Below are 69,094 nucleotides of genomic sequence, written 5' to 3' on the forward strand. Positions count from 1 at the left end.
TCCTCTGTGTAGCCCCGCCCTGGGAATTTCCCAGCTCTACGCATGCGTTTTCTAGTCCCTGCACTCCACCCAGGCCAGTACCACCTCAGGCAAACCCTTTACTCATGGAGCCTGTGTTTCAGTCCCAGATCTGTTATGCAGTGGTTGCCACCTGAGAAGATGCCTGGCCTCCTCTGGTTCGCCAGGGAGACAGGGGGTGTGGGTTCGGAATATCTGGGGGTGAGATCTATTGTTGCCAAAAACGACTGCTGCTCTGCGCCTTGGGGCACCACACTCCAGCATGGTTCCCTCTCAGCCGACCGTCCTCTCCTCACTCCTGTGCCACAGAATCAGAACTGACCAGCTGCAGTCTAGGCCCTGTCCACCCCTCAAGAAATCACCCAAGAATCTGGACTTCTGGGGGACAGGCCTCCAGACCTCAGAGTGAGAGTGGAGGGGAGTGCTGGGAGCTCAGAATTGCAGGTAGAGAATATACACAGTTTTATACAGTTTTATGCCTGGCAGGAGAATACCGTGGCACCCTAGTAGGGGAGGTAGGTCCAGTTTTTAGAGGGTCTCTCCCGTGGAGTATAGTGGGAGGACCTTTGAACTCTGTTTGTTTGTTTGTGAGGCACTTTGAGTCATTCTAATGGGGGAGGGGACTCCCGTCTGCTTGGTGATGGATTTTGTACCTTTTGTTTGTATCCTTGGAGTCGCAGCTTGCCTCAGCGGGGTTGATGTACATTCTTCGACCTTCTCTCTTGGTGCAGCTCTAATCCACCAGGTTACTTGCTAAATTTTTGTCCTTTAACTCTCCTTCTGGACTGGAGCCTCTGTGGAAAGCTGGCTTCAGTCAGCCTTCTTGTCTCAGCCTTATCTGAGGTCATCAAATGCGAATTTTCCAGTCTCCTGTACAGCTCAGAGTGGCCAGTGTAGGCCAGTGTTGGACAGGAAAATCTTCTGGGACTACTGGGAAATATTTAACTCACTCAGAAGAGACAGATATATTGTGGAAACTCCATCCCCTCTCACTGCTTTCAAACATTTTCTTATGAGAACTTGATGCCTGGAGCTGCTACAGCACAGATCTTCAATCCCAGACAATAGCCCCCAAATATGATACCAGAATTTCTTCCTCAGTAGGTCCTTGGTCTTGGGGATTTGAAGAATGAATCCACGGCCCACAGATCCGTGGTAAGACAGGATGTTACTAGACAGAAGGGAAGACAGAAGGAGTCAAAAGCCCCAGAGCTTCTAGCAGAGGGGAAGACCTAAGTTGGAAGTCTCAAGGGCAGTGATTTTCAACTGGTGTGCCATGAGAGGATCTTAGGTGTGCTGTAAAAATTTTTAAAGATTATTTAATTATTTTTGAAAATATATTCTTTTTTTGTACAGTAAGTATATTTTTTAACTTTTTTCGATCAACATAATTTAAGTATGCTGCAGAAGTGTAACAATAGGTTCAAGTGTGCTGTGAAATGAAAAAGTTTGAAAAACACTTTTAGGATGATGAAGATGTTTTGGAACTAGACAGAGATAATGGTTGCACACACTTGTGAATGTACTAAATGCCATCGAATTGTATACTTTAAAATGGTTAAAATGGTAAATTTTATGTTAAACAAATTTTATCTCAAAAACAACACCAGTGGCCTATAAACTTTCCCAATAGAGGTAGATTTTAAGAGATCAGGCAAAATATGCAAGTAAGTGGATTAGCTGTTTCAGGAAGCAACCACACCCTAAATCAGCAGTTCTCAACCTGTGGGTCGCGACCCCTTTGGAACAATGAAAATACATCCTGCATATCACATATTTACATTACGATTCATAAAAGTAGCAAAATTACAGTTATGAAGTAGCAATGAAAATAATTTTATGGTTGGGGTCACCACAACATGAGGAACTGTATTAAAGGGCCGTGACATTAGGAGGCATTAGGAAGGTTGAGGACCACTGCAAATAGGCAACCTGCAATGTCTGTGCCTCCCGAGTCTTTGACTCTTGGTAGGGCCGGGAGTAAGTGGTTTCTCAGAGTTTGATTGTAGTAGTACATACCATCAGATCCCTATGATTAAGGGCAAAGAAACTAGATTCCAGAGTTTGGAAAGTTTTGCTCTTTGTAAGGTCAGAGATTAACTGAGAAAGTGATTGCTAAGAGAATTTTCTTAAAGTCTGGGGTGTAGGCTCAGGATATTTAATTTGAGTATAAACAGAAGGATGATCCCAGAGGCTAGAGGTTTAAAGACTGAGCAGGCAGGTGACAGGTAACATTTTTGTAGCCTGGGATTGCCCCATGTTGCACAGCAAAGGTCCCGAGGATGCCCTGACCCTGTGCCTCACCACTTGCAAATGGGCAGGGAGGGTTGTGATGCTGTTAAGAGACATTGAAAATAGTTCTCTGTCCTGAAAATTCAGCCTGTATAACTTATCTTTTGTGTAGTTAATATTTGCCTCCCTTGCTGGACTCTAAATCCTGTAAGGGCAGGGACCATGTCTATTATAATATTTTTCCCACCATTATTCAGCAGTGCTTGGCACATAGGTGGGCTCTCAATACACCTCTGTTGATTGACAACAGGCAAATCCCCTTGGAGAGAGGTGAAGGCTGACAGCTGCACTGCCAAATGACGTGGTGGAGTGAGGTAAGGCAAGTTTGGGAGCAAACCTTGGCAACATGGAACCATGAGTGCAAGAATAGGCTCACTCAGTACTTTGGGGGAAAGGACTGTAATCAAAAGAGACTTCCTGGAAGTGATGATACCTGAACTGAGTATCTGGGATGACTAAGGGCTAGTGGTCAGAGACCAGACATGCAGGTCCTGCAGAACAAGCAGTGTGAGCAGGGCCAGAGGCAGCTAGATGCCCAGGACTGCAGGGCAACTGTTAGGGTCAGTGGTGTGAGGCTACACCTTGTTGGGATTCTATGCTGAAGGCCATGAGAGGCAACTGCGGGAAGGGGAGACATAATTAGGTCTGTGTTACTGTAGAACCCAGTGTGGCTGCTGTCTGAAGGATGGATGTGAGAATAAATAAAAGTAGGAGGCTGCAGAAATAGTCTTAGAGAAGGAAGATCAAGGAAGAGAGGATTGTCTTGTTGAACTAACAAGGATCATGTGCATGAAAAAGAGGGGAAAGATTTGAGAGCATTTTTGGTAGGTAGATTTGTTGGGATTTGGTGACTGACTTCTGGCTATTGGGAATGAGATATAAAGAGCAGTCTAGGATTTTAATGATGATGATGATGGTGATGGTAATGCTTATAGCTAACACTTGTTGAGTGCTGATATTTCGGGGACTGTGCCAAGTGCATCACACACCCTATGTCATATGTGCCTCCTCATGACCAACTGAAGTAGGGACTATTTCTTTCCTGGTTATATGGGTGAGGAAACAGAGACCCTGAGAAGTTGTGACCTGGCCAAGCTGCTGATGCTCTAGACCAGGCATCCTCAAACTTTTTAAACAGGGGGCCAGTTTACTGTCCCTCAGACTGTTGGAGGGCCAGACTATAGTTTAAAAAAAACAACTGTGAACAAATTCCTATGCACACTGCACATATCTTATTTTGAAGTAAAAAAACAAAACAGGAATAAATACAATCACACCACCTCATGTGGCCCACGGGCCGCAGTTTGAGGACCCCTGCATCTAGACCATTCTGTGATCTCCTGCAGATATTTGCTCTGGAGGGATCTGGTGCGGATGGAGACTTGGGAGGCACTGGTCTACTACACACAGTAGTTGAAGTCATGGAGTGAAAGAGACAATTTAGCAGACAACATGAGAGTGAGAAGAGAAAAAGGTCAGGAATGGGACCAGGGGACACCAAGGACCAAATATGTCCTTTGGAAATGGCCATCAAGAAGTCACAGGGAACCTTGGTCAGGATGGGGCCTAACTAGGGTAAGGGAAGAAACTAGGGTAAAAGGAGAGGCAAAATCTGCTAGGCTAAGGAATTCAGCTAGGTGGGATCAGGGGTTTAGAGGAGAGAGATTTGCAGACGTTACAGACTGGAGAGATGGAACAGAGGAAAGGGTGAGTTTGATAATGAAAGGGAGAGAAAGAAGCAATGGAGGAATGCCTCTGAGGCAGCAGTGGGCGAGGTGAGGGTATTGCCCTTCAGAAGGAACAGGAAGACTTCCTTTGAGTCCAGACTACAGTACAGGTTTGAACCCACCTTGAACAGGACGCAAGGACTTTAGAAAAGTGAGGTTTGACCAAGGGCTCCAGCTATGGAATCCAATGCCACACTTTGCACCGAGGCACCCTTTCCCCAGGCTGGTCAAACACTTACATGAGTAAGTGTTGCATGGATGTAATTCCCAGGGAACCCATTTCCAGGAGAAGTGGGGCCTCTTGTTCGACCTCAGCTCAGTGACAGAGGCCATCAGGGGATAGCCTCGCTTAACTGCAAAAGTCTTGGAAACTCTCACCTAACCTTCCCTTCCTTTCTCCTTCACTGGGAGTCAGAATTCACATGTTGGTCCTCCCAGCTTTTTCTAGCTCCCTTTCCATTTCTTTGAAAAGAATTTCTCTTTTGAGATAAAATCCTCGCATTTTTAGTTTTGTTGGCATCTGTGTTGTGGGGGACCCAGGCTAGCATAGACATCCATAGGCATAAGTGGATAAAAAAAGAAAGGTTGAGTAGGCAAATTCAGACCCCTTATAATGGTAGGCTTAGGCATGCTCTTAGTTTTTACACTAACTGTGAAGGGAAGCCATTGGAGGGTTTTGGGCCAAGGTAATACACAATTTGGTTTGCATCATGGAAGGACCATTTTGGCCATTGTAGGATGTAAGAACGGAAACATCAGTTAGGAGGCTAGTGCAGTTACCCAGAAAAGAGACGATATGGCTTGGAGTAGGGTTGGAATAGTAGGGGCGCTGGTAGATGAGTATGTTTCCCTCTGATAACTTTTCTCCTGTTGAAATATGAAGCAAAGGTATCAACTGAGACAGGGCCTGGAGGGGAGATGGTACAATACTTTTAATCTATATATTTGGAAGGGTAGGGGAAAAAGGTGAAGAAATTAAAAGTTAAAAAAATTTAAAACCCTACACTTTTATTAAGCGTTAATTTTTTTACTGTATTCTACTTTGAGCACTAGTTATCTTTGGGGCAAGTGCAGCAATCCTAGCACTTTGGGAGCCTGAGGTGAGAGGATGGCTTGAGGCCAGGGGTTCAAGACCAGCATGGGCAACATAGTGGGATACTATCTTTACAAAAAATAAAAAGTAGTTACTGGGGAAGCTGAGGCAAGAGGAGGACTGCTTGAGCCTAAGAGTTCAAGGCTGCAGTGAGCTTTGATGGCACTGTACTCTAGTCTGGGTGACAGAGAATCTGCCTCAGGGAAAAAAAAATCTTTCATAGCATTCTGTTTAAAAAAATCACCTTATTTTGTACTTTCCTTGATAAAAGATCAGTACCCAGTTCCTCCTCCCAGTGTAGTAACCGCTTCATTTCTTTTTGAATTCATTAATTTCTGCAATTTGTGTTTTTCTCTAGTTTTTCTATTTTTGCTTTGTTGCCCAGGGTGGGGTGTAGCAGCACCATCGTAGCTCACCTCAAACTCCTGGGCTCCAGCAATCCTCCCACCTCAGCATCCCAAGTAGCAGAGACTTCAGGTGTGTTGCCACCATGTCTGACCTGTGATTCCTGTTTTGGTGTGACAGTAGTTATTGACACTATTCCACGTCTACCAGACCCCTCCTCTGGGTTTTCAGCTCTGTCACATTCCGTGTGTGTGTGTGTGTGTGTGTGTGTGTGCGCGCGTACATGTGCACATAGATTCATGTCCTTGTACAAAAGGCAGTCCATATGAAACTTTTTTTTTTTTGTAGAGACAGTCTCACTTTATCGCCCTCGGTAGAGTGCCATGGCATCACACAGCTCACAGCAACCTCCAACTGCCGGGCTGAAGCGATTCTCTTGCCTCAGCCTCCCGAGTAGCTGGGACTACAGGTGCCTGCCACAACGCCCAGCTATTTTTTGGTTTGCAGTTCAGCCGGGGCCGGGTTTGAACCCACCACCCTCGGTATATGGGGCTGGCGCCTTACCGACGGAGTCACAGGCGCCGCCCGAAACTTTTTTTTTTTTTTTTTTACAAACTTTTGCTTTTTATCCTAAACAAAAGGTGCATCATATATTTTTATTAAATCATAAAAAACATTTGTATACAAATTTTTCCACTTGGGGGAAACTGGAATACTAAACAGTTGGGTAACAGTTGAAAGACGTAACTTGCTTTAAACAGAGACAAGTTTTAAGTTATCACATTTATTAAAACAAAAAAAAAGTTGAAATAATTGGTAATAGGTTATTGGCTTTTTTCACCTTGAGACCAGAGGAATAATATCTCTTGTAATCTTTAGTTATCTTTAAGGATTTTTTTATTATTTAAGTCAACAATAAGGTTAAAAGATGGTGAACTTGAACTTGGAATACAAAATCAATTTTTTTATACCTATGCAGGTTTGTAGGATACTGTAAATGCCAAATTTTAGGAAATGGTCTAGTTCTACGTGGCTGATTACACTTTGGGCCTTTCTACAATGGCAACTGTGTTTAACAGCATGGAATATATTTCAGAATAAGTTAAATATTAAGAAATATAGTATGACAATAATATCCTACTTTTCTTCCTACCACGTAAACTTGAAAGTTCATCTTAATGATACACATTTTATAAAAGGTTAAAGAGGGATCCAGTGATACTGAAAATACACAGCCACCATCAAAACCATATTCTCTAAATGCTTTGGTGGAATATATACAAGTGGTCCTGCCAGATTCATGCTTGTATTTATTTCACAGGGGATCATAACAAATAGACTTTGAAGCTCACCAAATGAAAACAAATGGTGTTTCTGAAGTTTTAAGTCATCACTTCTTCTCTTTCTAAGCAGAGATCTAGAGGGTGACACTGTGATGTGTCTACACTCACACCAAATATTCACAAAAGCACAAATTAAATATCATCAAAATCGGTTTAAATTAAATTGAAGATCACTATTTTTAAATGCATGAGATATTTTCCCCCTAGCTTCCTGAATGTGTTATCACATATGCATTAGCATGGAACATGGTAGAAGCCAACACACTTCCTCTGAGAACTCCCTGGAGTAACATAGGAGACCTCTGACCAGAGGTGGAAGGGGAGACAATTATCTCCTCCAAATGAAAGGATGGTGATCAGAAAGTCATTTCCCTAAATTCAAGCCTGAATTTCAGACTCCTTAAAGGAACAGAAAATGCAATCTTTGGGATTGGTAGTTTTCCTGTAGTGACAGTCTCCTTCCCTAGGGACACATCTTCCCCAACACCCTTAATATTGCAAGCCTCATCTGAAGCTGCTGCCAGGTCCTGCCCATGCCCCACTGATCTGCTCTCTCAGGGAACATGTAAACAAATCTTGGACAAACTGCATTTCTGCAAGTGTTCCCTATGTCAGTGAAAAACCTCTTGGGCTTAGAAAACTAATAACAGAAATGGCTGTCTAAATGTCAACTTTCCACAAGGCTTGTCTTTTTGCCCATCCTGCTGTAGAAGACCGTAGAGTTAATTCAAACATTTTTTGCCTGGTTTTCCCCAAACAGTATTAGTCAGAAACATCTCTTTGGACTACCTTATTCCTGAATCATGACAGAGGCTTAGTGGAGCATACTTGGTCTGCCCTCTTATTACTGGAGGTGACTTGGAGATGTCAGGCTTTTGTGCAGATTGGGATTCTGGCTATGTCTGTTTCGACTGCGGACAGATGAAAACATAGTGTTGCAGCCTGGTACTTTGCATTTGTGGAGCTGGCGGAGGTGCACAGTTCTGTAGTGGGCCCTAAAGGTCCCTTTATTACTATATGTCTTTTGGCAGAGGTGACAGGTTATGGGCAACCCAGAAGGCAGGCTGGCCAGGCTCTGGTCGGCCTTCTCCATCAGGACATTGATGGGGTACTCATCTTCCCCGGGGACAAGGCTCGGCCCTTCACAGTTCCCATCACTGTCCTCCATAAGCATGGTGCCTTCTTCACTCGCTCCATCAGAGTCCCAAGAGGAATGGGTGCTGCTCTCTGACTTCATGCTTGAGGTAGTACTCAAATCCAGAATGGTTCCCTTGCTCAAGGGGCCAGAGTTGTAGCTCTCCAGGCTGGCACTGTGGACTTGGGTTATTGGGTAAACCAGATTGCCCATTTGACTGGTTCCCTTGAAGATGACAGATGTCTGGGAAGCTTGCTGTGTGAAGGCCACATCCTGATAGACTTCCTTATCCACGTCTTTCAGAAGGTAAGCAGCACGGAAATGGTCTTCACTGCTCTCCAGTGTTTCTTGGTTCAACACTTTTTGGTGGAGGTTTAGGTTTGAACTGTGTCTGTAAGAGGGAAAAGATGGTTAGCAATGGGTTGGGCTATTGTTTTAGAAAGAATCATCACTCTGAGTGGAGAGACTTGGTAGATACTAGGAAAAACTTCTGGCATGGGAGAAATGATTAGGAATTAAACTCCTGTGGGATATTAACACATGTGTCGTGGACACTGGCCCACTGTTGAGCACTGCTTGTCAGAAGTTATTAATCATTCGCGAGGAAAGCCAATAGTTTGCAAACTAGGAATATGTAGTTCTCTTTAATTTCTACTATCTGATTGACATGTAACTTCCTATACCTTATCTACAGAGAATGGCTAGGTAACTTCAATTAGGCCAGTTTAACTGGGGCACTGGAAATAAGAAATCTTAGGTGAAAACTTGTCACAAACTGTATGAAACTAAGCAGAAAACTTTATTTCAATGAAACCAGGAAATAACACCTTCTAGAGCTGCACTGTCCAATATGATAGCCACTAGCCATGCATGCATATTGAGCACATGAATGCATGGCTAGAGTCACATACTGAAATTGTAATATTTTGTATATATTGCACTAAATGTTATTAAAACTTATTTCACCTGTTTCTTTTTACTTATTTTTTTTTATTGTTGGGGATTCATTGAGGGTACAATAAACCAGATTACACTGATTGCATTTGTTAGGCAAAGTCCCTCTTGCAATCATGTCTTGCCCCCAAAATTCTTTTTACTTTTTTAATGTGATTGTTAGAATATTTAAAATTTCCTACATGGAATGTATCCTATTTCTATTGGATGGCATTGGTCTAGAGAATTTGCACACACTTCACCTGACAAGTTCTACGAGTACTGTAAGTACAGGTGAAAATCTGATAAGCTAGAATTGTGTGTATGAGAGAGAAAGAGAAGTTTAGGTCATCTGTGCAGTGTTTCACTATACTACACCAGACATAAGTTTTGCAAATGCAGCAGTATAAGCATACTACCAATCTTCTACCCAATGATTAGTCCTGAAGGGCAGACAATGAGTATCTATTATGACACATGCCTTTTACTCATATGTTATCATTTGGCTGAACCTTGTAAATCGATGTTCTTGCTCAGGGATTCCATGCTGACTTCTGACAGGCAAAAATAGCCCTTACTAAGAGATACAATTTTAAAGGTGACAGGAGAATGATTCCAAACAAAAAAAAATCTCCTTCAACACAGATCAGAATGTATGCCAGGGTCAAGTTGGGAAAAGCAGGCTCACTTTTCAAATTCAAATAACTAAGAATTGAACTTTCTCTTCTAAAGCCCCAGAGATGTATATGCTTGTGTGTATGTGTGCATCTGTGCGAGGCTCTATCACATTTCACTAAAGGTATAAAATTTACTATTCAAACTCTCTCTTCTGTCCCCTTATGTATTTTTTCTGGACGAATCAGAATTATGCTCCCAGATAATCCAGTCTGCAAGTAGCTCTTCTTAACTGCAACTCTGCCCTGTGATTATGTCAGCATTCTGGGTGGAAAGCTCTCGTGTGTGTCGGCAGAAAACCAGACACTAGATTGACATATAGGTTCTAGTATATACAAGTAGGTTTTTTTTTTTTCAAAAAAAGTCAAACACATTTACTGGAACCTTGTACAGAAAGGTTCCTACTACAACAAATCAAATCTCTGGGCCTCATACCTAGCTCCTGAGTAGCCCATAAATATCACGAGAGAAAATGTAGACACCTCTCAAGTCTTGAAAGGTTAGATGCATTTTGCAAGGTGCCACATCCCCCAAGACCAGTAATTATGACAACTGTAAACCCCCTAACCCCCGATCATGCGTCAGGCTTTCTGCTTCACTTTGCTAATCCTGTGCTCACCGCCCATGTCTGCGTCTCTTCTCTTCAACCTCTCCCTCCCCCTCCAACTCTGCCTCTTTGCTTCTGACAATTTTGATTAGTTAGACCAGTAGTTCTCAAAGTGTGTTCTCAGTACCCTAGTGGTTCCTGAGACCTTTTTAGGATGTTTCTAAAGTCAACATTTCATAGTGACACTAAGATATTCTTTACATTTTTCAGTCTCATTCTTTCACAAGTGTACAGTAGAGTTTTCTAGGAGCTACATGACGTAGATTATTGTAAAAGATTGGTTGTAGAAGCAGATATGATAATCTAGCTGTTTTCCACTACGCAGACATTACAGAGATTTGCCAAAATGTAAAATAAAGCCATTTATCTCACTAAATTTTAATTTTGAAAATGTAGTTTTTTTTTTTCATGAAAATGTTATGGCAACATATGTATGTTTAGTATTAAGTGACATAATTTTTTCATTTTTAATTTCTAATATGACAAATACTGATAGATAACACCCAAACAGAGAAAAGCTCTTGAGGGTCCTTAGTGTTTGTAAAGGGGTTATGAGACCAAAATGTTCGAGAGCTGATTAGGAATATCCCTTCTTCCAGGAAGCCTCCTATGTTCTCAAGGAGTCTGGTTAGGTGCCCTCCTGTGTGCTTTAACAGCCTACATTTCCCCCTCTGTAGAAGCCATCACCATTTAGCTGTCTACTGATCTGTTTTCCCAACTACATTGAAAGCCTTGTGGACAGGGATTGTGTTCCCAGCACCTAACACAGAAAGTTCTTGATAAATACTTGGTAAATCAGCATCCAGGGAGCTGTCCCAGTCTTAGCGGGTCACAATAAGTGCAGCTGGCAGTGGCAGTGGCTCAAAGAGGGAACGTGGCTGTCTCTACAGCAATGTGATTCTTATCTCTGACTAGAGAAATGGTCAGGGTCTGGGCCCGCTTACACAGGCCTATTTAAAATGGTGTCATTTTAAGCATAGATTCTAGGTAAAATGTATTCCAAGTTCTAGACTACGGGAATTAGTCATTTTAAAAATTCAAGATACTTTTCTATTGCGCTGGTAGTGGTGGGGGATGCTAAGATCTCCAAATAGGTTAGAATTTAAGAAAATATGAAAAAATAAATATCAAATGACAAAGTATTTTGATTCTAATATGCCTTCTAATTTGATAGGTATTATAGGCAAGAATAGTATCATAAATATCAAGGATAAATCTGACCAGCAGGACCTTGTCTTCTTCACAACACCAGCTTATCTATGAATACACACTCTTCCACCTGAAGGATGAGGGAGCAGGACTAGCTCACTAATTAGGGTTCCCTGCTGGTTTGGTTCAACATCCTAGCAACAGAAACAGGAATGCTAATGAATACCTCCTATGCTCTATCCTCTTTGCTAAAGATAATGAATATGTTCTTGCGAGCCCTGTCCAGTAATGTGTGTGGGAGTCCGTACATTTTCACCCTCTCAACAAATTAGGCATTACAATTTGGATAAATGCTGGTGTTGAACTGCTTCAAGTCAAACTTGTTTTAGCAAATGGAGCATTTTAATATTCTGTGAACCATTTGGCATTTATCATACTGCATTTCATCAGACAGCTGATACTTTCCCTAAGCCTCCTGGGGTCATTTTTTGGTCTATTCATTCTTCCCTATATAGAGTGGAAAGGAGGGTGACCTGAAGAATGACTCAAGTTCATGAAGCATGAGCAAGATGCTAACACCAGTGCTGTGCCCCCAGATGATGATGTATGCTCATCAGTAAACAGTTTGACTGCGTGTGTCATGAAAACTCAGGCTCTTTCAACCACATATCACAGACTCTGAAACAATTTGCTAATTGCCTTTACTCTTTTGATAGCTTATTATTTTTAAAAATCTTCAATTAAACAGTTAATTTTTCATTTTTTTTTCTTTTTTAGAGATAGGGTCTCCCTGTTGCCTAGACTGGAGTGACATGATCATAGCTCACTGTAACCTTGAAATCCTGGGTTCAAGTGACCCTCTCACCTTAGTCTGCTGAGTAGCTAGGAAAACAGGCATTCAACACCACACCTCACTAATAAAAAAAAATAAATTCTTTCTGGTAGAGACAGAATCTCACTATGTTGCCCAGGTTGGTCTTAAACTCCTGGCCTTAAGCCTCCCCAAATGCTGGGATCGTAGGCATGAGCCACTGTGCCTGGCTAATTTGTTTTGGGTGTAACTGGCTAAACAGAAATCAAGGAAAGTGTTTCATTAAATAGACTTCATATTATGGAATAAAAATCAGAAAATTTTTGGGAAGGCTGGGCACAGTGGCTCATGCCTATAATCTTAGCACTCTGGGAGGCTAAGGAGGGTAGATTGTTTGAGCTCAGGGGTTCGAGACTACCCTGAGCAAAGCGAGCCCCTATCTCTACTAAAAATAGAAAAACAAACAAACAAAACACCTAGCCAGGCATTGTAGCAGGTACCTATAGTCCCAGCTACTTGGGAAGCTGAGGCAAGAGGATCTCTTGAGCCCTAGAGTATGAGGTTGCTGTGAGCTATAATGCCACAGCACTCTACCCAGGGCAACAGAGTGAGACTCCGTCTCAAAAAAAAAAGGAAAGAAAGAAAGAAAAAGAAAATTTTGGAGAAGTTACAGTGGTAATTTAAAAAGCTCTCCCACCAACTATTCAAATTTATTTTCATTATTTATCTTATACCCAAGATGCTAATGTGAGAACTATTTTATGATTCCTTAACCTATACCCTTGGGGCCAGATGTGTTCCTGAATTCAGAACTTCTGACTTCAGAGAAGCAGAATGATGCATATACTAAAATATCACATTAATGTTCTATAATAAATCTATTAATATTTCTGTATTGAACATACATAAATAATCTACACCTTTGTGGATTTAAAAACATAATAAATAACCTCACATCATTTTAGGTCAGACTTTGCTGGCAAACGAGTTTAGATTTTTGGAAATGAAAATTCATCAACATGGAAATATGAAAATTCATAGAACAGTGTTTCTCAAACTGGTCCCCAGAAGAGTACTATCAGCATCACCTGGGAACTTGTTAGAAATGCACTCTCATGCCTCATCCCAGACCTACTGAAGTAGAGATTCTAGGGGTGAGAAGAAGTCTGTGGTTTAATAATCCTCTAGGTGATTCTGATGCACACTTAATTTAGCAACCACTGCCTTAGAAGAAATGATTGCCAACAAATGTCTTACCTGTCTCTGCTCCTGCGGGAGGGGAAGGTGGCCCTGCAGCCCTCCACTGTGCACACGTGCATTTCTTTGGCATGTATGTTCTTGTGATGCACTTTGACACTGCAGGCATTTTTAAAGGTCTTTTTGCAGATGTCGCACTGGAAGCGATTTTCTTCCTTCTGCCTTGCTAACACATGCTGACCCATGTGCTCCAGTTCTTTAGCATCTTCCAGACAAGGAAAAGCCATTCCCCTGGTGGACAAAGCACTGATGAGTCCCCCAGCTAGCAGGCGTTGCTGCAGTTCTATGTAGTCAGAAAAAGGAACTTGGGGCTCCATCCTGGGGGCAAAGTGATGTTCATGGCCGCCATCCTCAACCTCTCTAGGCACCATAATCAGCGCAGCCATCTGTTCAGTCTCTCTCTCTGAGCTGTGTGTGGTCTGTTCAGGGATTCGGCTGATGGGTCCGCTGGACTCAGTCACTGATGGGAGATGGCAGGGCCTTTCTCCTTCAGGGACGGGCTTCCCCAGGCTTCCTGACTGAGTGTGCTGCTCCTTAGATGCTTTGTCTGACTGAGGGCTGCAGGCCTCCAGCTCATCTTCACTGACCACCTGAAGGGGCATGTCTTCATCTGAGCTGAGCCTGTGCCTCTTTTCAACTACTTCCATATCTCCCTTCTCTATTTTGATAGGCATACTAGACTTCCGGGATTTCTTCTTGGGAAGGACATCAAATGGCATTTCGTTTGAAACCAGCTGTTCTGGGATGGAAGAGCACAGCAGAGGGAGAGAAGGTAGCATCCCAGGTGTGTTTGCCAGCTCAGCAGGTGTGGCTGGATTGCGGTAGAAAGGAAGGACTGGCTGGACTGTCTTTAGGTTGGGAAAAAGCACACCATTCTGTACAATGTTTGGGAAGGCTGAATGACCTTTGGAATCTTCTCCTGAACCAGGATAGCTGGGGAGAGGCCTGCAGTCCGGTGATGTCACCACAAAACCTTGGTGCTTATAACTCTCGGAGTTTGCCAGGTGCAGGCTGTTCCTGAGATCTTTGTCCCGGTTGTTTCTGTTCATGGGCATGTGCAGCCGCGGGTTGGGGTTGGCACTGTGGCGATTCCGGCTCCTCAGGGAGCTGAACACCATGTTGCACCCCTCGATGGTGCACTTGTGCTTGATCTTCAGGTGGACGGCGTTGTAGTGGATCTTGAGGGTGCCTTTGTCATAGAAGGTCTTCTCACAAGCCGTGCAGAACACCCGGCCCTTTTTTGTGCCAAGGCTATTCCTCTCAGGCTTCACCTTGGCCTCAGGGGATAATTGTGTCCTTTCAAGCTTAGCAACAATGTTGTAAGAGCTGGAGTCACTTAAATGGGTACTGTCTTCATTTTTAGTAATAGCTTCTGGACAGTTTAAACACTGGCTTTTGTCAACCTGAAATGGTGTGGAATTAGAAGTTAAAAAGCTGCTGTTGGGGAAGGGCCCATGGATTTCCTGTTTGGAGTCCTGACTTTGGTCCTGACCCTGCTCCAGCATATATTGATCAGGCAATGACCCTATCAGTGCAGGAGGCAGAGGGTTGAAGAACTGGAAAGGCAGCATGAAAGTCATGTTGCTTATGAAGTTCTCAAAGGGGTGTATACTGCTGGGGCTTCCTTTGTCCACAGGGGTGGGTAGGCTAGACCTCCTGTGGCTGCAGCTCTCGATGAAAGCCCTGATATCTACGTTTGCTGTGGAAGGTGGTATGATGATGGACTGCTCTTCTTTCTCTTGAATTGCCATGAGTTCAACTATGGACTTGGTCTCTCCAAAACGAAGGAACTGTTGCAAGGTGGCCACTTCCTCCTCACTGGTCATGATGCTCCAGTGATCCAACACCTTTCCTGATGCATCCTAAACCCAAATCAGAATTTAGAAGCGTGATCAATTTACAACTCCTGTCCTTTTCTCTAAGAAAGAAGCTATGTGGTCAGGGCCTCCAATAGACTATAGGATACCTTTGTACATATCAGAAAAAGACACCCCCCCATGGATGAGCACAGGGTTTGGGGAGCTTAGCCCCAGCTCACCCTACTCTCCTGGGCCAGAAACTTTGTGCAGAACTTAAACTGCACAAATGTAAGCAACAGTCCTACAATTTGTCTACAAGAGTGAAATAAAACCATATGACTTAATCATCAAGAAATTTGGCGATTATTCTTTTACCTTATTTCAAGCCAACTGTTTCCTGCATTAGGTATAATTTTCCTCACTAAAATAAAAACACGTATCCTTGGGACAATATTAACTTCTTTATTTAAAGATTTTAGATGGATGGGCGGCACCTTTGGCTCAGTCTGTAAGGCGCCGGCCCCATATACTGAGGGTGGGGTGTTCAAACCCGGCCCCGGCCAAACTGCAACCAAAAAATAGCCGGGCGTTGTGGCGGGCGCCTGTAGTCCCAGCTACTCGGGAGGCTGAGGCAAGAGAATCGCTTAAGCCCAGGAGTTGGAGGTTGCTGTGAGCTGTGTGATGCCATGGCACTCTACTGAGGGCCATAAAGTGAAACTCTGTCTCTACAAAAAAAAAAAAAAAAAAGATTTTAGATGGAAGAGTCAGGCCTACATAAAGCTTAAGTGTTCATTTGCTGCAAGTTTAATAATATTCCTAAGCAACTAACACCAAAAAACAAATGAACCTGTGCCGATCTGTTGCCCATGTTCACAAAGCAGAGCTATAATTACACTGGAGTGTTGGACATCTTTCAAACTCTAGCAAGGCCTAACTTTTCCCAAAACTATAATAAATATTTTATCACAGAACATGTATTTGATGGCCTACTGAGATTTTTCACAGTGCATGTAAGAGTTTTGAAGATGATGAGGGATGTAACATTATAAATTTTTCATGCACTAGAGGTTCAAGGTAATTGATTCCGTATTTTTAATCCTAACACTAGAAAGATTATTAGGATCATTAAATATTGATCTATGTCATAATGTAAGATCATAATGCTACTCTACATAAATGGTTGTCTCTAGTCTGCAAGAGGTCTTGCACTAAAGGTAAGTAAATGTGTTTCCAGGCAAAGATTCTGGGGGTTTCAGTTAGAAAGAAGTTGATTCAAATTCTGGGTTTGCTATATACTGGTGAATGACTTCCAGAAAAATTTTGAAGCAGCTCTGAGCCTCTGGGTTTGTTTACTGGAAAACGGGGATAATACATATACCTACCTCATGATAACTGGAGGAGGGTCTGGGTCAATAAAGATTGTTAGTTGTATTAGGGTTTGTTTCAATGATATGGCCTACCTGCGTGAGACTGAACTCTATGTTGGTCTTGGAAATACATTCATTCCCCCATTTCATTGCATTTTTTACCAAAGTTAGGTGACATTTACTAGTGTAGTGGCAAGACAAAAATGCTGTAGCTGTTCTATATCTCAAAGGAACAATAACTTCACCTCAGGAAACATATTCTTTGCTTGTAAAAACACCTTGATGGCCTCTTTAGATATGAAACATGTGGCCTATGCCCAAAGCCTGGTCTGGGAAGAGAGGTAAATTACTCTGAAAAATAAAGAGGCGAGAAGGAAGGAAGGACGTAGAGCACTGGAGAACGTAAGAGAAAATGTGAGGCAACCAAAAGAGAATTAAGGGGAGAAGAGAAGAGAAAGAATAAGCAAGTGCATGAACACTGAACATCTTGAGAAACAAAGCTGCAGAGGAAAGCCAGCAGTGGGATGGCGGAGGGCTTAAAACAACAGGTGGGTATGGCATGAAACTTAAGTTGTTTGCCATGTGGTTCTGTATGGCAAGCTCCCCTTTTAATCTCCAAACCCTCAGTAAAATCTCATACAGACAACGACTTTTGTCAATAGGCAGTTTGGGGCAAAAACTAAAAGAAATGGAGGCAGCACCCAAGATGGGACAAATGGTTTGCAGTGAAAGACGGGGCTTCATGACAGCCAAATCAGACAGTATGTATCATGTCCAAGTTCTGAGTGTTACAGATATCTTGGGAAGAGCACTGGACTTCCCCCAAGACATGAGGCAGGGCCTAAAGCTGTTAGAAAAAAATACCGAAGGGAAGGATCACCACTAAAGGCTGTGGTGCTGGGGGCTCCATCAGTTACAGGGGCACAAATTTCAGAAAACTCTTTGGGAGAACAGTAGCCATATACCCGTACCTGAAGCACATATCCACGGATATAATCCTGGAGGGTCCAGTCCAAGGCATGCAGGATCTGGAGAACTTCATCTTGCTTCAAGACACTGAAGAGTCGGTCCAGTAGGATTTTTAGGCGAACAGGAATGGCCTGGGTCCCATAAAGCATGAGGCTGCTAATATCAAACACCACATTGGACTGGACAATCTCTACCTGGCTTGTTGAATACACGGGGGGGATCCTCAGCTTACTTAGAGCTGAAAAATCAAATTGAAGAAATACCATTTTGAAAAGTTCTAACTTTAAGAGAAAACCTACACAGAAAGTAGGATAGGGCTAATTCTCAGTTATCTGTTCCAACAGGAAAAAAAAAATATACAAATGATTAACAACCTTAATAACGATCAGACTTCAAGTTATTCATAGGAACTTCCAAAATGAAACTGATGAGAAAAGCCTGAGACTTTTCTTCCTTGTGGCTTCCTAAAGGGTGAAATAGTCACAAACAGGGAAAGAACAAGGACTGGGGAAAAACAAAAGTGGCAGGTGCATAATTGAGAAGATGGGTAATGAGGAGGTAAAGAACCTGAGTTTGGGCATCAAGGGATCTGTGTTTGAACCTTAGGCTGCCCCTTTCTATTTGTGGGATTTAGCAAATTTAATCACCCAAAGCTAAGAAGTCCAATGCAATAGTTGGCAGACATATATGACATTCCCATCATCACAAAATGATGGTGCTGAACCTATGTTTTCTACATCTTTAGAGTAGGTTAATAAGACATTTACCAAACAGAGTTAAGATTCACAGAAAAAACATTTAAAGCTCTTAGCCTGTTACCTGGCACATACTGTTAGTAACTTACTAGTTAGCTTACCAGATAGTTGTCATTCTTAGACATTAAATCAGTTCTGGAATAACTGTAAGTTATTATATTTAGAAGGAACATTATAGGCCAAGAGAGGGAGAAAAATAAAGTTACCGTGAGCCACCCATCCATGTCTGCACTGCTCACACTGACGGTGGTTTATTTTCCCGGGTTTGAATCCTTGGCAACTACAGTCCAGAGTACAGCCAATAGCCTGCAGAAGAGGAGAACACAGGTATACACAGCGCGTCAGTGATGTGTGGATATATATTGCATTTAACAAACACAGCCTATTTCTCCATCAAGCATCATTTATTGAGCAATTCGCCCCAATGCTGTGCCAGGCCCAGAGGTGTAGACTGTACCCTTGGAAAACAAGTAGCTGACATAGCACCTGGAGGCTGTAAACACATCACACAGATACTCTGCATTGGAGAATGGGCTAAAAACATCAGAACATGGGTGGCGCCCGTGGCTCAAAGGGTCAGGGCGCTGGCTCCATATGCCGCAGGTGGTGGGTTCAAACCCAACCCTGGCCAAAAACTGAAAAAAAAAAAAAAAAAAAAAAAGAATAAATAAAATAAATAAATCTTAAATTAAAAACAAAAACAAAAACAAACCCATCAGAACATTTTATAAGAGAAGGGTATGGGTTAGAAGGAACTATCTTCCTCTCTTATTAAGGTCCTAAAAGGGTCAATAGACACATTTTCATCTTGAGCAGCAACCCTGAAAGATGCACAGAGGCTGTCTCAAAACAAGGTGAAGGGAGAACAACCTGAATTGAGAGGAATCCATAGATGGATGTGCCCCTTCCCCATCTCACCAAGATGCAGTAGAGGCTGAACTTATAGATTTGAGAACATGTGATGGCTAAATACACTCAGGAGGATTCCCTGATTCCACTCCCAGGGCACTGTGACTACTGGAGACAGATCCAGGCTGGGCAAGCCCTGCGCTGGTGCCTCAGGGCCATTTCTGGCAGGGGTGTGTGCCGTGAATGAAAATACAGCTAAAACAGAAATAGAGAGGTACATGTCCAACAAAGTTCTAATATAAAGAACAAACATTTACATATATTTTTAAAATGAGTTTCTCAAAAACTCATTTTGAGAAGAATATAAACTATTCTTTGCCAGCCACATATACTGAGGGTGGTGGGTTCAAACCTGGCCTAGGCTAGCTAAACAACAATGACAACTGCAACCAAAATAGCTGGGCATTGTGGGCGCCTGTAGTCCCAGCTATTTGGGAGGCTGATGCCAGAGAATTGCTTAAGCCCAAGAGTTGGAGGTCGCTGTGAGCTGTGACACCACTTCACTCTACTCAGGGTGACATAGTGAGACTCTGTCTAAAAAAAAAAAAAAAAAGAATATAAACTATTATTGAAGAGGAAAAGCCCTCAAAGGAGTTCTGTCAGTGAGGTTTGTGTGACGAGCCACTAAGTGAAATCTGTGTGATTCAAGAGAGCCTTGAAACGAGGGAGTGTATGTGGCATTTGCAGGGTGGATGAAAAAGCCCAGAATTATTGGTTTGAACCGCTAATCTGCCAATTGAGAGGCTGTGTGGACTTGCATGGGAGAAAGGCAAGGGAGAATCTGGCTGAGGACTTGGGAAACTTTTTATGTATAAGCCAGATACACATTCATACATAAACAGATATATAGCATGCTATTAAAATTTCACTGCAGAAACAAATCAGGAAAAAATTTCTAAAATCTCCTTAGATATGGGGGATAATGAAAATAGAGAAACACTGTTCTAGTGCCAGAAAGTATTTCACTTGATTACAGTTTCTACTTGTATATATATGTATATACAAATGTATTAAATACACGTATACATTTATATAACTATCCCTATATACATTATTATATAGTTACAATTAAAGGATAAAAGCGAGTGATGGTTTAATTTATGCTACACACTTTCAAAACAAAAATTTTAAAAAGGCACCATTAACTTAGTTTGTGGCACACCTAAGATGCTGTGCAGCATCTCAAACTTGGCTGCGACCCTCTGAGCATTAGCTCACTGATGAGCCAGTCATCTGCATATCCCCAATAGCTACTAGCACACTCAGTTCTAAATCTTTTTCTGAAATTTTTTGCACTCTAGATTCTATAAATATGACTGTTTTCAAGAAAAGTTATTAAAAGGAAGAAAAGTTCTAATTTTGGATGATATCCCTTAAGATAGCAGTTCTCAACCTGTCATGACCCACAGGAACTGTATAATAGGGCTGCAGTATTAGGAAGGTTGAGAACCACTGCTTTAAGATGTCATTCACTCTATAAAAACAAGATGTTGGTTGGCTCTGTGCCTGTAGCTCAGTGGCTAGGGCACCAGCCACATACACTGGAGCTGGCAGGTTCAAATCCAGCCCGGGCCAACTACAACCAAAAAATAGTGGCTCGGTGCATGTGGCTCAAGCAGATAAGGCGCCAGCCACATACACCTGAGTTGGCGGGTTCGAATCCAGCCCAGGCCTGCCAAAACAACAATGGTGGCTGAAACCAAAAAATAGCTGGGCATTGTGGCGGGTGCCCGTAGTCCCAGCTACTTGGGAGGTAGAGGCAGGAGAATAGCTTGAGCCCAGGAGTTGGAGGTTGCTGTGAGCTGTGATGCCATGGCACTCTATCCAGGGCAACAGCTTGAGGCTCTGACTCAAAAAAAAAAAAAAAATCTGGGTGTTGTTGTGGGTACCTGTAATCCCAGCTATTTGGGAGGCTGAGGCAAAAGAATCACTTACGCCCAAGAGTTGGAGGTTGCTGTGAGCTGTGATACCATGGCACTATACCAAGGGCAATATAGTGAGACTCTGTTTCAAAAAAAGACAAAAACAGAAACAAAAAACAACAAGATGTTGGAACTATACAAGTAAACTCACATTTCATTTATTAGAAAAATTAAGACATGCTTTAACCAGAGATAGAGATGTCTTTGAACAAAGGCTTCCTCCACTACTGAGGAATCTGCTCTAAAGGCTCACACTCTGGCAGAGGCCCTGGCAAATGTGGGTGACTCCGGCTCAGGCTCAGTATGCAAAACCACAGAGGCATACCTCGAATTCTAAGACTGAAACTTATTTTCTGCACCTCGTCATCTGACTCAGGTTTTCTCAACTTTGACACACTATTGATATTTTGGGCTGGATGGTTCTTTATGGTGTGGGCCCACCTTGTGCATTGTATGATGTCTAATGCGATCCTGACCTCTACTGCCCAGATGCCAGTTATACCCCACTCCAGACATTACCAGATGCCCTTGGGGTCTATACTAACCCTAGTTGAAAGGACTGACCTAACCCAACCCGTTCACGTTTTAGCACCTTTTAGTTTGAGAACAGAATTCTAGCAATTTTATTGATACTTCCAATGTTTGAATGCTTCTTTATAAGAAACATGCATGTGGTTCTACATGAATCCATTTGAATACAGCTTAATAAAGCTCATTAAACATCTATGGAAATAAATCTCAGAGGAATTAATTATGAATTAAAAAAGCTAATTACAAAGTCTGAGAAAACTTCCAATACAAAGGCCTTTGGGTTTTTCCACCCATCTCAGAATTCCATGATACAGCATCATTTTCTAAAGATAAATTAAAGCTTTTAAAATGAAATCAAACCAAAAAATTCTAATTATAGGACAAAAAGTACTCAGCCAAATCAAAATGGAAAATTCTTTAAATTTGCATCCTTTCCTTTGGAGTCCTAATATTTCTTCCATTTTTAAAAAACATAATGCAGATGTTTACAACATTCAGAACTCATCAAGACACTATTATTGCTTTTTGTGCACTCATCTTAATCAGTCTATTTCTGGAATTGTTATTAGGTATTTCGATGTGTTACAAATCAACATTCAAAAGTCTGGTTTGATTTTTTTGTAGCTAACATTTCCGCACTCATTTATCTAAAAATTATTAACACCTAGTTTGTGACGGATGACTTGGTTTTGCAGTCTTGGGATAGAAACTTCTGACCTAGTTTTTAGGCAGGCTGGGGGAACTCACTTCATTTTCCAGATACCCCTGCTCTAACGTCAGCCTGGGGAGATGCTACCTACCACACGCCTCTTATCAGGAGACGCTGAGTTGAATTCCTGGCAGCAGCTAGCCCAGGCACATGATGAAATAGACGTACACACATCCAGTGCTAGATAGTCCTCTGATGGGATTTAAATTATTGAGCTCAAGAATAAAACTATTTACTACTATCAGATAGGCCTCTGATGGGATTTAAATTATTGAGCTCAAGAATAAAAACTATTTACTTCAAAGCTGTTTTCATTTCTAGTACATGAAGATACTTTCATATCACCAAAGTAAATTCACAGAGATGTTCTTGGAGGATTAGATGGAAAGGGGGGAAGGGAAAACAGAAGACCTTTGGGGTTCCCAGATTCACAGCATTAGCTCTTTGAGGAAAGTCATTTGTAACCTGGCGTTGGCACAGTGTTGAATTATGCAGCAGCCAGCCAGCTCTGTAGGCTCAGGTTAGTTTGCTCTAACTGCATATAGCTACTTATATTTAAATTAATTAAAATAAAAAACAATTTAAAACTCAGCTCCTTGGTCATACTGGCCACATTTCAAGAACAAAGCTGCCACATGTAGGTATTAGACAGTGGAGATACAGAACATTTCCATCATCATAGAAAGCTCTGTCCTAAGTTCAATGGTGAGACTAGGTATCCTTCCAGCATCTGCTGACAGGGCAATGTTATTCTCAAAAAACTTAAATTTATGGAAGATTTTTATTAATAATTTGCCTAAGATCACACAGTTGGTGAGCTTTATTGAGCATTTATTATGTGTGAGACACTGTTTTAAGCAGTGTGCATGTATTGTTTCATTTCTTTCTCACAACTACTCAGGGAGGTAGGTTATTACTATTCTCAATTTATAGATGAAGAAGCTGAGGAATTTACAGGCCTATGAGGGTGGTCTCAAGTCTGGGTGCTGGGAGTGAATTGTGTCTTTATTTTATTTTATTTTATTTTTGAGGCAGAGTCTCAAGCTGTTGCCCTGGGTAGAGCGCCGTGGTGTCACAGCAACCTCCAACTCTTGAGCTCAAGTGATCCTCTTGCCTCAGTTTTTCTATTTTTAGTAGAGATGGGGGTCTTGCTCTTTTTCTCAGGCTGGTCTTGAACTCATGAACTCAAGAAATCCACCTGCCTTGGCCTCCCAGAGTACTATGATTACAGTCAATTGTGTATTTAAATAGCAAAATTTGGTGCTAGCTATAGTAACATTTACAGTTTCATTTAATACTTACAACCACTTTCAGAATTAGGCTTTATCACACAATTCTACAGATCAAGACATTAAAGTTCCATATGGTAAAGAGACTTCATCCACTGAATAAATATTTACTGAGCATTTACTAGCCAGGCATTGTTCTAAAATCTAGAGGAGATAGAAAATGAACTAGTAAACAAACAAGATCATTTCAGAATAAGGCAAGTGTTACGAAAGAACTAAGCAGAAAGCTATGCTAGAGAATTAAGAGTGGTATGGATGGGTAGCAATAGGAGCAAGAATCCTTTAGATAGAGTCATTATCAAGGGTCTTATAGGTAGTGACATCTGAACCAAGTCCCAAGAGATGGTAAGGAGCTGGTCATGTGAAGACCTGGAGAGGGAGACGGTGTCTAAGGTGGAAGACACAGCAAATGCAAAGGTCCTGAGGCACAAAAAAGGGTGAATTCAGAGAACAGATGAAAGTCCAGTATAGTTGAAGTACAGTCAAAGGGGCAACAAAGACCACTCTGCACAGGGCCTGTGGGCAGGTGAAGGGTCTGAATTTTGTTCTAACAGTAAGCCTTTTTAAAAGGATGTGAAATGAATATAAACTGCCTCTTAAAAATATATTTCTGTTTGTAGAGGTGAAAAGCCTAAGTTTCTTCTCCTTCACTTCACTGGGCACCTTTTACTGAGATACAGTAAAACTTAGGACTAGCCTCAGCTATGTCATACTTCCAGGTGAGCGATGCCACCTTCTGCTCTATGCCTTGGCATCTCTGACTATAAAAATGGGCTGGATACTTGCTCCTGCCTATCTCAGAGGTCTGTTAGCCAAATTCATGAGGATACACAGAGAACTGAAGAGACCAATTCACACAGAGTTATTGCTACTGTGCCCACAATAAGGATGTTCTTAGGTCCTCTGGGGTCTGGTCTGTGTCTACAGAGCCTCCAAAAACACCTAAAATGAAAACTTCCATAGAAGTTTCTCCACAATGAATCATTCCTGAAAGAGGCAATGAAAGCAGTGGGCCCAATACTTGGTAATCCTTCCATTCATTATCTCAGGGGATAAATGGGAGATTGAATCAGTGAGAGACCTACACCATGCTCACTGATTATACATCCCATCCAGTATCTTTTTTCCCAATCTGTCTTGGTAAAAATCCTCTTAATTTCCAAGTTTCCACTGGTGGCCAAGTAATTAAAGTACTGGCCAATGGTATATGGAAGCCTAGTGGAACTAGCAGACAGCTCCTTAAAAATGACAGCTGATGCTGCCAAGAGACCTGTTTACTTTTCCTCCTTCCTCCCCTTTCCTTTTTTATTTTAGAGGTGGGGTCTTTCTATGTTGCTCAGTTTGGCTTTGAACTTGTGGCATCAAATGATACTCAGCCTTCCAAGTAGCTGGAACTACAGCCATGTGCCACCAAGCCCAGCTTTCCTCTTCAACGTCCTTCTTGGAACAAGAACGTGATGGCTGGAGTTCAGGGCTTTTTGTGACCCTGAGGCAGCCTTGAGGTAAGGCCTAAAGGATGGCTAAGAAGAAAGGATAGTGGCTATTATTTAGGAGCTCTTTTACTAGGAGCCAAATCTTCACCTGTACTGAAACTGTCATTCGCATTTTCTTTGTGGCTACAGAGCTAGCCTTTTTGGTTCAGAAAACTGAATCATTCAGGGTGGGAGTTTTCTATTCCACTGCTCACTTCTCACTTTTCTTATTAGAAATAAAATTTGTTTTTAAACTCCCTACCTTCCCTCCTCTTACTTTTAACTAACTTCTTTCACTTTTTAATTTTAAGCTTTCCATTGTTTTTCTCATATATGCAAACCCATAGAGGTACAACTAGTATTCTGAATAAAGTGTAATCAATTGCCAGATGGGCAATAAGGACAACTGGGAAGAAGAAAGAAGAAAACTCACGAGGTCCTTTTATGTGAGGTAGCTCATCTGCAGCTGAGGGCACTGGACTGAAACCCACCTGGAGAAACACACACGTACCAGATGTTCACCTTAACGTACCATGCTGTCATCTTCCATTAATAGTTTAACAAAATGATAAGCATTTATTTAACAAGTTGTTTTTTGTTTGTTTTAAAAGCATGTATCATGTACTGGTAACCATGGGGAGCCTCGTGGAGCTACAAAGATGAGTAACTCCCAGCGTTTGGCACTAAGGGAAGTACGTGGATTCATCAGGAAGAAAGTCAGACAACTGGGTCATTTAAGAACTGAGTACAGAATATGATTTATTAAAAATTAGGATGAATCATTCACTATATTAAAATATAGGAATTCAAAATATAGTCAGAACAAACACAAAACTTATTGGCCACCTTTAGAGAATGCTAGGAAACCAACTAATTATTCTGAACACTGGTAAACAAAGGAAAAGAATCAAGTATGTATTCTTTTCTATAAATCTGCATTTCAGGCAAACTAATCTTTGATTAGAAAAGGTTCTCTCTGAATGTGAATCAAATGAATAAAAAATTAGAATATCACCATTCCATAAGTCCTAATGAAAAAGACAACCAGGCCATTTGCCTCTGGATGGAAGGGTACACACCACACCACACATCTGGTATTTTTGCCAAAAAACCTGTATTCGATCAAGCCTCTTGATCAACTCCCATTTAAGAAAATTCAGGAGATAGAGGAATATTTAAATTACACTACAAGGAAACAATCATTAAAATCCAGATAGGGAAGCACCCTACAGGACAAATGACCCAGCTTTTTCAACAGATAAATTACAAGGAAAAAAGTAAAGCATAAATCTTGGATTCTGATTTGAACAAACCAACTATAATAATATAAAGTTAATGTGACAAAGAAATTTGAACATTGACTGGAAATTTAATGATAGGACAGATTATTATCTTTTTTTAGGTACTCTATGGCATATTGCTTTTTTTTAAAGCCTTTTATGTTTTATAGCCACGTATTAAAATATATATGAATTAAATTATGTTATGCCTAGCATTTGCTTTACTGTAATTCAGTGGTGATAATAATAGGAGGGTAGCTAGGAAATAATGAAATTGGCCCAAAGTTGACAACCACTGGACCCCCAAGCACGTATCACCAAACTTCATTAAACTATTTCAATCTGATTGTTTCAAATTTTCTATAATAAAAAGTGAAAATACAAAATAAGACTCCCGCTGTCCCCACCCGCAAATTTAATAGTTTGAGAGAAATGGCAAATATAGAAGGAGAAATCAGGATTGTACAGAGAGGCCAGACAGGGCTTCTTCCCAGAGGAAGGAGGCATGCTCTCATCAGTGCCTGTAGGGAAAACCATAGGCCTAGGCACAAAGAAGGGCTCACTAGTACATGACTGTCAGGCCCAGGAGTCCAGCCACAGATCACGGGTTTCTGCTACAGGCAGTGAGAGGTAACCTTGAAAGGCAACATAGGGCTGGGTGGGCTGTCCAGATGGGTGCCAGGAGTCTCTTTATTTGGTTCATATAATTGTTAGGGTTCTGAACAATAGAGAGACACTGTTTACCACAAGCATAGTTGAAAGAGGGGACTTGGGGAGCCTTAAAATCAGGTAGTCAGCATTTGCGATATAAAAATGACACTAAAGAAGAATTGACAGAAATCTGGTTTCTTAACCAGATAAATGGAGAGGCCAAAGAAGACCAAGGGTCGGGAGAATGGTTTGGCAGAGAAAGGGCAGGTGGGAGGCAGAGCCTCTTCAGAAGTTGGGCTGCGTCTACCTGGGAGTAGAAAGTATGGGGGACACATTTGTAGTGTTCTCTTGCTGCTTAGTTCAAAGATGATGATGAGGAAAAGTACTCATTCTTTTGATGTCTATATATCAAAGTATAAATGCTGTGCCAAAATAACTTAACATCTGTGCCTTTAAAAAAATTATTAGTTCTGAAAACTGAAAATATAAAAGATAGTAGAAAAACATGCAAATATTACCAAAAAAACCAAGCCAAACCGTTTCTCTTTAAGAAAAAAAAGTATACAGAAATATATGGATGTATTTTTCCTTTGTAATCTAAATTTGGGAAACCTCAGAGGTAATCTTTAGAAACCTTTGATAACAAAAACCTGAAGGGTATTAACTGACGTACAAGGAACTTCTGAACATAGTTGAATCAGCCTGGGGAAAAATCAAAATACAAAACAAAAGAAGACATTACACTTCAAAAGATAATTTAATTCAAGGTGGACAGTTACATAAGCAATGCAACTTTGCTTTTGCTGCTGATGAGAAATAAAAATGACTTAATAAGAACTGGATTTTTAAAACTACGTTTTTAAAAAAGAAAAGGTCAGACTTGGTTAATTAACATGGTAGAATCACAAGAATAAATCCGCAAGAGGAGACGATCAAACTAACTTAACGAAAAAGGTCAGAAGCCCAAATTAGAGTTTATACACATACCTGAGGCGACCCTTTCCTTCTGTACAGGCTGTTTGGGCCTGGCCTTCATAATATTTTATTTCTCCATCTCTCTTTTGCTTTATATTAGTTGGGTGAACTCATCTCCCCAAGGCAGAGTCCTCCTGTGATTTGTTAGACTGTTTTATAATGAAGAGTCCATGTGTGGATAGGCATAGTGACAATCTGTTTGCCTGTAACTATGTGAAGTTTGAAAAGGCCCCACAGTGGACCGCAGAGGAGCAGGTATGTTCTGTTTATACCTACCCTCTTTGGCTAAGATAGACATGTGTCTGTGCAGAGAAATGGTGCCACACTGGAATCTTGGAATTTCCAGAATTAGGAAAAGGACTTCAAAGATTGATAAGCAAGTAAGATTTCAGGTCGAAACCAATTCAAAAGGAAAAAGGAACCTTTACAAGATGCTCTTGAGCAGAATCTAGTTATTTTTAACATCTTAGGTAAGTCATCAAAAATAAAGAAACAAAAGTTCTATAGTAGAATACCTGGAATAAGACAATTAAAAACTAAGTATTGAATCCCTAAATCTTGATCTTAGATACCAAAAAGACCAGTGGCTTGGCATAAAGATTTCACCTCAGGTAGAGTACTTTGAGTTCTTTTCAAAAAGGGCAGTTTCTGAAAGTAACTCCCTCTAAATGATATCTGTGGATGAGCAAATTCACCCTGGGGTGAAGCAAACTCCTCCTGTAAGTAATTTACCTTGTGGAGCCTTCAGGGCATCTCTTTTAATGACCAAGTCAAAATAACTTTTAAAGCCATATACTAAAGCTAAAAGCCATTTCTGACCCCCCAGCCATCCGATAAGGCTTCAGTTTAATTTTACTGACAAACTGAAATTTTAAAATGTTCCCCATTTATATCTATCTCTAGGCATTTGTAAACAACAAGTGTGTGTTTAGAGAACAATTATTATTTGTTCCACAGGGAAACCTGCATGGCTTCTCTTCTATTGGGCTGCATGTCTTTCCAAGCTCAAGATCCTGAAGCATAGAAAGTGGGAATGGGCCTGGGACACAAGCATAACTACTGCAGGGGACGTGAAACAAAAATAAAATAACCCTTTATGTAAACCTGCTTCCAAGGCAATTGCTCCACATTGGTCAATATTTCTACTGTGAATAATAACTACAGCAAACAAAATCATTGTTTTACATTCTGGTGGACATCAACTGCCAAAGAACAACTTCAAAATAATCACTTTCTTTCCAGCTGATGGAGGAGAATCTTCCTAAATCCCTACTAGAGACTCTATAGGTCTACCTGATATTCCAAATTAAATTATGCAGATGTCTGAACATAATTCTGAGTTCCCAAAGTATGAGCAGCATGTGTGTGTACCATCACTTTTCAGTATTTAACTGTAATAGCATCGTGTTCGACCAGCAGTTGACCTGCAATAGTAATAGTTTCTTAGTGAAATTAAAGTTAACAGACTTATTAGGTGAGAAATCAAATGACTCATATCTTATTCTTTTTAACTATCTTAAAATATGCCAACAAGAATAAAGTTATTTATCAAAATTCATCTTTGCACACCTACTTAAAACAAAACTCAAATCCAGCACACTTCTTAACATCCGAAGTAATGTTCTTCCAGCTGATGTACAAACATTGTATTTTGACACGTACAATAATAACGAGGTTTTAATAACGTGTATCGATGAATCTGGACAGGGCTAACTGAGAAGACAGTGTAGGTATCATTGAACAAATGTTTGAACAAGTAAACATCAATTGGCAAACTCAGTCTCGCTAAGAAATCGGATGAAAAGATCCCAGAAAAATCTAATAGCAAATTAAAACAGTAAACACGGAATGAAAGGACACCGGGGGGAAAAAAGGGTCTGCCAAACGCTGTTTTTAAATTCCCTTATTGCCAAACCAAAATCTTGCCGCTGTAATGAGAAGAATACATTTTTAAAAACTGTCGCCGCATGTGCAGCGCCGCCCGGCAGCAGCACGTGTTTTCTCACACTCACACCCCCAGCCCTTGACCTGGACTCCGGGGACACCAGCGGGCCTCACGCAGGCCCCCAAGTGCTAACAGCAGAGGCCTGGCTATCGCCAGGCGTCTGGCGGCGTCTACACGCTCTAGTCTTCGAAGGGCTGCGGGGGCTCGGCCTTGACGCTGCGGGACATCCCCGACCCCACGCGGGCGTCCGGCCTCCCCCGTGCACAGGCGCTCACTCGGCGGCTGCTGGCGGGTAACTCGGCCCGGGCGGGCGGCCCTCAGCGAGAGGAGCCGCGTCTCTCTGGCTCGCAGCTACGCGCTGATTAACCTCAGACCTCCGCGGCCCGGCCGCCCGCAGCGCGTAGCGTCTGGCTGACAAATCCTTAGAGCTCATGCAAAGCCAGGCGGGCTGCAGCCGGGACCCCACGGGACGCTCCCCAGCCGGGCGAGTCGCCCCCGAGGAGCTGGGACCAGGGGGCCGCCGCGCGCGCTGTCGCCGGCCGCCTCCGTCCCGCCCGGCTCCGCACACGCGCCCCGCACCCAGGTCCGCGCTCTGAAGGGTGGGGGCCGCCTCGTCCTCTGCCCCGAGGACCGCAGGGTCCCTCGTGACACGGATCAAATCCGCCCAGACACCTTCGCGGCCGCTTTCCTGTCGGGGCAGCTTCCGACAGGCCCCGGCGTCGGGGTTCTGTTGCCGTGGCTGTTTCACAAAAGTGTGTCCCGCAGGGGAGTCGCGCCCGCTCCGCACTTCTCCGCACCATGCGGCCCGGTGCCACACGCTGTTCTCCACAGAAACAAAACCCGGGCAGACGGCCACTCTGAAATACCACCAATTCTGAGGTAAAAGGAAAAGGGAAGGGGGCCACATGCCGCAGGCTGAAACGCGGGGTGCACCGAGGGCAGTGGCCGCGTCCCGGGTCCCGTCCTGACCGCACTGCCCACGCGCCCGGGACGCCCAGGCCGTCTGCCGGCTCCAGGACGTCGGGCGGCGACGGTCGCAGCGCCCCTGCGGCCCTCCTGCCGCGCAGGTGGCCCCCAGGATCGCGGGCGGCCGGGCCGAGCGCCCGCGGAGGGCGCCGCGCTTACCTCTGCCATCCTGCGGCTACCGCGGTGCCGGGGCTCCCGGCGCGTCTCCCCGGCCCGGGCCGCCCCGCGTCCGCCCCGGCTCGGCGGGCGCCGCCTCATCCAAGCTCCGGCCGTCGGGCCCGACCCGGCGAAGTGGGCGGCTCCCGGGGCGCCAGGCCGTTCACCCGCGTGTGCCAGCACGCCCGCCCTGCGCCCCTCCCCCGCGTCCGTCCCAGTCCCTCCGCCCCGGCTGCCGAGTCGCCCGCCCGAGGCCGCGGGCGCTACTGTGCAGCCCGGGAAGGCGCCTCCGGCTCGGGCGGCCCGCGGGCGCGCTAAATCAGTGCAGCTGCTGTGAGGCCATGGCCCCCGCGGTCCGCGGAGACGCCGTGGCGCGGAGGTGTGGGCTTGAAGGCACTTGCTGGTGAAAGACACGGATGTGTCGGTGTTCGCCTCTCCCGGGAAGGGCGAGCGCTCTGCATTCCCCTAGCACTGCTCTCGGGGTGATCCTGCCTCTCCACCTACCCTGGGGCACCCGCGGGGTCCTACGGGGAGGGGGCGGGGTACGCAGCCGGCCGCCCCCCTAGGGTAGCCGACTCCGACGGTAGATATGTCGGTCGAGATATGTCCCGACTCCGACGGGAGAGAATTCGAACAGCCCCCTCCCCGTGGCCTAATGAGTTAAAGTGCCAGCTTTACTACGTTCCCAGGACAAGTATCAGCTTTCTGAGCCTCAATTGCTTCAGTTGCAAAGTGGGACTAAATCTTCGCCCATTAAATTGGATGCGAGGATGAAAAGAAATTAAGTGTACTGGAAAGCAAACGGGAACCCCCAACTCCTAGCAGACACAGAGGGACCTGAGGACGCAGGACACTGAAGCCCAGCGGACAGAAATCACCCGCAGCTGCTGGCGCCAGAAGGGCAGACCAGAACCTGCGGCGAATCAGGCCCTTCACTCCTTTCCTCTCCGGGCTTTTGGTTCCTGAAAAGGATTCTCTAAACTCTAGATTTGGGGGTCCTGCTTCCTCCTGCCGCGATTTATTCCACCTGCCTTGCTCCTGGTGGAGATCCTTGAAAGGGAAAACAAAGCTCTTAACATACCAGGGAGAGTGAAGGGAGTTGTCTGGTTCTGCTTTGGAAGGTGAATGCAGGCAGAAGGGCTCTGGGGGAAAGAAGAGGGAAACAGGGAATGAGGAAGAAAGTGTGGGTGTCTGGGCTTCTGGGGTCCAGAGGGCCCTGCCGTCCCTCTCGGGCTGGACACCAGTACCTGGCATTGTGGCCAGGTTAGTGGCCTGGATCTGCAGTGTGGGCCTTGCAGCCTGAAGCGCACAGCCTTGTGGGATGGGCAACTTCATCTTGCAGCTTTGCTTTATTAGTTCCAAATGTCAACTGCTTACCTCTCATTCCTCTGCACCTCATTTAGGCCTTTCTTCTTGCTTGGCCTCTCTTCAGTAGCTGCAGTAATGCAAGGACTTCTTGGAATGTCACTGCATCTCGGAAGGCTTCCTCCATCCTTCAAGCCTCCACTTCTAGTGTTTGCCCTTTCCAGACCCCCAGGTTCTTGCTTCTGCCTCTTTAATTATGCTTATTGTATTCTGTAGCCTAGTTGTGATGGGTCCTTGTCTTAACCTCTGTTTATCATCTTAGTGACTTCTGTGCTGAGAGTTGTAACAGAAAAGAAGTAAGGTTTTGAAGGTAGAATGACTCCTGGATAGCCCATTCCCAGCAACTGGAAACTGGCTGAGAAGGTCAGCTTTCTTGGCGTCACTTTCCTCATCTATAAAAGCAGATATGAAACCCTGTCTCGGGCCAGGTTGGTAGGGCTAAATAAAATAGTCTCTGTTCTCCCTCCTTTCCTTTCTGCTGTGCCTCAAACTGATTTTTGGATGAATTTAAATTTGTCACCCGAAGAGTCTTTGGTTGTGATATTATTAAATTCCATGTATCTTTATTATTCTTATAAATACACCAGAATGTCTAAGTCCCAGGCAATGACCCATTTAAATAACTGAAATAAATTTAATCTGTTCAATTGAAGGTTTGGGTCATTATTTTTGTGTTCTCTGCAACTGAATTGTATTTGTTATAGTAGAACTGTCTGCTAGCAACAAATATTAGGATTGACTTGCTTAACTCTATTCCTGATTCCAAACACAATGAGGATTTTGGCAATACATAGTTTGAAAACATGAAAATAGTCTGTCCCTCCCAACACAAACTGTTGGGATGGAAACATTTTTTCAAATATGACAATTTTAACCCACGTATAGGGAATCAGTAGTAGATGAAAATTACCATTTAATCTTCTGCAGGTTCATTTAGAATCATGTACCTGATAGTACCATGTAACTTTTGAAGTCAGTCCTTGAATTTATTTCCCAGAGCTGATGGGCTTCTCTGCCATTCCTTGGAAGCATACATGTAAGCAGAAACCAGCCAGAGACACCACCCGTGCATGCAGACAGGAATGTGGTACTGATGGGTAAAGACCACCAGATGACGTTCCTATTCTCTCCTTCTGGCCAGCAGTGGGATCTAACATGGCCTTCCCCTCTTCTGGGCCTCAGCTGCTTCTTCTGGCAATTTGAAAACATCTCTCACAGCCCTCACTTTTTGCTTCTATGCTTCAGCCTTGCCATTTCCTTTTGTGTCAAGTTCCTTGCAAGGGATAAGAACAGAATGTCTTCCCTAACTTTACATTACCAGTTATTAAAAGAAAATCTTTATTAAAAGGGGAAATATTGAGAAGACACAACGTAAGGAAATCACTGTGACCCAATCTTAAGGAGGCAAGAATCTCTTCTGAGATGAAGGGCTGGGTTGGGTTGCTCTGTCTTTCTTAGGGTGGGTGAGTGAGGCCTTTCCTAGGGTGGGTGTGCTGTGATTCCCCATCCCCAGAATCAGAGACCAATGCTGAGAGACCAGGTGGGGGCTGTGTGTGAACTGACAGCCAGTGCCTGTCTCAAGTGGGCAATAGTTCTCTTCTTGTCATCAGCCAGGAATGCGGGCTCAGTTTTGCCAGATTTCCTGAGTTTTCAAGAGAAGCTAGAAATGCTCTGATATTTAAAAGTTGGCAACTAATTCAAATTTTTGACAAATATTGTGTGAGTCAAACATAATGTGAGCTGGATCTGGCCAATGTGCTCATTCATTTGCACTGGATAGTGATATCTTTTGAGGCCTGGGCTTATGGTCCATAGTAGGTATGCAATAAATATTTACAGAGAGAATATCATTCCTGATGGAATAGTTCACAGCCTGCCTGAGTTCTAAATAGAATTCTCAAAAGTCACACTGAGATTCGATACAACCTTGTTGTGTTAGATTCAGAATCCACAGTGAGCTGGTAAACCTTCCCAATATTTATATGCCAGTAAACCCCTTCAGTTGTTAATAATTTTGTTAAATACAGAATAGTTTCTTCTTAGGAAAGTAATTCTCATTGGATGTTTTTCCCAATGGATACTAATGAGCTTGAAAACATTTTTAAATTAAAGAATATTTTTAATCATAGGAACCATTGTAATCAAAGGAACAAAACCCCCACCTTTTAGCTATGGAAGTTTAGACACTAATGATGGGAACATCAAATTATAGCAGGCAGGAAGGCAGGCAAGTAATCTGCCTGAGGGGGTAGCCACCTTTCACCTGAGCCCACCACTGGCCCAGAGGACCCAGCCCTGGAGCTGTTGGCAAGAGGACTGGGTGAGGCCCAAAGGGGTAGGGTGGGCAGAGAGCTTCTGCCTTGTTGGAGGCCTGCAGTGGCCTCTCCTGAGGCTTCCACATTCCACTTAGGTGCCGGGAAACACCAGGAGGCAAGAGTCACATATGTGCCGTCACCTCCGGCCGGCCTAGAGACAGACACCTGGAAGCGGCAGGTCTGGGCACATCTGGATCTTGGCTTAGTGTTAGAGCCTGACTAAGCGGCACTCAAGCCAAGCAGGGCCCCCCCACGCATCTGCCTGCTAGGGGGCAGGCTGGCCTGCCACAGGCCTGGCACAGGTGTTGCAACTTCCCCCTCAGCTCCAGGGCTGCTCCTTATTGAGGGAGAGGAGATGAGGCATCTAAAGGTGGCACAGGGCTTTGGTGGCAGGGAATTTCTCATGTTGCTCCACCTCTCACACAGGACTGTTTGAAGGGACCAAAATGTCCTGCAGGTCCTGCTACACAGAAGCAAAGGCGCTGTGCCTGGCATTTTGAGTTGTGGTAGCCAAGCTTGCCAAATCTCAAGGAGGTGGAGGGAGGAGCTTATCAGTGAGGAAGAGTGGTAAACACAATAGTAAATTCCAAAGTGAAAACAAATTCAGGCCTGATTCTAACTGCTTCTCTGAATGTCTCTGCCAGTGATGCAACTTGTGAGCATCACTGGCAACCTCTACAATCAGGGAAAAAAATACTCATTTCCAATATGGACAATTTGAAGGCTTACGATGCTTTTTTTCGAGTGTAACACTTGGAACAAACACTGAAACTTTGGCTACCATTGTTTTGGTATGTCCAAGGGGTGTGAAATTAGCTTTTCATTTAGTCTGAACTTCATAGCCTTTATAATCAGCAATAGTCACAAGAAAGCTGTGGCTTGTTTTTCAAACAGCTCATTCTCTCCTCACCAGGGTACTGGAAAGAAAATACCACAGGTAGACTTCAATCTGGGCACTTTGTTTAGTACTACAATTATATCTATGAACTCAAGGAGCTCTATTTTTAATTAAAGTGTGGAAGAAGTACTTAGTTTTCGAAAATCTTTTAGACTGGCACTTTGCAGATTGAGTTGATAAATTTGGGGTGAGTTTTACGAGAACAGGACAGGTCCTGTTTTAATAGCTTTTGGGTTTATTATGTCTTGGAACATGGAGTCTTCTGCAAATTTAAAGATTCATTATCCAAGGTGAAGGAGAAAATGTTTGTGTTATCACACCTGAGAATTTCAAATTAAGTCATACTGCTTTTGAAAATTGGGGAAAAAAGGGATAGGGAAGATGGACTATAGAACAGATTTTAAACATTCTCAATTACTTACTGATAATCAGACTTTAAATACATTTTGGGGGGATTTCAGTATGTTCTTAAGGGAAGAGGGAACTGTGAAAGAAACTTCAAGTTACCCGTTTTGGTATGTTTTTGAAAAAGTAAAACCATCTTTAAATTTTTTCCTTAGGAAATTTAGAGAAAATAGATTCTTCTATACAGACTTATCTCTGAAAAAAATTAATGAGCAATCCCCTATGCCTGAAAAAAGATTGTGGCAAATACTATGCTGTAATTGCCTTCCTACACTTAACTTCATTTCTTCCTGGCTGTGTAGCAGCCACATCCTCTGGGTAGTTACTCAACCCCAGTCTTACAGGTGATTGGCTAAGGTAATCCAGTCTTAAACCAATCATCACCAAGGTATTTTCCTGGCCACAGGAATTGGTTCCAAGTAGTCCAATCAGCTTAAAGCTCAGAATTTTTGTTTGATGGGTGTGGAATGCTAAGTTCTTTCCCCATAGGTTTGAAAAAGAAAAGGAGGGATGTCCAACAACTGGGTCCCATACAGATAATTTGAGGACCGTTTTGCTTATCTGTGGTGTTGGATATCATGAAAAGTACCTGCAGACCTTTTTTATTGCTCATCAGCTGTTGTTAGTGTTTTTGTGTTTAATGTGTGGCCCAAGACAACTCTTCTTCAAATGCTGACAGAAAAGAAGAAAGTGTGGTTGCTGGTATCCGTCTTGTGTATAATAAAGGAAAATCAGCCTGGGACTAGAGCTGACACATGGAGATGAGGAGAGTTGAGTGAATTGCAGAGAAGTTCAGCTGAAGCTCTGCTTGGTGCTTGAAGCTGTTGGCCTTTGTAGATCTGTGAAAAATTAAATCAGTTCTATCATATAAACCAGGTTGAGATGGCTTTTCTTCCTTATTTTCAAGGGAAAACTTCTCAACTAATATAGAAACTTATATTCTGTTTTACTGGAAGATTATTCTGGGTGAATGATCAATGAAATATCAAGTGTCCTCTGTCACAACTTTGTTATTCGCACTTTCAGATGACATTGGTGATAAAAGTCTCCTAACACAGGCCATCAGTCCACAAACCTTGAGTCAAGTGGGAAGATTCTTCCAGTGAAAGCATGTTGATGCTGTGGTCATGATTTTCTACTTGAAATTTAGTAAAATATTTTCCAGAAATGCGCATATTTTTAATTTTTTGAAAAGACTTTTCTCCATTGGATTTTGAGATTTAGGAGGGAAGGGACTGTTTGTTTTTATGTAGCACAATACACAGTGTGTGCTTCATAAATGTGGGCTTTACCTACACCTATACATTTCATTTATGTGAAAAGATGTAGCCTCTTAAAAGTACCTTCTTGTAAATAGTGTAGTAGAACACTTCTAAAAATGTTATTGCTAACTGCACTTGGAAATCTATTTTGTCAAACTGTGGCTTCTCCAACACCAAATCAGTTTTGATACTGGCATTTCTCAGAGGTGTGGCTTTTAATCCTCAAATTACAGCACAAGTTTTAACAGGCCAGTTTTGTCTGTCACCAGGAGTTTAGTAATTAACAAAATGCTCCAGCACTAATGGTTTATCAAAAGGCCAGTAAGCAAGTAAGAGACATGATACAGGAAACAGACCTGGTATGCTCTTTGAGGGAATTCATGTAAGAGGCACCCCCGTTACATACTGTCCTTAATTTGAGAAGCAAGCCCTACATGGACCCCATATATGAACAACATTGAGGTTCCCAAGTGTCCATTCTAGAAACCACATACCTCAGAGTCATAGTGTGAGTAACTTGCAAGAAATGCCTGTGGTGACAATTTTGCTTTGTTCTGTGGACATCTAAGAAGCCTAGTCAGGATGGGGATCACTCTCTGTGAGTGTTGGAAAGGGAGGTCCACACAAGGAAAGTGGGGAGCCTTCTCTTTATCTGAGGTGGCTGCCAAGTATTAAATGCTAAAACATGTAGGTGTACTTTAGTAAAGAACAGGCACTGATGCTGCAAAGCTAACTTGATGGAAGGCAAGAAAGAAGAGGAACTGGGTTATTTGGCAGAGATGTAAGTTTATCCCTGGAAAGGTAACCTTTTTTAGGATCTCAGTGTCCTGAGATCCTGACAGAAGGGTCGGGCACATCCTCAGGCTGGAGTCTGGGAGGAGCAGGCTTTCTGCCTGAAGCTCGCCTCTCACTTTCCCTCATCAGGACACCCCTAATGGGTTGCAGATGTCCCATTTGGTTAGAAGCATGTTTCAGATACATCTGCCCTTCTTGCTTTTATGCAAAAAACACCTGCAAATCTTTATCTTTGGTTAGATTTACCACACATTTGAAGCTTTGAAATTTTGGTCCGGTGGGAAAGAGGAGCATGTCACCACCCTCCTGCTTAAGTTGAATTCCATGACTGACAACAGCCTTTGGGGGAGATGTTTTCATTTTTCTTTTAGGATAGTAGTCAGTAAGGCTTTAAAAGCCTCAGACCTATTCAGCTGAAAACTAATTAATTTCTCTAATCCTATAGAGTCTGTGGAAAAATCTATAATGACTATGAGTAGACAGCTTCTGTGTGTGTGTTTCTTCCTGATTTTCTGAGTTTTAACAAAGATGACAAGACCACGACATCAGAAGAGAACAGTTTAATGTTGCGGTGCTGGCTGGGATATGGTTACATCCAGCTTCCTTGGATGTGCCTTGAAAATACATGTGTGATTTCCAATAAATAAATTCCTCTAGGCCTCATCAAAGATTTTAACCACTCCCTTTATTCATTCAACTTGAGGGTATTTTATCCCATCACTCAGGGAATGACAAATGCCATTTGAATAGTTGTGAGATAATAAAATAATGAAAAAATGAGCTGCCTCTGGGAACGTTGAGAAAGAAATCCAGCTCTTGTGTGGTTTTGTGAGGGGGTAGGAAGCTTGGGCTAACTGTGCACTAGCTTTGTGACTTTGAGCAACGCATTTAACCATTTGGGGCCTCAGTTTTCTCATCTGTAAAATGAAAGAGGTAACTTTACAATTTTTTGCTCCACAAAGAATTACTAATATTGAGTGTCTTCAGTGTGCACTGTACTGACATCTGAGGACACAAGGGTCTCGGGCTATGTTCTCATGAGCAGCCCCTTAGCAGAACTGTTACTTCCTAGTTATGGCCCATCCTTCATGCCAACTTTGGGAATAGGCTGAGAACATTCCACCCCACCTCCGCTTTCATTAATTCCTGGAGTTTAATGTTTATTTTTTTTTTAATTTCAAATTAATATGAGGGTACAAATTTTTAGGTTACATTGTTCTCACCTTCAGAGTAAAGTTCCAGTTGTAAAAGAGCCCCAAGTTTAATGTTCACATGGCCTACTCATCCAATCAGCTAGCCCTACAATTCTTGAAGAACCTCCTGCCCCAAACTTCTTTTCCTTTCTTAATCTTTATTCACACTTCAGTGTGTTTTGGACGTTTAGTAAATCCAGTGTCTTGATTTCCCTGTTTACTCTATCGGTCTGCTATGGAGTCAGGACCAAGTTTCTATCATTCAAATTACTCTGTCTTGTAAATCCTGATTCCTGGTACCAGGATCCTTCTACAGCACCTGCCAACCAAATCCTAAACCTGGATCAATACTATAATCAGCCTCCTCAGCTCCAACATGCACAGTGATTGTTGACGGAGAAGTGAAAAGATGGCAGAGTGGGTATTATCACAAACCCCAAGTCTCTATACCACTACTGCGTTTCCTGTATTTGCTTGTGTAATGTTTCCATTTTTTCTAGATCATCTGTTATTAGTAATATTTTTCTTTGGACCAAATGTCACATAAAGCTTTTTAAGTTATTAATGACTTTTTTGTTTTAAATTTTATGATTTCTCACTTTACTACACTATGATTGGAGATTATGAGCAATATAATTTCTACTTGTTTGAATTTGAGAGGATCTTATTTAAAAATAATTTGTGTTTCTGTTCATGAAGTAGAGTTTATTACTTGCACCTCAAAATTATATTGTTCATATTCTCTAATTGTTTGGTGCATACTCTATTTATCTGTCACAACTGAATTACAGTGAAGTAAAATCTTTCACTGCAGTCTTCTGCATGTGTGTGTCCGTGTGTTAGGGTCAGTACTTGGGAATCTTGGAAGGCTGTTGGAGGGTGGAGCTGATATGGGTATAGTCTAGAACAAAAGGTGTTAAAAATACTGAGGTTGGGAAGTTACATCCGTCAACTTTTCTTTTGTCCTGTACTTTCCTCTTGTTGCATGTACTATCCTGTGTTAAAATTGCTTGTTTGCATTTTCCTTTGGATTTATTTTGCCACGTTCACCACAGTTAACCCAGTAGGCACTCAGTAGGTATTAGTTCATTAAATAAGTAAATATCGTTGGATTCTTTTTTCAAAAAACTAACCTGAGATTCCAATTCAAAGATTTCATTACATGCTTTCTCAGTGTTGCTTTTCTATTTTCAGGCTGACATATGAAATATATTCTGTTTTACTTTAGCTATTTGAAAGCCAATCACCAATTGTTAATTCTAGTAATAATTTTCTTAAAAACAGCTCACCAATTTTTTTGTTCTGTACTTAATTAAAATTGATATCTTTTGACTCAGTTTCATGGAAAAAAGAAAATATTGTGCCCTTTGGGGCTTCGCTTTTCTTTTTTTTTCATTCTTCTAAAATTTAAAATATAACCAGATAATAAGTATATTAGTTACATGTTGCCGTCTAACTAATTATCCTAAAATCAAGTGGCTTAAAACAAGAACATTTGTTATCTTCAAGGACATGGCTTAGCTGGGTCCTCTGGCTCAGGGTCTGTTATAAGCCTGCAATCAAGGTGTTGGCCGGGGCTGCAGCTGTCTCAAGGCTCAACAAGGGCAGGATTTGCTTCCAAGCTCACTCATGTGGCTGTTGGCTGCCTCAGGAGATCCACTTCCAAGCTCATTCACGTGGCTGTTGGCAGGCCTAAGATCCTGGCTGGCTGTTTGCCAAAGATACCAGTTTCTTGATCCATGGGCCTATCCATGGCACAGCTCACAACATGGCAGTGCTTCGAGTAAGGAAGGGAGAAAGAAAGAGAGAGACAGAGCGAACAAGAAATGTGAGCAAGATGAAGACAGATACTTTTGTAACCTAACCCCAGAAGTGACATCTGACCACTTTTGGTGTATTTTAATTGTTAGAAGAGAGAGTAGGTCCAGTCCACACTTCAGGGAGATTTCACAAAGGCTGAACACCAGGAGGAAAGGATCACCTGGAACTATTTATAAATGCTGTTTATCTTAGATGCTGCTTATCCCAATAGAAAACTTCCTGTCTCTATTCTTTCAAAATCTCCTTTCCTTTTTATTCTAAATCCTGTTAATTGTAACCAATAAAGTCCTTTCCTCTTGTAAAAACTTAATGTAGAATTTTACATTTATTTCCACAACTTAATTTCAATGACAATCACTACTTCTTTTTTTTTTTTTTTTTTGGTTTTTGGCCGGGGCTAGGTTTGAACCCGCCACCTCCGGCATATGGGACCGGCGCCCTACTCCTTGAGCCACAGGTGCCACCCTCACTACTTCTTCTTAATCATAACTTCCCAATTAATAGTTCTTTCATTAATTCTGGCCACAATGATTCAAATACTCTTGAAGAATCTCCGCATATGTAGCATTGAGCTTGCCAATGTTTCAGTCTCTGAAAAATATTAGAATGTTGCCTCTTATATCTTTCCATGGCGAGGAATGGAATCCTTGGGTGTCGCATTTACGTCTTACTGAACTGAAGATGTTTCTCCTTTCTCTTTTGACATTGAGGCTTTCAGAAGAGACATATAAAACAACTCTGATTTTAATTCCTTTGAATATGATCATCTTCCTCTCTCCCTCACCTATTGTCAACTTATAGGTATATTTTTTCCTCTGGAGTTTTAAGAATACATCTGGATTTTCATTACTCTTTTCTTTTTATTGATCTCATCTGGGATTAAGTAAGTCTATTTGATTTCCAATATCAGCCCCCGCCCTCCACCAAATTCTGGGAACTTTGATAATCATACCTTATGTTTCCTTTTTGTCAGAATTTTTTATTCACAAGTTGGCTGTCAGGCCAGTATCTTGTTCTGATTCATATCTATTGTGCTCTTTTGCTTCTTTTCAAATATTTTATTGACTTATTTTGTTTGGTGTATCATTCTTGACACTGTAATTTATTTGGGTGAATAAATTTTCTGTAGTTCTCATTCTGCTTTTAATGAAGACCCAATTTCAGCTATTTTGTTACATTCTCCTTTTACGCTGACTGGTTCATTGATTGATGTGTTGAATTCCTTTATCTCATTGGAAGTATAAAACAGGTTATCTTCAAGTTAACTTATTTGAGGAGGAAGATTTTCCTTTAGGGAACTCTTACATATTCTTTACTGAATAATTTTTTCCATACATCCTATGTTCCTTCTTCCTTTGATTTTTTTCTAAAAGTGTGTATTTGTCTGGAAGACTTGAAGGACTAGATTGCTTAAAAAAATTCACATTCCATGATTCATTTAAACATGGAGCGCTGTCTGTGGGACTAGTGCCAAAGGTTCAATCAAAAGCTGCCAAAGACTCCCTTACGAAGCTCTGGGATCTGAAAATAAGGGATTGACTCGGACTAGTTGCAGGTTAGCTAACCTAAATCTTACTTGGAATAAGACTAGAGCATATCAATCAATAGATGTAGTCCACACTTTTCTCCTCTGCCAGATAGTTGAGAAAAAGAATCTAGACTATACTAACTTTTCTTATTAATGCTGATGAATTATTTCTTTATTTTGGCACATGTTTCAACATTTCCTCCTTATCTTATGCTTCTTCAGATAACTTCTGGCCCAAATTTATAGTCAATAGTTAATCTACTGATGTATTTTTCCTGTTTGGGGCTTTCTGTCTTCCTTGCATCCCATTCTCTCCCTCTGGGCTCACCTTTCTTCTTGCTGAAGTAAATCCTTTGGTAGTCTTTTCAGTGAGGATCTGTGAATGGCAAATGCCCTTAAACTTTGTAAATCTGAAAAGGCCTTTATTTTGCTTACACAAGGATGATAGTTCAGCTATGTCAAGAATTTGAAACTGAGTTTTTTCTTCAGTACATTGGTAATATTCTGTCAGAAGTCTTCTGGCTTCTGATGTTGTTGATGAGCACTCTGCTGTTGGTCTAACCATCATTCTACTGCCAGTAATCTGTCTTGCCTGTTACATAGCTTCATTTTTTTTCCTCTGTATCCTTGGTTTTCTGCTGTTTCATGATGGTGTGTTTGGGAATGATTTATTTTCAGTTATCCTGCTTAGCATTTGTTATGGTGTATTCTTTCAGTAAGAGGAAACACCCTCAGCCAACATTTCCTTAACTGTTGCTCTCCTCATTTTCTCTATCCTCTTACTCCAAACTACTTTCAGACATATGCTGAAACATCTCTGCACATCACCAGGGTTTCTGAACTACTCTGGGTTACTTTATCTTTATCTTTCTACACTTAGTTCTGGGTAAATTCCTGGGACTGTCTCCTGGCTTGCTACTTTTGTGTGTGTGTGTGTGTGTGTGTGTCCATTTTTTTACGTCAGTGAATAAATTTTTCATTTCTAAGATTTATTCTAAGTTCTTTTTCATATTCCTCTTTATTTAATTTCTTCCTGTTTTTATTTCATAATGTTTTATTCTTTTGTGAAAGTTATTTTGTCATTTATCTCTTGGAGGACTTCAAATTGGTTTTATTTATTTATTTATTTATTTGTAGAAACAGAGTCTCACTTTACCACCCTTGGTAAAGTGCCATGACGTCACAGGACTCACAGCAACCTCCAGGTCTTGGGCTTCCGCGATTCTCCTGCCTCAGCCTCCTGAGCAGCTGGGACTACAGGCCCCCGCCACAACGCCCGGCTATTTTTTTTTTTGTTGCAGTTGGGCCAGGGCTGAGTTTGAACCTGCCACCCTCGGTATATGGGGCCAGTGCCCTATTCACTAAGCCATAAGCGCCACCCCAAATTGGTCATTTTAATGTCATTTTAGGAGAGATCTATTACTGTCTCTCCTAAAGAAGACATGAATGAATTCATCTACTGATCGTTGGTTCAGAATTCATGAAACAGTGGGGCCCAGCCCTAAGATCACTGTATAAAACTCAGATTAAGGTGATATTCTGCCTACGAATGAAGCCTGAAAAAAAAAAAAATACTAAGGCTACCACCCGGACCTATGGTTCTTTTTTTTTTTTTTTTTTTTTTTTTTGGTTTTTGGCCAGGGCTAGGTTTGAACCTGCCACCTCCGGCATATGGGACCGGCACCCTACTCCTTGAGCCACAGGCGCCAACCGGACCTATGGTTCTTTAAAAGTCACATACCTAGGGATTTGGGGAAAATTCCAACTTCCATCCAAGACCTGAGAAAAGCTCTCATTGCTCAGATCTGTGCCATTTGGCAACAATCTTGACTTTGGATCCCCATCTCTTATGGGGGACTGTGTGACCCATCAACTCTGCTTATCACTTATAAGCTTGTATTTCTGACAAATCTCTAGTCTATGGAGGTACTTATTTTCTTTTAGAGATTAGCTATATGTTTTTGGTGTTCCATTTTTATATTTTATCTTATATTTTCATAAGTCCTGCTTCCAAATGTATAATTCATATTAGAAGTTCAGTATCAATTTCATGTCTTTGGTGTCTCTACATTTCAGTGAGGTATTCTGATTTCTAATAACAGTTTAAAAATTCACTTATAACAAGCATTAAATACATTTATTTAATTTTAAATTTCAGTTTTATTACTTACATTAAAATTAGCATAATAATATTACACATTATTCTCTCAACCATTGCTTTTATCTAAACTTAAATGCCTTATGAATCTTTAAGCTGGGGATATATATCAAGGGATGTGACTATTATATTAAACAACTACCAGCATAAGTTAGCAAACATAGGAACAACAAATAAATTCTCATAAGGGAAGCACACACTACCAAATGCATTCAGAGGGAATTGTATCACCACTACCCAGTAGCACACAGAAGCACAATCTTGAAGGCATTTGCATATTTTCTTCTAACTTACACAGATTTGGTTGTGTCTGTCAGGTAGAAATGTTTATTGGTGACTTTGCTCCTGGCCAGGGCAGTACTGGTGCCTGGGGTCAATCAAGTGTGCTGGACACAGGTCAGCAGAGGCCTTCTCTGCATCCAAGGAGGCTCTGGATTTCAGTGCACACTTACATTATTCTGTGTCCACTAAACATCTGGGTAATAGAGCAAAGTGGTACCATGGAGGTGGGATGGGGAGGGACAATGTCCCTGCTAATGATGAGGAGAAGGATGTGAGGTGATGGTTAATCAGAACTCTCGCATGGGCTGCTTCCTCTGATGTCTGTTAGAACCAGAGTACGGTGCTCTGTTATTCAGCTTCATGAGAGGATCTGAGTGTGTCAGGATCCTTTCCTTGGACTCTCTCCTTTCCTGACCACAGTCCCCACGATATAGTTGTGATCTCTCCTCTGAGCTTCCTTGGCCCCAAGCTCTGTGTGTGTGTGTCAATGTATGTGGCCTGAGCCTTTCAGAGAACTGTCTTAGTAGACCCTTATTGTGCACGCTAAATGAAGGACTCCTGTTTCACATGATGTGCTGGGAGCACAGATCAGAAGGGTATTGGGAAAGAAAGAGCTCTGGGGCTCATATTAGGAGCTAAATCCATGTCAGTGGACAAGGAAGCTGAGTATCAGACCTGCACTCTGGCTGTGACAGCTTCTGGAGTCAAGCAGCCAAGAGGACTGGTCCTGCTCAGCCAGCCTGTGCATTGCCTGAGACAGACAAAGCCACAGAATGAAGGGTGCGTGGGAAAACATGGCTTGGAGAAACAGAGCTTTGTCACCCCTCAATTCACATCCATGTTCTATTTTGGCAGGTTAAGGATAGAGGGATTATATGCATAAATTCCTCCATACCTCCCTTGATACTTGCACTATCCATAGGATAGAGAAGAGATTTGCTTCATTTTCCTAAATTCTGGGGACATGATATAAATGTTGTTTGCTATTTTGCTAATCTTATATTGGATTGGTGACAAGGGACTCTTCCTCTCAATATTTATCCCTGTTGTAAGAAAAAACTCTGATGTTTTTTATTCTGTTCTATTCTACTATTATTTCAGAACCCATTTTGGTTAGAAAAGTCTGCAAATGTCCATTGACTGATGAAAAGATAAACAAAATGCGATATATATACAATGAAATATTATTCATCCTTAAAAAGGAAAGAAATCCTGTTGTATGTATAACACGGATGAACCTGGAGGACATTGTACAGTGAGATAGACCACACACAAAAAGGCAAATACTGTGTGAGTCCCTAGAGCAGTTGAATTCATGGGGACAGGAAATGGAATTGTGGTTTTCAGGGGCTTGGGGAAGAGGAAAATGAAGAGGAGTTGTTTAATGGGCACAGATGGGTATAGACCAAATAGTTCTGGAGATTGGTTGCATAAGAATGTGAATACACATAACACTACTGAACTGGACTCTTAGAAATAGATAAGCTGGTAAATTTTATGTTTATGTGTATTTTTTTTTTTCCAGACAGAGTCTCCCTCTGTTGTCCAAAAATAGAGTGCCCTGTCATCAACTAGTCCACAGCAACCTCAAACTCCTGGGTTCAGGACATCCTCCTGCCCTAGCCTCCTGAGTGGGTGGGACTATAGGTGCCTGCCATGACACTTGGCTAATTTTTTCTATTTTTAGTAGAGATCAAGTGTCGCTATTGCTCAGGCTGGTCTTGAACTCCTGAGCTTATGGGATCCACTGGCCTTGGCCTCCCAGAGTGCTAAGATTACAGGCATGAACCACCTTGCCCAGATTGTTATATGTTTTTTTTTTTTTTAACCCACAATTTAAACAAAACAAAATAATACAATATATAGGAACACATAGCCTAGGACTCTGCCTACTTTAGGGACTGTTAGGGAGACCTCCCCTGAGGAAGTGGTATTTCAGCCAAGACCTGAGAGAGGAATGAATTAAGCCATAGAAAGGTATGCAGCGTAGGGGCTGAAGGGTGCTCTAGACAGAAAAGGGAGGACTGTAGGCAGGTTACACAGCATGCACCCAGCCCTTGTCAAATCCTGTGTGGGTTGCTATAGTCAGCTTTCTGCTTTCCATCTCTGTCTACCTGATGCCAAATTGATTTTTCTAGAACACCACCTGGATCATGTCACCCTCCCACCTTCCTGGCTAATCCTTCTAGAAATTTTTTTTTTTTTTTTTTTTGGCCTGCTGAATAACTCTTCTGCCTGGCACTGAAGGCCCTTTCACGTGGCCCCAGCCTGGCTCTCCAGAGTTAGTCTTCCGGTACTCCTCCATGTGAACTCTTGTACCAGCCATATCCGTCTCTTATTATTCCTTGAACATAGCTTATTAGTCCCCACCTCAGCACCTTTACTTACGTAATTTCTCCCATCAGGAACACCCTTGTCTTCTCCCCAGGCCCTGGTCCCTCTTGTTGCTCCAGGTACTTCATCCCCTGCTCAGGGATCATTCCTTCCACAAAATGTAATTTCACATTTGCTCTCTTGTGCTTTAAGTTCACAGCCCACCCACCCCATCCTCATCCCTGCCACCTCCTCACATATTGCCTGGGAACCATGTCTTACTCATGTCTGAGTGCCAAATGCTTAGTGCCACATCCAAGGGGCTAACAACACTTAACACAGAACAGTCATCCCCTAATAATTATTCCTGATGGTCTGCAGCATATTGTGGCCAGGGGAGATGGCAGACCCGAGGCTGATGTCCACCAGGGAAGCAGCCTGTTTACCCTGAGTGCTGCCCTGGAGCCCACCTCCAGCACTGTTGTATCTACTCCTCACATTCTTGAGCTGAACATCTCCTGACCAGGCCCTCCAGATGCTTAACAGGATTATCTGCCTAACGGCACAGCCCTCCCAGGCAAGTGACTTCACTGGGGAGATGCAGGGGCAGTAACAAACACCAGGGCACATTTTCCTAAAGCTTAGAGGACATTCATCAAGGCAGGGTTAGAGGAGGGCGGGGATCAGGTGGACGCTCCGCACTCATTAGAGGCAAAGCCAGTGGTTTAACTCAGGAGAAAAGGCGCTTTCACAGACTGGAATTTTGCACAGAGACTCATTGCTTAACTATTCCTTTGGCAAATGCAACCATCCTGCTAGAGAGAAGACGTGGGGGCAGAGAGAGAGGAGGCGGGGGTTGGGAAATCCACCTGGATGCCATCAGTCTTGCCAGAGTAAACAGAGCTGACAGGAGTGCTTGCCGGCAGCCTGGTACAGGTTGGGGGGGGGGGGTCACTCAAGCGGCCCAGTGACCCGCCTGCCTCAAGGTAGAGACGCTCTGGAATCTGTCACAAAGGACAGAGCTGAAAGCTCATTCTTTGCAGAATGAACTCGTTTCCTGGCATTCCACACAATTGGGAGTGCATATGCTTTTGAAATGTTTTAAATGTAAAGCTGAACTGGGATCAAATACACACATTTAAAGCAAAACAAACGAAAAGAAGATCTTCTCCCCTCATTTCAAAGGAGGACTCGTATTATTATAGGTTGTTGCTAGTAATAAAAAATAATTTTTCAAAAGCTCTTCTTAGTTTTCTTGAAGCTTGATGGTTTAGAAAGAAGAGCTGGATTTATTTACAAGGAGAAGTCTACCACTTAATTATTTAGAACTTTCCAACACAACAACAGCAGAATCTAATTTAAACAACGGTCCTTTATTAAAATCCTATAATAATGTGGCAATCATTCTTCATAAGAACAAGAATCCCCAAACATTCAGTTCTCTTAGAGAATACAAATGTGAAAGTGATAGCAGTGGCATTTTAGCATACTTTTCAGAGTCTTCCACAAGCCATACACAACAGAGGATTAATTATGAATAAAAGTATTGGAAGAACAAATAATGAATTTTTTGAACTAGAAACACCAGTAAGACTATGGTTTTTTTCCTCCCTTCAGCAGGCACTGATGACCTAGTAAGTGCACTTAATGTGCCAGGCAGGAGTGGATGAAGGCCACCTACATATTGAAAGTCAAGGCTGAGGTCCTCTAACTCAAAAGACACACAAACGGTTCCTTACATGTTTGAAGAAAAACAGTGACCACCTACACCTACCTGTGCCCTCTAAGATGTCCCGCTGATATGACCTTGGGCATGTCACTTCACCAGCCCCTGTCTTGTTTCTTCACCTATAAAATAAAGATAGTAAAACCCTGGTGCCTTCAGGGTATTCCTGGCACTAATGAAGGCTTGTAAAGTGCTTTGAGATCCTTAGGATGAAAGTCTCTTCAGAACAGTAAAGCTTTGATTATTATGCTTCAAACATGACATTCCCATGAAAATCCTAGTAAGGCTCTTACCCCATCGCTCAGGGAAGATTTAATAGTGGAGAGTTGTACTAAGTTCCTAAAGGAGACCTCCATTACTGATACGAAATACACTGCAGGGAACTAGTATATTAAGGGCTATTATCATGAATAATTAAGGCCAAGTTCTACTTACAAATGGATGAACCAAGTATATGTTGTGATGCAGAGGATTTTCATTGTAGCTTCCTTCAACCGGCTAATGTCACACAATTTATTTATTCTCAATGGATCCTTCAGTTTGCATAGATGATCAGGTTTCCTTCACGTAATAGGTTGGCAAAGCAAACTTCTGAGGGATACTTACATACCTACTCTTAAGAAATAAACCCAATTAGAGGTACAGAAGAAGAGGTTCATTAATGATAATGAAGGCCTGAGTTACACCAGGCCCTAAGTTTGTAATTAATCTTGTACAGATCTTCCCGTTTGAAAATACTGAAGAATATCAAAGCTATGTACCTTGCTCCAGGCTGAAACGCACACACGTGAAATGGAGTGAGAGCTCAGGCACAGATGTCTTGGCCTATCTCAGACAATGCTGCTTCGAATGATGCATTCACTTTGGAAGGTATAACCATAATTGGATCAAAGGAAAGCCTTTAGAGAACTGTATAGGTTTGAATATTAAAAATCCATAATTTCTGTATTCAGTAGTATTAAAAAAGATGTTCAGGTTGGGCATGGTGGTTCATGCCTGTAATCCTAGCATTTTGGGAGGCCAATGCAGGAGAATCACTTGAGGCCAGGACTGTGAGACCAGTCTGGAGAACATAGCAAGACTCTGTCCACATAATAAATTAAAAAAAAAATAGCCAGGTGTGGCAGTGCACATCTGTAGTCCTAGTTACATGCGAGGCTGAGCCAGGAGGATCACATGAGCCTAGGAATTTGAGGCTGTGGCAAGCTATGATTATGTCACAGACACTGTCTCAAAAAAAAAAAAATTGTGCAGAGTAAGAGTATAGATTTAAAAAGATATGACTAAAAGGAATATATCTGTCACTAATGTGTCTGTATTAATTAATGGAATAAATAGCTTGGGTTATAACTGGCCTAAGACAATTTTATTTTATTTTTATTTATTTATTTTTAGACAGAGTCTTACTCTGTGCAATGGGTAGAGTGCTGTGGTGTCATAGCTTGCAGCAACCTCAAACTCTTGGGCTCAAGCAATCCCCTTGTCTCAGCCTCCTGAGTAGCTGAGACAATAGGCGCCTGCATAATGCCTACCTAGTTTTTCTATTTTTAGCAGAGATGGGGGTCTCACTTTTGCTCAGGCTGGTCTCAAACTCCCAATCTGTCCACTTGGTCTCCCAGAGTGCTAGGATTACAGGTGTGAGACACCACACCCGGCCCCTAAGACATTTTTAAACAAACATCCAAAGTATTAGTGTTACACCGAGTGTTCCTTTTCCATAATTTCTGTCTATTCCTGTGATTAAAGAAAATATTGCTGCCACTAGAATCAGCCAATGTAAGGCAATTAGCAATGCCGTTGTGCTCATGACTGTGTATAGTGGGAGAGAAAGAGATTGTGCTAGAGATAAGGATTTTCGAGAATGCTGTGTGAAAATGAAAAGGTTCTGGGGAGCAAATGAGGATGTAGCCTCTGTAGTGAGCTGGGAAACTCCTCTGCAACTGATCTGATGATCCACATACTGAAAAATAATTAAGTCCCTTTAGAACCATTAGTTTATAGATAAGCAGGCTAAACTAACCTTTAAGAGAACCTGAAGTTCTTTCCCTAACTCACAGCCAAGCTTTCCTCGGACGCTGCACCCCCTCCACCTGGGAAACTCCTACTCATACTTCAAGATGCGGCTTTAAATATCTCTTGCTCTGTGGAGCCTTCCTCCCTGTTGCAGAGGCAGAGATAAATGCCCCCGCCCTCCCTTGATGCTCTCGCAACACTTGGTTTCCATCTCCTATCATGCACTGCATCCAGGTTTTCAGGGTCTACTTTTCCCTGCAGCTTGAGCCTTCAATCACTGGGACTGCATCTTAATCACTTTTTTTGTAACAGGTGTGATATGAGAAAGTCCATTGACTCTAGATTCAGATACTCACTGACAGTGTGGCACAGGCACTGACCATCACGGTAGCTGCTGGCTGCACAGTTGTCAGAAATGTAATGCTCCATAGGCTGCATAACAAGCACTGAATTGAATTCAACTGGAGCCTGAATTATAAAGTGTACAAGGGGGTATTTCTGACTTTAGAGCTAAGTATCACCATTTCCCATCTGTAAAATGGGAGAGTAATAACTTTCCCATAATGTTATAAATCTAAGATGAATCAAATGGTAAAGCATCTTGTATTTAAAACAAGTTGAATGATTCTGTGCTTGTGGCCAAATCACACCTGTCAACTATTAAAAACTCTGGGAAAAGGCTTTAACCCATCATTTCAAGAGGGATCTTCCAAATCATCATGGATGGTTTGGGGAGTTTGGCCTGGAGCCCATCAGAGTAGGTTGAATGCTGAGGGTCTTGGTGAGGTAGGTGGTCCTTCTATTGGCCATGTGGCCCAGTAGTAGGTAAGGGAAACCCCCAGTTTGGAGATAAGAAGTGCCTGGTGGAACATACCCTGGGGTCACAGATCTTCAGCTAATTTGCTTTCTTAAGGGCAGTGTTCCTCACATTCTGGTGTATATCAGGGTTACCTGGGGAGCTCTTATAACTCCTACTGCCCAGGCTGCACCCCAGTGAATTAAATCAAAGCCTTTGGGGGTGGGACCCGTACACATATTTTTTAAAGCTCCTTTGGATCATTCCAGTGGGCAGCAAAATTTGAGAACCAGAGTCTAGGGCAGAGAGGGGGGTCACAGACCTAGATGCCCATGGAGGCCTGGTGGGGCATGTGGATGAATTGGTGAAAGACAGTGGGGAGCAGGGAGGACTGTGGCAATTTGGAAAACACTTATCCTATTTAAAGATTTTCAACTTAAAAAAATGAATTCACATATGTATTCCCAAAACATGTTTAACTATACTATGTCAATAGAAATATTTTTTTTTTTTTTTTTTTGTAGAGACAGAGTCTCACTGTACCGCCCTCGGGTAGAGTGCCGTGGCGTCACACAGCTCACAGCAACTTCCAACTCCTGGGTTTAGGCAATTCTCCTGTCTCAGCCTCCCGAGCAGCTGGGACTACAGGCGCCCGCCACAACGCCCGGCTATTTTTTTGTTGCACTTTGGCCGGGGCTGGGTTTGAACCCGCCACCCTCGGCATATGGGGCCGGCGCCCTACTCACTGAGCCACAGGCGCCACCCCTCAATAGAAATATTTTAAAAACATGAATTCACCACTTGAGCCAAAGGAAACACAGCTGTGTGGTAGATTTGGCCCTCGGGCCATCGGTTCTCAAACTCTGCCTCTGCTAATATTGCCTGAGAGGCCATGGATGGTTCTTAGAATAGGTCAAAACCAGGGCTCAGGAAGTGCTGCTGAAGCCACCAGCTGTTGCTTCCCAAGAATTTCACCTACATTCCATTCTATTTTCCCCAAGTGGCACCTTCCCAGATGCCATTGTTAAATGATTTTTATTTATTTTACATGCCTTTACATTCTCTTCAGGTGCCTACAAACTGTATTTTTAAATGCCATAGCACAAGCTTATGAAGGTAGAATTTCATCTTGGCAGAATTTTTTTTGCAGTGATGAATCTGACATGGCTCTTGTTGAAGCTATTATACAAGTTCTTCTGTTTATAGGGAGGGAAGTAGATCAGGTCAGCTGTTCCTTCTTTAAGCAAAACCATCAGATGTTCTTCAGGACACCTCTCCTTTTCAAGACCATTCTTGCAGCATGGGCGTTTCTTTCCTGGTAGAGAGGATTGCATTGTATTTCTCTGCTGGCACACATTGACTTTCTTTATTTTTAAGCCTCCCTCCTGACTACCTGTCACTTGTCCCAAGTACAACCTTCACTGTGTTCTTTTAACATTTTCAGGGTTCAGAAGTGTTGACTAAACTGGGTGTGTCCTGGACAAGGCTGAACGAGTCCTGTCACATTTTCCTCCCAGCTCATCCCCACCCATTGTTAGTAATTCCCTCAACAGAGTCCTTATCACAGGGTCACAACTGGTTCCCATCAGATTTTGCCTCTGGGCAAGGATGACCCAAACTTCATTTCCTCTGCCTTTCCTTCTGCAGGTTTCCATAGTCCCTACAGGGGGAATTGTTATCATCAATTTCCCATCTGTAATGTCTGAATTTCTTTCCAGAGACTTCCCCATTTTGTATTGAGTTGCTATTCCTTTGCAATTTAATATCTTCAGCAAATCATATTACTTAGTTCAGTAACTGTAAAAAAATCAATAACTAAAATCAATGATGTTAAGAAGCAACAAGTGTATGTGGAATAAATGAATGAATGATGCATTATTCTGGACCATAATGGTCACGGGCTGATGAGGATAGTGTGATTGTTGTTTCAGTTTAACTGAACATTTTTGTCAGTCACTATGTCAGAACTGGGGAACCAAAATGAACAAGTAAGTTCCTGCCCTCAGGGAGCTCCCTGGAGTGGGGTGATCTGAGAAAGTTCAATGTGCTCTGACAAAAGGGGTGTATGTACAAAGTGCAGTGAGAGCCGGAGAAGGAAGTGACTAACTCTGCCTTGGGGCATGGGAAAGGCTTAGAGAAGCTGGGACATCAGGGCTGGGCCTCAGAGACACTCCCTTTCCCAGCATGAGCCTAACTCTAAGTTTGGGGACCACATCTGCCCTCAGGGAAAAGCTGATGTGGGGCCCCATGCCTGGTTTCCCAGTTCCTATATCCAGACACCTGTATGCCAAGGAAGGAGGGCAGACCACTGTTCTTCCTGCCTCCTAAAAAAAAGACTATTGTCCTCTTCACTCATCACTTGGGATACCAGGAACCCCAGGGAAGAATAAATGTACTGGAAGTTGACGGTCAGACTCACAAGTAAAAGGCTAGAACATGAGAAACGCCTTGTGATGATGAGGTAGGGAGATGTCAGTGGAAGTGGTTGTCTACAAGTTGGATTCTTTTATCACTGATATTGTTTAGAATTGTTGGTGCCTGGAGATAATAAGAAACAGACTTTTAGTAAGTTCTATTATTGTTCCTAATTTCTCTACAGACTGTGGAGCCTCTTATTCCCTGCACCCTAGGTAAACTGTTCCCATACTCCCTGCCCCATTTGTCATTGAATGAATTCATGTTTTGAAAATTCAGACAAAACTGAAAATTCAAGACCAGCTTGGCATTTTTAACAGGTTCTGGCTCTGATCTATAAATTGTGACAAGGCCACACTCCTAACCCCCAGGATATGGTGCTATGAGGGTCCATCACAATAAAAGCCCAGGGGATGCCCAACCCTATATTGCTCATCAGGCAATAAGATTGGGCTGCAGGGAAAGAGACAGGGATTCACAGAACCCCACATCTGCAGGATGCAGGATGTTTGTCCAGGACTGCTCTGATTATCACAGGAAGAGCAGTCAGGAGGCAAAGGAGCTTGCCCAAATGACAGTGCAATGTGTTTGTTTGAACCCAGAAGTACAGAGTTGTTAAAGAGACTCTAAAAAGTCTAGAAAGACTATACAGCCAAAACTCAGATTTGAATCTTGTGAGCTTGGGCAAGGTACTTAATCTCTCTCAGTCTCAGTTTCTCATTCTAAGACGGGGATAAAAATAGTACCTTGCTTATAGGGTTGTGTGAGGATTAAATGAGTTAACATATGCCAGATGCTGCTCAAATTTGCTCAGTGATTTGGGGTCTCTGAATTCTATCCAAGATAAAATATTTAGGAAGACAAAAATCTCTCTAAAAACACATGATATATATATATATATATTTTTTTTTTTTTTTTATTTTTGCAGTTTTTGGCCGGGGCTGGGTTTGAACCCACTACCTCTGGTATATGGGGCCAGCGCCCTACTCCTTTGAGCCACAGGCACCACCCAACATGATACTCTTTTAAGAAGTGTCTTTTCCTTGAAGTTGACAAGCTTCCTCAGGAGCAAAGCACCTCCGGTTAGCAGGATCATGTGCTGCTGTTGTGGGAATGCAGCAGAGAGAGTGGGACTCCTAAGGCCAACCCTATTTTATTGTGTGGTTTACAGCATCCCCCTGGTTTCCACCTTCTGTACATTAGTGTCATCTCAGAAAATGGAGTGCCTACCTCAATTTGATATTACATTCATTTTAAAAGTGGAAAGTAATTGTTTCTATGTTATGAAAGCACTATGTAGTATGTGAGTAAAACAGCTTAAAAGAAGAAAAGCCCATCCCCGTCTCCTTACCATCTGTAATGCCTGAGTGTACTGCTTTCTGGATCTTTTACATTACATACAGGGTATCCATAAAGTTCATGTGCAATTTAAAATAATGTGCAATTTTAAATTGCACATGAACTTTATGGACACCCTATATGGCTTTTAAAATTAAAGTTAGGGCTGGGTGCTGTGGCTCACACATGTAATCCTAGCACTCTGGGAGGCTAAGGCAGGAGGTCAGCTTGAGGACAGCCAGAGCAAGAGAAAGATTCTGTTTCTACAAAAAATAGAAAAAAATTAGCCGGAATTGAGCCAGCTACTTGGGAGGCTGAGGTAGGAGGAACACTGTGACCAGGAGTTTGAGGTTGCTGTGAGCTATGAAGAATACTACTGTACTCAAAAAAAAAAAAAAAAAAAGGAGAGAGAAAGTGGCTTACACTTATATATACTATTTTCTAACCTGTATTTGCATTTAAAAATATAGCATGAGTTTCTTTCCATGGCAATAAATATTAATCTACCAATATCATTTTTAATGGCTGAATAGTCTTTCCTTTGATAGATGGGCCATCTTTTTTTTTTTTTTGACAAAGAGTCTCACTATATTGCCCTGGGTAGAGTGCCATGGCGTTACAGCTCACAGCAACCTCAAACTCTTTGGGCTTAAGTGATTCTCTTGCTTCAGCCTCCCAAGTAGCTGGGACTACAGGTGCCTGCCACAACTCCCGGCTGGCTATTTTTTGGTTGTAGTTGTCATTGTTGTGTGGTAGGCCTGGGCTGGATTCAAACCTGCCAGCTCTGGTGTATGTGGCTGGTGCCCTAGCCACTGAGTTATAGGCGCTGAGCCAGATGGGCCATCTTTTAACTCAACTCTTATTAACACACAGTTCCTTCTCGAGTTTTGAAATCTTAAACAGAGTTGCCAATCAGCCACCTGGAAAGTGACTGCTGAGACACATCCTTAACTATCTCCTTAATACAAGAAGATCATGTCAGTGGTACTGCAAAGTCAAAGGCTGTGTAAACTCAGGTTTGGGATGCATGTTGCCAGACCATCCTGGACATCTGGGCCATCGAATCTCTCATCTGTGAAAGATTACTTTTTTATTTTTTTCCAATTTATCATGCAAAAATATATATCAGTTTAATTTATATTAATATTTGTGATAGCTAATTATATTGGTTATTTACAATCTGTTTTCTAGCCATATTTATTTCAGCTTTTAAGAACTACCTGTTTGGAACCTTAGTCCATTTTTCTGTGGAAGGCTTAGTACTTTTCTTTTGTACTTATTTGTGAACACTGAAAGAATAAGGTTATTCTTATTCAAAGAATAAGGCTGCCATGTTTGTTGCAAATATTTTGTTTACTATTTACCTTTCGATTTTATTTGGACTCATTTTAAACATATGGATTCAAATATCTAGTCTTTTCCTTTCTAGTTTCAATCTTCTGTTACCCTAAGAATACATAGGGAGCCACCTTATATTTTCTTCTGGTACTCTATGACTACATTTTAAAATTGACATCTAATTCATGTACCACAAAATTGTCCATTTTAAAGTATAAAATGCAATAGAGTTTTTTGTTAAAATCTCTTAAATATTCTCCAGGATTCAATGTATTCATACCACTATCAATTGCCAGAACATGTTAATCACCCCACTAAAGAAACTCCATACCTGTTAGCATCACTCCTCTTTCTCCTACTCCCAGCTTTTAAAACCCCCTAACTCGATTTCTGTCTCTATGGATTTGCCTATTCTGGATATTTCATATAAATGAAATCATGTAATATCTGGCTTTTTGCATCTTGCTTCTTTCACTTAACATAATGTTGTATGATGAACCAGTATTTTATTTCTTTTTATGGTTTACATTGTATAGATATACTGCATTTTGTCTATTAGTTATTGTAATTTTATAATAAAATTTCTAGTGCGGAATAGGGTACTCAGTGGTTTTTAAAATGTGGTCCTCAGACCTACAGCATCACCTGGGAACCTGTTAGAAACACCACCCATTGTCAAGTCTCCTCCCAGACCCCTGGGGGTGAGGCTCAGAAATCTGTTTTCACAAGTCTTGCAGGTGACTCTGATGTGTTGTTTGAGAGCTACTGGTGCACCTTATTATGCTGCTGCATTAACATCTTGTTTTCTCTAGCTTTGTTAATTCCTCAGGCTGAAGTCTAGTGTTTTGGAATGTACAAGATTTGGAATGTACAATGAACAAGATTAGAATCCTTGTTCTAATCTCCTAAGTTGTTAAAGTCTTCCCGAAGTCTTCTTTTATCTATGCTTGTTTTCATTGTTAGAGTCAACATCTAACTGGTATTTAGAAATATCTCTCTTCTGTGTCTCTCATTTGTTTACAAACCAGTGTCAGGTCTTAGATCCAGATTATTTTTCAAGATGTAAACTCTCTTTAATTTAATTTTATTTATGTGTTTCCCTATTTTAGCTGGTTTTAGGGCTCATCATAATTTCCCTGTTCTTGGGCTCTTAATTTTCTTTTAAATTCTGAATTATTATAGAGCATAAAACTATAATGCCCAGCATGCACTGCTGCCAGGGTTCTTTTGTCTCCACTGATCACTGTGGACGTCACATCTGCAGATACACAGTACATGTCATTCCATGTCTGCCTCTTATCACCAGGGTCACCTGTCTCCCTGTGGGTGTGGAGATGTTATTCTGGGTGGTGTGTGTGCAGGAGGGCTGGTGGGAGGGAAGTGGTGGGACGCAACGTCCATAAGGTAGAGGGGTCACTGCCTCGTTTTCTTGGACGAGAAAGGAGGTACAAATATCTCCCTTCCTTTTCTTCTATTACTGTCTTTTGAGAAGTGAATCAGATTATTCCATAAACTATAAAATGATGGAATTTCATTCCATAAAATAACATAAGCTTATAACATTTCTTCTCTGTGTCTAATATCTATTTATCCTTCCAAGATTTTGTCCTTTTTTTGCCTTTGTTTTTAACATTGTGAATTACAAACAAAAAAAAAAAAAATTGTTCTCTGTGTCTCTGTGGGCATGTTAGTGACAAGCTGAGAGGGGGTGCCGTGGGGTGGTCATACTTGGAGACTGTTTGAGATCCAGGGCACAGCCCCGCACAGCCCAGGAGCCACGGCATTTCCTCTGCTGCGTCTTGGTTCTCAAATCACACATGGATGGCGTAAAAAGAAAAGAGGTCTTCAGACTCCCAGAAATCTATTATCAAGAAGCAAGTTGAGGAGACATAGCTTACCTCTCCTGGAAAACCAAGGAAAAGCAGAGGGTAGAGCCAAGATTCATGAAAATCCCTTTTGAGCAGAAAAAAGGCTGAATCTTAATCAGGAACTTCCAACATTTGCCCAGCTGGATTTCAGAACTGCTACTGACCCAAGACTTCTGTGAGCCTTCTGTTATAGGGATTATCCACTGTATGTCTGGTGTGCGCGTGGGGTGCACATAACTATCCTTGTCGTTCACAGGTCTTCAGATTGAGAGGAATTGTCCTCACAGAGCTACATTTAAGGAATTATCTATCTGTATCTGGATTTGATTTGGATGATGGGATTCTGGACTTACACTTATGCTTGAGTGGGATGAGACTTTTGTTGGTCTTGGAAGATGATGAGTGTCTTTTACATGTGGGAAGAATGTAAATAACTTGTGGTCAGATGATGGACTCTGGTGATTTTAAAAATATGTTCACAAATTCTTTGATACTTCTCCCTTTACGAGAGGAATTTCCCTTTCCTTGAGTGTGGGATTAGCTTAGCAACTTGTTTCTAATGAATAGAATATGGTGGTAAAGATGGTGTGTGACTTCCGCAGCTAAGTCATAAAGGAAATTGTATCTTCTTCCTGTGCTCCTTCTCACTCACTCTGGGGGCGGCCAATTTCCATGTTGTGAGAACACTCAAGTAGCTTTGTGGAGAGACCCAGGTGGTTTGCAACTGAGGCCTTCTGCCATTAGCTATGTGAATGAGTCCTAATAGAAGTAGATCCAATAGACTCTGTTAAGCCTTCAAGATGACTTCATCTGAAGTCAACATCTCGACTACAACCTGGTGAATGATTCTGAGCCAGAACTACACAGCTAAGTCATCCTGAAACTCCTGACCAATGGAAGCTATGAGATAATAAATGTTTGCTATTTTAAGCTACTATGTTTTGGGGTAACTTGTTACATATTAGTAGGTAATTAATACATGGATATACTGTCATTCTGGTAGAGTTTGAGTCCTGACTTTTACTTATTTTTTTGTTTTTATTAAATCATAACTGTGTACATTGATGCATTTGTGGGGTTCATACTGATTTGATATACAGTATGAAATGCTTACATTGCACTAATTAACACATCCATCACAATTATACTCTTTTCTTAATAGTTTTGAAATGTATCCTTGCATCATGCACATTAGGTGAGGTTCCTCCAAATGCCCTCCCTCCTCCTACCTTCCCTTCCTTCCTTCCTCCCCCTCCCCTCTCTCTCCTCTTCCCTTCTACTTTCTGGACTATGGTTATGTTTCAAGACACCTACCTGGAAAGGAAGAGCCAGGTCAAGACCTTTCTAAAGACAGTGAATGTGGCAGAGATCTTCTTAGACAGAGACACTAGTATCATAAGTGTAACATTCAACAAATCTTGTAACTAGCACACAAATCAACATACAGTTCTCTATCACACCCCAGAACCTCCCCTCAGGCCCCCTTCCAGTCATCACCCTTCCAAGGGTAAAACTTTCATCACTTTTACCAAGGGTAAAACTAAAGGATTAGTTTTACCTATTTTTGTACTTTAATGGAATAAATAGAATCATGCTCTTTCATTTCCCCAACATCGTGTTTATGAGATGTATCCACATTGTTGCACATAGTTCTAGACTGCTCATTGTAATTGCCCTGTGGTATTCTATTGTGTGAAATCCAGGAGTTTATTTATTATCTATTCTATCAGTGGGGGGGCATTTGGATGTTTTCCAGTTTAGGGCTATTACAAATAGTCCAACTATGAACATGTAAAAGTAAGTTTTATGGTATGTATATCCAAAGATTGGCAAATGACTATGTGCAGATTATTTTCCACAGCTCACTTTTCAGAAAGGCGTAAAAACAATTGAAATAGATGTTCCCAGTAGCTCATCTGAATCACTTCTCCTAGAAAGCAGCATGAAAGGATTCCCATGGAAACCATTGATTCCTGCTTGTTCATTGACTACTCACTGTGTGCTAAGGTCTGGGGACAACCTGCTCCTGTTTTCCAGTTTTCTCAGCACATATTAAGAGCACAAGGGAAAGGGCAAAGACTAGTGAGGCTGGCATTTGGGAAGGATCTGCATACAGCCAAGGAGATGCCGTAATGAAGGGAGTCCTGGTGATCAAGGAGGGCTTCCTGGACAGTGGATCTTGGGTAAACAGGCATAAGTACACACTCAGAGTTGGGGATGAGGGGAAAATAGGGAGAAAAAAGTTACAGAGGTTGGCATCATAGATAATCCACCTCATTAAAAATGATTTGAGGAAGGGGGGAGAAAATAAGTCTTTATGCCAGTTGATCCTGTTACCAACACTCTTATTGTTAAAGAGCGTTGGAACTTTTTTCTACAACTAAAAAAAAAAAAAATACAACTCACTTCAGATGCAGCTTTATTTTTTACCAAAGCTTATTTTCCTAAAAATTAATATGTCTAAAATGAAGACTTGATTTAAGTGAAAAGATGCCAACCTCATTCATTCATCCATTGAATATCTATTCTATATATGTCTATAGAATATCTATTCTATATATGTTCTATGTATGTCTCTGTCCCACAGTCCACCAAGGATGAAGGTGAACGAAGGATGGCCTGAGACAAACCAGTTCCAAATGGTATTGAACAGAAATGTGGCTTCCATAGAGCAGCCTTGAAATGGTTTAGCAGCAAATTCCTGGGAATGCTTGCCACAGGAAGCTTGGTAAAGTTGATGATATCTGCACGGTGGGGGAGATATCTTCAAATTGTTCTCAGCCTAGAAATAGTTCTCTTCACCAAAAATCCAGACACTATAAAACTTCCCCATGGTCACAATGGTGATCAGAGGTGCCCAGTGTACCTCTGAGATGGGTGAGGAGAGCATGGCACAAAAACTTTGTATCAGCAAGTGTGTGGGACAAAGCATTGCTGGTACAAAGTACTGACAGGGCCATGCATGGGCATTTTGCACTGTGAATACTAGAACTCGTGGTATATGCACAGGTCTGCACAGGCTCCAGTAGGGACGGGTCTACCCAGAGCTATATGAATTGTTGATGAAGATGTGGTAAGAGTGTGAACTCTGAGCAACTGTGGATAGAGACAGAGCCCATCACTACCAATACTAAAACAAAGAACAGCAAGGAGGGGGACTTTCCTATATAATCCACGAGGAATGTGGCATACAGCCAGGAGAGGACTAGGGGATGAACTAAATCTAAGACAGCAACAGAAACACATTCAAACAGCATGAGGGAGACTTTCGCAGGTGGCTGAGGGACTCAGTGGGGCCAAAGTAGATGTGAACATCAGAACCCCTTATGTTGTAAAGCATTTGGGTGACAGCACACATATGTACGTCTGATTAATCAGTCTAGAACGGTGATTTCCAATCTTTTTATCTCATGGCACACTTGAACCTGTAGTTAAACTTCCATGGGACATGTAAATTATGTTGATCAAAAAAGAGAGTTCAAAAAAAGAATGTACTTTGCTTTTAAATTCTTTCAAAAATAATTTAATTAATGATCTTTAAAAAATTTCCTGGAACACCTAAGATACTCTCACTGCACATCGGTTGAAAATCACTGGCCTAGAGGCTCAGCACATTTTATATGATGAATTCAATTCTTGGTAATATGAGAGGCTTGGATGAGACTAGCCCAATAAAAAGTCCAGATGGGGTAACTGTTCATACTGCCTTTAAAATTCTGAAAAAGCTCTGTCTTAGCTGAGTTTTGCACCAGATTGCCCCTGCTCAGAGCCCAGGCTGCGGCAGGCTGGAGTGCCAGCAAGGACTGCTCTGGCCTGAGAGTAAGGGCCCCGTGACACAGTATTCTCTCTCAGGGATGTGTTTTATCAAAATCCCAGCCCTCAGAACACCATGAATCTGTGCAGGGTCATTCTGCTGGCTGTTGGCATATGTGGACTGTGAACTTGATCGCTAAGAAGGCAAGTCTACCCTTCTCTTGCATGGAAAAGCATGTTCTCTCCCTCCTAGTTCCAGGAGTTTTCAAAGTTACCTGTGGAGTTTCATCTTGCCCAAGTCCTCCTAGAGGTGCTAAACCCATGCTGGAAATACAAAAAACCATACTCCTACTCCAAGCCAATAGCCCTGCATTTCGTCTTTTCCTGTAATGGCCTGGTCTCATCTAAGCATTGCATTTCACAGATGAAGCACTGGGGACAAAGGGCCTGTCCAAAGTGCTGTTGAGGGTCAGTGTTGCCCCTAGAAGCAGCCCTGAGTCCTGCTGCCTCTTCCAGGTCTTTATCATCAGCACCACCTCTCTCCTGTGGGTAGTGCCCCTCACTCCTGCCCACAAAAACTGAACCCTAAATCTTTCTAATCAGTTGCCTTCACATCGAAAAATGAAAGTAGAGTGGCAAGGAATCTAATCCTCCAGCAGAGGCATGCCCATATTCCTGAGATCAGCGTGCCTTGGGTCAAGTCCTTGCAACAGTGGTTGTTTCTGAGAGAGAGAAACTGGTCAGGCAAAGAGGAGCTGTGCGCTCAGGCTAAGGACAGCTGCTGGGTGTAGATATGGGGTATCTGAATCTTTACAAGGGTTTAATCTTCCATCCTGTGGCCTTTTCTCTTGGTATTTCCTGAGGACAGAGTGGGGCCTACAGTAACTAGTCTGACTAAGTGTTTTTTTTTGTTGTTGTTGTTTCTGGAGAGGAGCAAGCTGCAATGAGATCCTCATTCCTGGACAGGTGTAAGACCCAGGGAGAGGCAGAGCAAGACTGAAAGCTGGGGTTCTTGGCCCAGGGCCTGAGTGTCCTTCAAAGATGGGAAAACCTGAATGTGTGTGGTTGGCTGTGCATTTACAAATGCACGGACTAGGCTGCAAGGTACTAAGAGGCTTTAGAAAGAAGAACAAATTTAGCATTCTCCCCAAAGACAGAATATATGTTCTTTGATTGTGAAATATTGGCTAGGAAGAGAAGACCCTAACATGCCATAGCTTACGGGTATTACAAAAGCTTTTCATCTGAACTTGATTTTGGGTCTTCCTCCATGCAAGTTCGTGGCAATTTACAAGATTTCTGTTTTCTTTATGTATGGTGAGATATTTGTTAAACCAGTAAGACCTCATCATAAAAATGCCTTTTTTTACTATTTCATGGTAATAGAGAACGGAATAGTGGGGAGCTCTGTAGGTAGGCTATCAACAGAGATGAAAGAGCAGGAGGGCCTCTTGAGGCTGGAAAGTGTTCTAAACCTTGATTAGGGTGGTGGCTTCGCTGGTATAGGCATGTGTGACAATTCAGTTGTTATCAAGGAGTCCACTTCTGATTTATGCATTTTATTCTATGCAAGTTATGTCTCAATGAAAAAAAGAAAAATAAAAATTTTAAATGCTGTTTTCATTGCTTTGATAAACCAGTTAGTTCAGAAAGAGTGCTTTTATTTCCTAAAGCTAAATTATATGTAACTCATCTGATATTTCAAGCCCTCTCTGGGTTCTATCCTGTAATACCTTTTGTGCCCAAGCTCTTACCTCATAAAACATGACTGACATTTTTATTTGTTATTTAGAGACAGAATCTTACTTTATCGCCTTCAGTAGAGTGCTGTGGCATCACAGCTCACAGCAGCCTCCAACTCCTGGGCCTAAGCGATTCTCTTGCCTCAGCTTCCTGAGTAGCTGGGACTACAGGCAACCACCACAACACCCGGCTATATATTTTTTTGTTGTTGCAGTTTGGCCAGGGCCAGGTTCAAGCCTGCCACCCTCAGTATATGGGGCCAGCACCCTACCCACTGAGCCACAGGCGCTGCCCAAACACGACCGACTTTTAAGGGTCAAAGATAATTTTTCTCTATCTGTCATTCTTGTCCATGGCAAATATGGACATGTCATTTGGAATGTAGCATGGAGGCCCTGATGGAATTAGAAAACCATGTGGAGATAAAATTCACCCTGGGATGAATCCAGACACTTCCTGCCACTGGTCAGATGTCACAGAGCTGGAAGCCACCCTCCTGGGGGAAGTGATCCAGCCAGCCTCAGCCAGATGTGTAGGAAGCTGCCACAGACCCATCTGCTAACACTGTCTTGATTGTGTGGAGCATATGCTTTCAGTCAGGGGTGAAAAATGCAGGCAGAGGCACATGCCAGGAGTCTTTCAAGCATGGCCCACCAGTCAGCCTGCAGCACAGTGCACTGATGCATCCAGTCAGCAGATGTGTGTCACCACGACACAAGCTGGGGCTGGCTGCACAGTAACAGAGCTCAGTGACCTAACACACTCAGCCCTTCCTGAGAACCTCGCACCACAGTTGTCATGCTGTGGGATGAGTGTCAACTTGACTCTGAGGCTGCCTGGAACATCTGTGCTTAACTACACCAAGTGGCAGAAACGCCCCTTCCTGCACCCAGTGGTGTGTCAGAGGCCTCCATGACCTGCCCGGGTGCATGGGCAGAGTGTTAGCTCAGGCTGCTCTCTGCAGGGATGCTCTTCCTTTCCCCAGTGACCCTTCAAGGCTTCCTTCTTCCCCTCCCCTTTATAGGAAGTGCTGAGTGTGGAATTTGTCCACATGGTCTACACTCACTGAGACAGACTTTGCAGGAGTCCTGCCTACTCTGATTAAAGAGTGGTGGATGTAAATGTGTTTGCACAGTCATTCACCAGGACCCCCACATGCACATGCGCATACACACACACACTCTGTGTTTAAGAGGAAGCAGGTAACCACATGTCATTTGGAGAGAGATAAACACAGGGACAAGGTCAGAGACACCCCAGGGTAGTCTCTGTATACACAACCCCTTGGTTGTCCAAAAGCAACAAATACTGTATCGACAGAAGTCACGGATGGCATGTAATTTTCACGGACAAATATGGTTGGGCAGATGTGGAAACATTTCTTAGCAGTTTCCCCACCAATTGCTCAGAAACAAGGCCATGAAGAGCTCTGCCTGCCAATGCTTTTATCTCTAGGCCTCCCAGGCTCCGCAGCATAAGTGTGTCTTTGATAGACATGTAAGGCTGTCATTTTTGGAAAAGGCACACACCTATTCTTGTTCCACCTAGACACCAGGAAAGTCAAATTCAATTCAGTCATCACTTCACCTCATCAAAAACCACTGCCTTCCTGTCCATATAAAGATCATGGCTCTGGTTTCTTAAAAGCTCATCCTCAGAGCGGCAAGCACCGTAATGGCAAGAATCACCCAGACCACATCTCTTTCTGTGGGGTCACTGGCAGTGTGTGTACGTGGACCCAGTGCACCACCTCTCTGCCAGTCACCATTTTGGTACTAAGCAGTAAAAACAGTTGTCAGAAAGCTGTCCGAACCTCATATTTGTGAGGTAGATTCCTTTCCCTTTGCAGAGAGAATTCTCGTAGAAAAGCAGTGGCCATGACAATACATCCTGTGGCTTATTAGCAGTCATTTAGTTGGCTTTAGAATTTGGTTTTGTGCTTACGCTGGCATATGGGTCTGTCTAAGGCTGTGGGAATTAACAGCACTTCAGGTAAACTCCATCATCTTCCCCTAAAGACTTGACTCAGGCAGAACTGAAGGCGGTTTCTTGTCCTCTTCTGCCTCCCTACTCACAACCAGGCCTTGCAGGCTGGATTTAGATGCCACTCAGACCTAGAGGCAAGATGTTAGCCTAAAAGGAGCTTCTCTGATCACCTGGGTACAACAGAATGAATAAAAACTTGATAATTTTTCATTTTCAGCTGATCTGCAAAGTAGAGAGCTTATTGTTAACCTCTTTTTTCTTTTTACTTAAATCATAGCTGTGTATACTAATGCAATCGTGGGGTACAATGTGCTGGTTTTATATACAATTTGAAATATTTTCATCAAACTGTAGTTTGTACACCTCCTATTGTCCACCATAGGGCCCTCTGAGTTTCAGTTTCCTCAATGTCATCATCCCAAGACTCCTTTTCACCCGGTTAATACCCACAGGCCTTCACTTAATCTTCAGATATGTAAGGGTTAAATCTATGCGCTAACACAGCTAGGCTATGTTAACTTGTTTGGTCAAACACTAATCTAGATACTGCTGTGATGGTATTTTGTAAATGTGATTAACACCTGTGGTCAGGTGGCTACAGTTAAGTAGACGACAGTGCCCTCAGCAATCCGGGCACCTTCTTCAATTACTTGAAGGCCTACGAGCTAAGACTGAGATTTCCCAGAGAAGGAGAAAATCTGTGTCCAGACTGTAAAATAGAAATTTTACTGGGGTTGCCAGGCTGCCAGCCTGCCTTACAGACTTCAGACTTGCCAGCCCTCACAATAACATGAGCCAATTCTTTAAAAGACATTAAAAGACATCCCTTGATGTGCGCATGTGCGTGCACACCCACAGCCTCCTGGCTGTTTCTCTGGAGAACCCTGATGGTATACCACAGCTCCTATTGCTATTTCCTCAGCTTGTCTGTCCCCTTCACTTCCCAATAATGCTAGGTCTGCATGTAGCTCTTCCCCCCAGACCACACACACAGCCCTCTGTCCCTCTTTCTGTGTCCGTTCAAGGTCGTCGGGGTTTGACTTTTAAAAACTCTTCTTCTTTGAGCTCAATCTCACCTCCCAGGCCGAACCTCCATCTGGACACTGCATTGAGGAAGGTCCTTGTCCCCACACATCAGGGAGCACAGATGGAGGTGTCTAGGCCCTGGAAGCCTGTGCCCTGAAGGATGTGGGATGGAGATAGTTCTAGATCTTATAACGAAAGTGCCTGGACATTAAGAAGCCCTAAGGATTCCCCTGGGGAATCTTTGGCCTATCTTTGGCCACCTTTGCATCTAATGAGGCGATCAGAGCTGGGAGGAGGTCTCACTGTCCTGCTCTCTCTGCCCTGCACTCTGAGCTGTCATCCTCTAACACCTGCTCTCCTACAAGCTTCTTCCTTAACAGTATGACGATTTGGGGGAGTACTACAAAGGGTGAACACCAGAGCTTTCCATTTTACATAAGTATTTATGTAAATAAATTTACATAAATTTATGTAAATGAAAAGTTGTATCCTGGATGTTTCTACTTAGTTGGTGGAAACTATTTAGATAGTTTGTTGTCTTTGGGGAAAAGGACTAGAAAGGTTAATATAAGGTGGGAAATTAGGAGGAGAGTCAGTACCTGAGAAAAAATAGCATCACAGGATGTTAGCATCCCAAGGCCAGGGTTTTTTGTTCCACCAGCAGCTAATACATTACAGAGCCAACAAATGTTCACTGAATAAATAAATCAATTTGTTAAAAAGCCTTTCTCATCTCCAGAAGTCCTGGGATGTTGTTTTCTTAAAAATGACAAATAAGAAAAAAAAAAGCCCTCAAAGCTTTAACTCTTGATTTTCTGAGGAAATGGTAAAGAAGGGCTATTTGGGTTTATTTGTTCATTCAACATACACTTCTTATACCCCAGTTGTGTGCCAAGCACTGGGCCCCGAACCTCTGGGACTTAGTTTGGTAAGAGAACACAGCCCCGCCCTGCAGGAGCTCCCTCCGATGGTGGACAGACAAGGGTAATTACTGCACAATGTGATGAGTGTTCTAGGTCCTGGAAAGGGGCTCCAGGGGCCAGGGAGGGAGTGACTAACCTTGGACCGCCTGGGGGCCCGGAGGGAGGGCTGGGACTAGAAGCCTTAACAGGAGTTCACTTGCCTAGCAAGGGGCAGGGAGAGGGAAAGAGTCCAAATTCTATCTTGGGCCGTGGTTCCATCAGATTATGTATTACCAGAGTGTTGGCAAAGAACCAAATGGACAAGCAAAATTGGCTCTTCTTTCCTCTCCTCCCCCATTCCTCCTGGGAGAGATGCTGATGAACAATAGGAGTCAGAAGGCAGGTGGAAGTAAGGAAGAAATCGGGAGATTGTCACCCTACAAATCATGTGGCCTTGGCAGCACTTGATGTCCCCAGTATGGAGTGAGGCCTGATAAGCATATGGCTTCCCCATCAGGTTGTGCACTTGGAAGAAGAGGTCCCATCTGTGACACCCACATGGTTTGCCACCTTGCCGAGAGCCAGGACAACTTGATAACATGATAGACAAAGATTCTTAAGACAAAGAGTAGCTGCACTTAAGAGAGTGGGTGCTGCTAAAAACCTGTTGCCCGTTAATTGCTGTGGAGTAGAATATGCCAAGGTATCTTAATTCAAATCTTACCTCACCATCCCAGGGACCTTTTGTTGCTGTAAGGATGGTCATCGGTTCCAA

At 42.4% G+C, this 69,094-nt stretch overlaps 1 protein-coding gene across 3 annotated transcripts; it reads right to left on the reverse strand.

Annotated features, from left to right (window-relative positions):
- Positions 1–7,595: 7,595 nt before the first annotated feature.
- BNC1 (basonuclin 1) lies at positions 7,596–32,077 on the reverse strand. 3 transcript variants are annotated; one of them, XM_053595914.1, is made up of 6 exons: positions 31,084–31,168; positions 25,541–25,598; positions 18,482–18,581; positions 17,523–17,758; positions 13,386–15,247; positions 7,596–8,344 (listed from the first exon to the last, which is right to left on the reverse strand). In XM_053595914.1, exons 4-6 carry the CDS (start codon positions 17,667–17,669, stop codon positions 7,663–7,665), a joined length of 2,691 nt encoding a protein of 896 aa, XP_053451889.1. In that variant the 5' UTR covers positions 17,670–17,758; positions 18,482–18,581; positions 25,541–25,598; positions 31,084–31,168; the 3' UTR covers positions 7,596–7,662. The 3 variants fall into 3 exon arrangements, with proteins under 3 accessions (XP_053451889.1, XP_053451890.1, XP_053451888.1); XM_053595915.1 differs by lacking the exon at positions 31,084–31,168 and adding an exon at positions 29,307–30,447; XM_053595913.1 differs by lacking the exon at positions 25,541–25,598 and having other exon boundaries at positions 31,084–32,077.
- Positions 32,078–69,094: the final 37,017 nt, after the last annotated feature.

Source organism: Nycticebus coucang, chromosome 6 (assembly GCF_027406575.1).
Source record: "Nycticebus coucang isolate mNycCou1 chromosome 6, mNycCou1.pri, whole genome shotgun sequence".
NCBI lineage: Eukaryota > Metazoa > Chordata > Mammalia > Primates > Lorisidae > Nycticebus > Nycticebus coucang.

What these genes read in the sequence shown, in the direction of transcription:
- BNC1 (XM_053595913.1), bottom strand. Translation starts at nt 31,182, where the DNA reads ATGAGGCGGCGCCCGCCGAGCCGGGGCGGACGCGGGGCGGCCCGGGCC. An exon ending in ACATGGATGGGTGGCTCACG is followed by an intron (nt 17,759 to 18,481) that starts GTAACTTTATTT and finishes TTGATTTTTCAG; the next exon opens with CTCTAAGTAAGCTGAGGATC. An exon ending in TCCGTGGATATGTGCTTCAG is followed by an intron (nt 15,248 to 17,522) that starts GTACGGGTATAT and finishes ATTTGGGTTTAG; the next exon opens with GATGCATCAGGAAAGGTGTT.